The sequence below is a fragment of the Macaca nemestrina genome, chromosome X, assembly GCF_043159975.1.
Source record: "Macaca nemestrina isolate mMacNem1 chromosome X, mMacNem.hap1, whole genome shotgun sequence".
NCBI lineage: Eukaryota > Metazoa > Chordata > Mammalia > Primates > Cercopithecidae > Macaca > Macaca nemestrina.
In genome coordinates, this window is record NC_092145.1 from 123,321,287 (window position 1) to 123,393,375 (window position 72,089).

The window sequence follows — 72,089 nt, forward strand, 5'->3', positions numbered from 1 at the left end:
CTGGAAAACAGGAGACTGCCTGTTTAAGGTCTTCTCTCAACCTGTGGTTCTCTGAATCCATGTGAGCTCTCTGTGTGTGACATATTCAGCACTCTATTAACCACAGAAATAGAGGAGGGAGCCCTGAACACCCCCAATCCTCCTTAAAACAGGAGGCAGGAGCAATCACAACTAACATCTAGTAACATATTCAGCACTCTGCAGACATAAATCCAATGTTCAAGAGATACAAGTGTAAGATAGGGATAGGAATCCGCAATTTCATGTACACCAAAAGGCTACAACCATTTGTGACTGGCATTTGTTCCATAATTGAGTCTTGATCGTTTTCTCAAAGGTTTGTAATGTCTGTGCAGCCTCAACACAGGGCTGAAATGATTGCTCACCTGCTTTCCAAAGTCCTTCAGGTTTACTAGATCATAAGAGGGTCTCCACCATTTTTGGGAGGTGCCAGACCCCTTTGAGAATCTGTAACAGTTCCAGGGGCAGTCAGTCCTCAAGGTACTTTGCATATGCACATAGACATATCTCACACTTGCAATTGACTTAGAAGGTTTTATGGGTCTTGGGCGCCATGGGAAACCTTCCTGTTCTGCCCAACGGCTCCCCTCCATGGCTGACCTGCATCATGACATTATTCCTCGTGGCTTCAACGCCAGTTGGCACCCGCACCCGTCTAGCCACTCAACTTGAAAGTGAATTCCTTATTTTCAGGTAAATTTTGCATCTTCTTATGTTTACCTCCCTCAGATCTCTTTTTCTCTATACTCCTCAGGGCTTCTCTCCTAGGTAAATGCTTTGTAAATCCAAGGTCACATTAAAAGACTTTAGAATAGATTTGGGATATCTAAGTCTCACAGTCTTTAGAGCTGAATCCTAAACTTTGATCTAAAATATCCCTGTCCCTTCCTTCCTTCCTTCTTGCCTCCCAATCTTAAAAACACATACAGCAAAGAATCCTATATATCCCTAATTGTCACAAGGAACAGACTTTTTTCCTGACCACACAGGACTTCTAGTGCATGGCTATTCAAAACCAGTGTTCCATACTCCTGTCCACATGAGGAGCAGCAAAACAAGGGCTGTGGCTCTCACGAGCAAAGGAGAATCTATCAGATACTTTAAGCTGCAATAACGTAAAACCTGTCATATAACAGCGTAAACAAAGATGGGACATCTCTTTCTCTTATAACAGAAATTCTGAATATATGTGGCTGCTATCCTTAATCCAGAAACTTGATGATTTTCAAGCCAACATCTTGTACTCATTTGACTTTTTCTCCTGTTTGACTCATTATTGTAAGATGGCTCCACCAGCCCCATAATTTTAGCAGACCTAAGATGGTATTAAGAGTAAATTCAAAAGTAGGGTTTCCCAAAGCTGAGTGACCATGGAAAAGTTACCTAATTATCTGACCCTCATTCCTTAATTCAACAAATATTAAATGTGATATGCTGAGCAAATAGATTAGCAAAAACAGTGATAGTTGGTGTTCTCAAGAAAGATACATTGCAAATTTTTTTCTTTCAATGTATTTTATTCTGATGAAGTTACAAAGATAGATAAAAAATACTTTTTATGGCCGGGCGCGGTGGCTCAAGCCTGTAATCCTAGCACTTTGGGAGGCCGAGACGGGCGGATCACAAGGTCAGGAGATCGAGACCATCCTGGCTAACACGGCGAAATCCCGTCTCTACTAAAAACACAAAAAATTAGCCGGGCGAGGTGGCGGCGCCTGTGGTCCCAGCTACTCGGGAGGCTGAGGCAGGAGAATGGTGGGAACCCGGGAGGCGGAGCTTGCAGTGAGCTGAGATCTGGCCACTGCACTCCAGCCTGGGCGACAGAGCGAGACTCTGTCTCAAAAAAAAAAAAAAAAAAAAAAAAAAAAAAAACTTTTTATAAAATAGTTAACTGACTTAGGAAAAGAGACAAAGCCTCTACAGTTTTAAAAATAAAACAAATTGGCCGGGCGCGGTGGCTCAAGCCTATAATCCCAGCACTTTGGGAGGCCGAGACGGGCGGATCACGAGGTCAGGAGATCGAGACCATCCTGGCTAACACGGTGAAACCCCGTCTCTACTAAAAAATACAAAAAACTAACCGGGCGAGGTGGCGGGCGCCTGTAGTCCCAGCTACTCGGGAGGCTGAGGCAGGAGAATGGTGTAAACCCGGGAGGCGGAGCTTGCAGTGAGCTGAGATCCGGCCACTGCACTCCAGCCTGGGTGACAGAGCAAGACTCCGTCTCAAAAAAAAAAAAAAAAAATAAAATAAAATAAAACAAATTTTGGCTTCCATTTCAAGATGGCTGAATAGGAACAGCTCCAGTCTGCAGCTCCCAGCGTGATCGATACAGAAGATGGGTGATTTCTGCCTTTCCAACTGAGGTACTTGGTTCACCTCATTGGGACTGGTTGGACAGTGGGTGCAGCCCATGGGAGGGTGAGCCAAAGCAGGGCAGGGCGTCACCTCACCTGGGAAGCACAAGGGATCGGGGGATTTCCCTTTTCTAGCAGAAGCCATGACAGACGGTACCTGGAAAAACGGGACACTTCTGCCCAAATACTGCGCTTTTCCCAAGGTCTTAGCAACTGGCAAACAAGGAGATTCTCTCCTGTGCCTGGCTCAGTGGGTCACATGCCCACAGAACCTTGCTCACTGCTAGCACAGCAGTCTGAGATTGAACTGCGAGGCAGCAACCTGGCTGGGGGAGAGGTGTCTGCCATTGCTGTGGCATGAATAGGTAAACAAAGTAGCCAGGAAGCTTGAACTGGGTGGAGCCCACCACAGCTCAGCAAGGCCTACTGCCTCTATAGACTCCACTTCTGTGGGCAGGGCATAGCTGAACAAAAGGCAGCAGACAACTTCTGCAGACTTAAACATCCCTGTCTGACAGCTCTGAAGGGAACAGTGGTTCTCCCAGCATGGCTTTTGAGCTTTGAGAATGGACAGATTGCCTCCTCAAGTGGGTTCCTGACCCCCATGTAGCCTAAGTGGGAGACACCTTCCAGGAGGGTCCGACAGACTCCTCATATAGGCGGGTGCACCACTGGGATAAACCTTCCAGAGGAAGGATCTGGCAGCAATATTTGCTATTCTGTAATATTGGCTGTTCTGCAGCCTCTGCTGGTGATACCCAGGCAAACAGGGTCTAGAGTGGACCTCTAGCAAACTCCAGCAGACCTGCAGAAAAGGGACCTGAGTGTTAGAAGGAAAACAAATAAACAGAAGGGAATAGCATCAACATAAACAAAAAGGACATCTACACCAAAACCCCATCTGTAGGTCACCAACATCAAAGACCAAAGGTAGATAAAACCATGAAGATGGGGAGAAACAAGGGCAGAAAAGCTGAACATTCTAAAAACCAGAGCGTCGCTTCTGCTCCGAAGGATCACGGCTCCTCGCCAGCAATGGAACAAAGCTGGAAGGAGAATGACTTTGATGAGTTGACAGAAGTAGGCTTCAGAAGGCTGGTAATAACAAACTTCTGTTATTTTATTACAGTGTGCTGTATTCAGGAGACCCATCTCACATGTAGAAACACACATAGGCTCAAAATAAAGGGATGGAGGAAGATCTACTAAGCAAATGGGGGGGGGGGGGAAGCAGGGGTTGCAATCCTACTCTCTGATAAAACAGACTTTAAACCAACAAAGATCAAAAGAAACAAAGAAGGCCATGACATAATGGTAAAGGGATCAATTCAACAAGAAGAGCTAGCTATCCTAAATATATATGCACCCAATACAGGAGCACCCAGATTCATAGAGCAAGTCCTTAGAGACCTACAAAGAGACTTAGACTCCCACACAATAATAATGGGAGAATTTAACACCCCACTGTCAATATGAGACAGATAAATGGGACAGAATGTTAACAAGGATATCCAGGACTTGAACTCAGTTCTGCATCAAGTGAACCTAATAGACATCTACAGAACTCTCCACCCCAAATCAACAGAATATATATTAGTTGGTTGTGGAGGTGCATGCCTGTAGTCACAGCTACTCAGGAGGCTAAGGTGGCAGCATTGCTTGAGCCAGGAGTTGGAGGCGACAGTGAGTTTTGATCATGTCATGGCATTCCAGCGTGGACACCAGAGTGAGATTGCCTTTAAAAAAAGAAAAATAAAATTGAGAGACAGTAACATTCCAGGTAGCATCTAGAAACCAATTTTCTTGTTTATAAGTGATCAGCATAACCCTACAGAATGGCTAAGAGGCAGCTTTGGAATAGCTTAAACATTAATTGTGAAATGTTTTACATAAGGCTTTTCTCTTTCTTTCATAAGTCATTATCTCACTCTATCTTCAGAAATAATGAAGTATGTTTTCAGCCTAAATTAGAAGAAATGTCTTATTAATATTTCCCTTAGAATCCTGTATGTATTTATGAATTTATTAAAATTGTGTTATCGAAAAGCATTTCTAAACAGTCTAGTGAGATAAAAATAAATAACAAAATATTATCAAACATAACCTTTATCAAAGACAGAAAGAGGTAAGTAACTGTAAAAATCATAGCTATAAAATACAGAATGCAGGTGAATTTAAAGCTTTTTTTTTTGTCTGACAAGTCTTCCTGTATAATTTCTTTGTCTCAATACATTCTAAACAGCCAGCCAGAGTTGACTAAGTCCTCAGGTGCAAATGAAAAAAGAGGTGTTTTCTTACGAAAGGGGATAATCCTTTCTATCCCAATAGAAACAAATCTATTTGGGTTTGATACAAAAACAGTTAAAACCAAAGAAGGCCCCTGAGGGCTTAATCCATTATTTTATTAGCAGAATGACAGAAGATATTTAACTTATTCCTCTTTTATTAAAAGACACATTAAAGAATATGTATCACTCTATGCTTTTGCTGTGTTATACATTGTATATAGTAAATTATTACCATGTTTTTTATTAAATTATCTGATATGTTTTGGATCTGTGGTCTCTGCCCAAATCTCATGTCGAATTGTAATCCCCAATGTTGGAGGTGGGGCCTGGTGGAAGGTGATTAGATCATGGAGGTGGTTTCTTATTAATGGTTTAAAACCATCCCACATGGTACTGTCCTTGCGATACAGAGTGAGTTCTCATGAGATCTGGTTGTTTAACAGTGCATAACACCTCTGCCCTCTTGCTCTTGCTGCTCCTGCCATGTGAGATGGCTTGCTTCCTCTTTGCCTTCTGCCATGATTGAAAATTTCCTGAGGCCTTCCCAGAAGCTGAGCAGGAGCTGCCACATTTCCTGTATAGCCTGCAGAACTGTGAGCCAATTAAATGTCTTTTCTTTATGAACTACCCAGTCTCAGGTATTTCTTCATAGCAATATGAGAACAAACTAATGCAGAAAATTGATACCATGGAGTGTGGCATTGATACAAGGATACCTGAAAATGTGGAAGCAGCTTTGGAACTGGGTAATGAGCAGAAGTTGGAAGGGTTTGGAGGGATCAGAAGAAGACAGGAATATAACGTGAAAATTTGGAACTTAACTAGAGACTCATTGAATGGTTGTGACCCAAATGCTGATAGTGATAAGGACAAAGATGGCCAGGCTGATGAGGTCTCAGATGGAGATGAGAAACTTACTAGGAACTGGAGCAAAGGTCATTTTTTGTGCCTTAGCAAAGAACCTGGCTGCATTGTGCCCTTGCCCTAGGGAATCTGTGAAAATTTGAACTTGGGAGTGATGATTTAGGGTTTTTGGCAGAAGAAATTACTAAGCAGCAAAGCACTCAAGAGGTGCTCTGGCTGCTTCTAACAGTCTAAACTCATATGTGTGAGCAAAGAAATGATGGAAAATTGGAATTTATATTTAAAAGGGAAACAGAATGTAAAAGTTTGGAAAATTTGCAGTCTGGCCATGTGGTAGAAAAGAGAAGCCTATTTTCAAGGGAGGAATTCAAGCAGGCTGCAGAAATTTGCATAACTAAAAAGGAGCCAGGTGCTAATAGCCAAGACAATGGGGAAAAGGCCTCAAAAACATTTCAGAGACCTTCACAGCAGCTCCTCCTATTTCAGGCCTGGAGGCCTGGGAGGGAAGAATGGTTTCATGGGCCAGGTCAAGGGATCCACTGCCTTGTGCAGCCTCAGGACGCTACCCCTGGCATCCTGGTCACTCCAGCTCCAGCCATGGCTCAAAGGGACACGAGTACAGCTCAATATGCTGCTTCAAAGGGTACAAGGTATAAGCCTTGGTGGGTTCCATGTAGTGTTAAGCCTATGAAGGCATAGACTATAAGAGTTGAGGTTTGGGAGCCTCCCTGTAGATTTCAGGGGATGTGTGGAGAAGCCTGGATTTCCATGCTTCATGGAGAACCTCTACTAGAGCAATGCAGTGGAGAAATGTGGAGTTGGAGCTCCCACACAGAGTTCCCACTTGGGCACTGCCTAGTGGAGCTGTGATTAGAGGGTCACTGTCCTTCAGACCCCAGAATGGTAGATCCACCAGCAGCTTGCACCCTCAGCCTGGAAAAGCAGCATGTGTTAAATGTCAGACCTTGAAAGCAGCCACAGGTGCTGAACCCTGTAAAGCCACAGGGTTGGAGCTGCTCAAGGCCTTGAGAGTCCACGCTTGTATCGGTGGGCCCTGGATGTGGAACACTGAGCCAAAGGAGATTATTATATTTTGGAATTTTAAGATTTAATAACTTCCCTGCTGGGTTTCAACTTACCTGGGGCCTTTAGTCCCTTTCTTTTGGCCAATTTATCCCTTTTGGAATGGGGGTATTTACCCAATGTCTATACCTCCATTGCATCTTGGAAGTTACTAAGTTGTGTTTGATTTTACAGACTCATAGGTGGAAGGGACTGGCCTTGCCTCAGATGAGACTGTGGACTTTGGAATTTTGAGTTAATACTGGAATGAGCTAAGACTTTCAGGGACGAGCCAGGCAAGGTGGCTTGTGCCTGTAATCCCAGCACATTGGGAGGCTGAGGCAGGTGGATTGCTTTGAGCTCATGAATTTGAGACCAGCCTGGGTAACATGGCAAAACACTGTTTCTACAAAGAATACAAAATTAGCCAGGTGCGGCAGCTCACGCCTGCAGTCCCAGCTAAGGAGGCTGAGGCTAGAGAATTGCTTGAGCCTGGGAAACAGAGGTTGCAGTGAGCCAAGATTGCATCACTGCACTCCAGACTGAATGACAGAGTGAGAACCTGTCTCAAAAACAAAAGAAAAAATGACTTTGGGGTACTATTGGGAAGGCATGGTTGTATTTGGCAACGTGAGAAGGACATGAAATATAGGAGAAGCAAGGGGTGGAAAGATACGGTTTGGATCTGTGTCCCTGCCCAAATATCATGTCAAATTGTAATCTCCAGTTTTGGAGGTAGGGTCTAGTGGGAGGTGAACAGACCATGGCAGCAGTTTCTCATGAATGGTTTAGCACCATCCCCCTTGGTACTGTTCTCCTGAGAGTAAATGAGTTTTCATGAGATCTGGTTGTTTAAAAGTGTGTAGCACCTCCCTCTCTCTCTCTTTTTCCTACTCCCACCATGTGAGACACCTTGATGCCCCTTCACCTTCCCCCATGATGTTAAGTTTCCTGAGGCCTCCCTGGAAGCCCAACAGAAGCTGCTATGCTTCCTTACAGCCTGCAGAACCATGAGTCGATTAAACATCTTTTCTTTATAAACTACCCAGTCTCAGGTATTTCTTTATAGCAATGAATGCAAGAATCAGATAATACACTATTCTTATTGGGATAAAGTCTGTGCATCCCCACACTATACCATGAATAAAGATAGTGGCTTTGAGACCCATGTTTGGGATATAGTTAGGATATTTGTCCCCATTCAAATATTATGTTGAAATATAATGGCCAAGGTTGGAATTGGGGCCTGGCTGGAGGTGTTTGGATCATGAGGGCAAATCTCTCATGAATAGCTTGGGCAATCCCCTCGGTGATAAAGTGAACTCTCACTCTGAGTTTGTGTGAGATCTGGTTGTTTAAAAGTGTGTGGCACCTCCCGTACCCAACTCTCTCTCTTGCTCCTGCTTTCACCATGTGAAGAGCCTGCTCCTCCTGTTTCACCTTCCACCATGAGTAAAAGCTCCCTGAGGCCTCTCTAGAAGCTAAGCAGATGCTGATGTTATGCTCCCTATGCAGCCTGAAGAACGGTGAGCCAATTAAACCACTTTCCTTGATAAATTACCCAATCTCAGGTATTTATTTATAGCAATGCAAGAATGACCTAATACAGTTTGCGATGACTCTTGGAAGATTTTTTTTTCCTTAACTAAAATCTTCATGTGTTAAAATTAATTTGAATAAAGCATTGTAAAATAAAAATCTATAAGATAATCCTTAGAATCCTTAAAAAGAAATTATTTCTAATGTACACGTATAACCTCCTAACAACCTTTATGTGTGGATAAGATTCCAAATACAGACTAAAACATAAAAGGGAATTTTAGAAAAAAAAAACTTTGGTTGCTCCCATATCACATGTCTTATGATGATTAAAATAATAATCATGGATTTTGTCAAATCCATACAAAACAAAAGCGATCTATCCATCCATCTTATCCGTAAAATCACTGGCATACAAACTTGAAAATAAAATACAAAATGATGCAAATATTCTTAATATTAAGGAAATCTAAAATGCCTTTTTTATTTGTAAAATTGAAGTAGAATTAAACCTATCTGATTATGTGATCGTGTTGTTAGAAAGTTTGATTTGGAAACCTGCTAATCATTTGGTGGAAATTCTCATTATCAATTATGCTGTCACCTGAAATAGACTCAATCAATTTATTCAGCAAAGGAGCAATATCTAAACTAATAAACTACATGTAGTCATCATATATTACAACCAAGTATAACTTCATGACATTAACAGGCCACGGAATATGTCAAAATTAGCTATGTTTTTAAGTTCTTGCTCTGAAGCCAAACTACCAATGGAAACATTTTTATCAGTAGGCACAGATAATGGGTTTCTTTGTATCCTGTTTTCTCTAACTTTGTATAATTAATTGTATTTGTTTCCTAAGGGTTACTACAACAAAGTAACACAATCTGGATGGTTTAGAACAACATAAATTTATTATCTCACAGTTTTAGAGGCTAGAAGTCCAAAATCAAAGTTTTGCTACGTTTTGTTCCTTTAGAGTTCTATGAGGGAGGGATCTGTTTTAGGCCACTCCCTTTGACTTGAAGATGCATCATCTTGATCTCTGCCTTGATGTTTATGTGGACTTCTCCCCAGGTGTATGTCTTTCTGTCCAAATGTCTCCTTTTTGTAAGGATACCAGGCTGAATTAGGGTCTACCCTAGTGACCACATCTTAACTTGATTACATCTGCAATGACCCTATTTCCAAATAAGACCACATTCTGAGGTTCTGGGGATATAGGAGTTCAATATACAAATTTTAGCGAGACACAACTCAAATGACAACACTAGTTGATAACAGATTAGCATTGAGCTAACTCTAGCTGTAGATGAAGCAAGAGAGTAACTGTTCTAGAAGAAACATTTATCTGTCTTTCAATTAGAGTTTCTCAATGAATTCTTGAAGTGGTGCCAATGCTTGCCTATCAGTTAAATTGAACTCTTGAACAAATAAAATAAGGTACTTACCATGAAGTAGATTCACTGTGCACTGGTTACCAACTTGTCTGAGTTCAGTGAGACAGAATGTCCATGCACACAATGAGTTACAGAAGAGGGTTTATTCCTTACAGATAGGCAGCAAGGGACCATAAAAGCCTAGGATTCACCGTGAGCCAGCCCCCTAAGGCTCAGGAAAGCTGCCTGTGGTAGATGGAGTTTTGTCTGCATGTACTCCACTTTCACCACAGCAGAGGGACCCCAGAAAGCAGCTTGACCTGGGTTTTATACCTCAGAGATGGAATAATCACTGGGCTGAAGTATTGAAGGACATCCTGTTTCTAGGGCCACTGGAACAGAGCCCTATCTGAAGATGTTGCATTCCCAGCACCGTCTACAGTTATTTTTCAGAACTACAAATGAGAAAGGAGAAAGAACTCAACTGGTCCGAAGTCACCCTGAGAACCATCCTTCACTTGAAGAAGATGTTGCCATGGGACTTTTCTTGTGGTTACACCACAGAACCAAAGTGCTAGTAAGAAATATGGGCATAAACTTTGAACAGACACTTAGTAGTCTTGGCCACAGATATAAAATTCTTGGAAAATAGGACACCAATATTAGAAGAAAAAAAGTTTCATGGTCAATATAATCCTAAAGCTAGGTCATCAAATAGTCAATGTATTTTGGAATAAAAACTTTGACTGGATTATTATGTTAATAATCCAGGTGGTACTAATATGTACCACCTGCTCTATGATACTCAGATATTAGACCTGAAGACAAGACTGAACAGCTTGCTTCAGCATAGAATTCTGATCTGCTTGTAGAAATCCAAAGCATTAACTGTCATCCATTGATCAAGAACTTCTAGCAATATAGTAACTCCTTTCATGTTCCCACTTCCAACAATATTTCTGCATGTTTTAAGTGTTCATACTGATGAAACTTTTTAGGGATATTCTTTTTTGATTTCAGCGGGGGAAAGACCTTCATCTATGGGTGGGTGTGAGGCTGCTAGCCAGGTGAGGTGCAGTGGTTCTGCCCCCTGGTCTTGGTGCAGCAGCATAAAACCTAGGAAGGTCCATCAGCTGAGGACATTAGTGAAGAGTACAGGAATCTTGGTGGTCAAGGCTGTATGTGTCTGCAGTAACAGTGAGGGTTTCTGGTGTCCTATTTTCCACCATAGGGGGAGTCACCACTGAGGGTGTCCATCTTAGAGCTAGGGTCCAGGGTGTGAGTGTACACAGTGGTAATGCTGGTCTGGGAAGTAGGCACATAAAGAGTGGCTGTGGCAGTGGGGCCCAAGGTATGGGCATGCATAGAACAGTGGTGGTGCCAGGGTCTGGGATGCAGGCACAACTGTGGCAGCAAGTGGTGCTGGTTTCTGGGGCACAGGCCTCAGTGGAACATTGGTGATGCTGGAGTCTGGGGCATGGGCATGCGAGGGGCAGAGGTGAAAGTACCTGGGGATGTATGTTGGAATGCTAGTGCAGAGTTGATAGACAAAAATGGGTCCTTCTCTGAGCAGTATGAACTCTGTGCAGCTCCATCAGCTGGAGTCAGCATTGGTGATGACTAAAAGGGTCCTCAGTAGCGAGAGAGCCTCTCCTTTTCTCCCATGGGGAACTATCATGGCCAGTGGAATTCCTCTTGGCTTCAACCTGTGCCAGACTGGGGGAGGCGGTGATATTGGAAAATGCTTCCTATACATTTTTATGCTGTCATCTTAAGATTTTGTGCTCCATTTGGTTGCTGCAGCTTTTTCCTTGTATTCTAGAACTCTCCCAGAGCTGTTTTTGCCAGTAAGTAGTTGTTTAATCATTATTTTTCTGGGGAGGTCAACATTCGGACCTCCTCGTCTGCCATGTTGCTGACATCAACTCCTCAATGTTGGCCCACTTAACAAAGAAATTGTTATTTCCCTTTTTAAGGTTCTAAAACCAGACTGAGGCTGGGCACGGTGGCTCAGGCCTGTAATCCCAGCACTTTGGGAGGCCGAGGTGGGTGGATTACTTGAGGTCAGGAGTTCAAGACCAGTTTGGCCAACATAGTGAAACCCCATCTCTACTAAAAATACAAAACAATTAGTCGGGTGTGGTGGCTTGTGCCTATAATTCCAGCTACTCAGAAGGCTGAGTCACAAGAATTGCTTGAACCCAGGAAGTGGAGGTTGCAGTGAGCCAATATCGAGCCACTACACTCCAGCCTGGGTGACAGAACAAGACTGTCTCAAAAATAAAGCAAAATAATAGTAATAAATAAAAATAAATAAAACCAGACTGAAAATTACTTAACAAAATTATCAGTTAAACTTTAGTTTTAGTTTTATACTTCCAGATGGAGTATATATAAAGATTTTTACTATATTCATAAACATTTACCACAAATGACTATTTTCATATCATATAACACAGATACAGAATAGCAGGGAACTTCAAGTCCTTGACAAACCTAGTTTGCAAAATAGGCCTGTATAAACAAAGCTACAAAGCAACCTCAATATCTTCATATATCTGTTCAAGTGCAGTTGATCTTTGCATTTCATGAGTAGAAATGTAAAATTCACTCATAAATTGAAGATATCAAGCAATTTCTTTATATTTTCAAAATAACAGGTAAAACTCTCTGAGGAAAGTAAATTGTTTGCGTGAGAAGTTTGTAACACAGATTTGAAGTGTATTTCTGTCTCCCATAATGAAGGAATCCATCTGTAAATGGAAGTATATTTATATATTTCATCCTAGCAAGAGGGAACGTATATCTGTTTATGTGAAAATATTTTGTTTGTAGTGAAGCTTGCCCGAAAGCATCATATGCCTGAAGAACTAGGTCTTTTCAATGTAATTTTGTAAGCCAAGTCCCAGAATTTCCCTCAAAACCCACCACCATAACTTGAAGTTCGTGTCACCACTATATCTTATTGTATTTCTGTAATGGTTTCCAAAATAGTCTTCTCCTTGAGCATATTTTTGTAACATGAAGATCTGGTGAAATTCACACTCTTGTTAATCTTCCAGGCTCATCTAAACTTACCAAACTTACCTACACATACACACACACACACAAAAACACACACACACACACACTACCACACAGCCACATATACATACTCCTGCATTCCAGACTCTATTCAACACATTTTTTCTTACCTCTGTGATCTTCCCTATTGTTAGGACTTCACTCTGGCCATGTGATCCTGTTTCATTTCTCTCCCCACCAAGGCCAATTTTATGATTAATTTTAGTAAGATTTTGTATTTTCAGACAAGGAAACTAATTTTTTTTTCAGTTGCTTTCTATTGAAAAATTTAATCTAATATTCTAGAGAAATGATTTGATGTTTTCAAAATCTAGGAAATTCCCTTATTTATACACCAGAGGGGTCAATATTATACCTTCTGGATCAATGTTATCTGGTTTCTGTGGTTTTTTCATCAAAGTCTTGTGTTTCATACAGCAGTGTTCACCTTTATATATTCAATGTTCGATTTCTTTGAACAGGAGACATATCTGACAAAAAGTCAGCCTGAGCATGCCTATCTCTGTATTTCATAGTCCATTTGTCACTTCTAAATTTTATATGAGGCAGACATTACTTGTGTTTTAAGTAATACTCAACATGTTTGTCTTCCTCATCCCATTTACTCTGTTTAATCTCACACCTACATCTCTTAAACTGACAACTTCTTTTACAACTCCTTTGTGTAATTTGCTTCTATTCATACTTTAGATTTTATATCTTTTAATAAGCAGTCTACAAGATTCAAAATTGGGTTTGATGCCTTTTATATATGTTACTATAAGCTATTTTGTATTTACTATATGCAGTACCCACCAGAGATACTCCACAGGCTCAAATAGTCAGTTTGTCTTGCAGAAAGCAATTGACCATACTTGACCTTAGATCCACCTAGAAGGATATAGGGTAGGAAACACAATATGCCAGAAGGGCTGTGTTAGGTGTGTCTTTTATATGAGAGTGTTTGTAGTAGTATAGGGCTAGCTAGTTTTCTTTGTCCTCAAAGTACAAATTCTACTATGAAGTGGTAGGATCACGTAGGAGAATGTGGAGGTAATCCTGTCTTAGAAGTCCAATGCTCCATAGGGGTCAGTATCTCTTGTACCAATACTTGAGAGCAGCATTCCAGGATCCTGGAAATAGACATAACCAGTTACAAAATTCATCACACTCAAGTGTCATATTACAATCCTTCTGGTCCAGATGCAGTTTGCCAGTAAGAAGTCATGTTTAACAATATAAAGTTGTCTAGTAACAATGCTGGTATTCCACTTGTGTCAGGTTTCATGGGACACAGAACTAGAAAGTCAACCAAAGGTAGGTTTTCATGAAGATGAAAGGGTGAAACAGGCTTTGTTTGCTCTTTATCCACTATATATATATATAAAATGTGGATATATAAAAATGTGAAAAATACATAAATACATATTTATATATTTTATAAATAGAAATATATATCATATAAAGATGTATTTATAATATATTTATATATAAAATATATTATATTAATATAATATATAGAAATATATTAATATAAATTATATTTATAATATATTTTATATATAGATACATTATATTAATATAAATATATATATTTATAATATATATTTATAAAAATATATTATATAAAAATATAAATATATATTTATATATCCACATTATATATATCCATATTATATATGTATCCCCATTGTGTATATATATCCACATTACATGCATATCCATATTATTTATATATATACATATACATGTATATACACACACACACATAATTTTAAGGTAGACTTCATCCTCTATTACAATCCTCAGAAGGCCCTCCAGAACATTTAGAATAAAAACTTAAGTTCCCATCAAGAATGAGAAATATCTCATTTGAGAGCCTTTGAATTTTGCTCTTTCTTCTGCCTGCAGTATTCCATTCCTAAATGTTCATTTGGTTAACTTTATTCAGTAATCTTTCAGACGTCACTTTCAGAGAGTCCCTCTCTGACCACTTTACCCAGATTATCACCATCCACCACTCTCTACAGCCTTATCCTGTGTGATGGTTAATTTTATGTGTCAACTTGACTGGGCTAGGAAGTGCTCAAATAGTTGGTAAAACATTATTCCTGGATGTATCTGTGAAGGGGTTTCTGGAAGAGATTAGCATTTGAATTGGTAGACTGAGTAAAGATCACCCTTACCAATATGGATGGGCATCATCCAATCCATTGATGTCCCAAATAGAACAAAATGGGGGAGGAACAGTGAATTCTGTTTGAGCTGGGACATCCATCTTATCTTGCCGTAGGACTTCAGAGCTCCAGGTTCCTGGGCCTTTGGACTCAGACTGGGACTTAGACCACTGGCCTTTCTGGTGTTCAGGCTTGCAGTTGGCAGTTCTTGGCCTCCAGAATGACATGATGAGCCAATTCGTATAATAAATCTGTCTATGTATCTATCTCCCTCCCTCCCTCCCTATCTATCTTCTATTGGTTCTGTTTCTTTGGAGAACCCTACTACATCCTGTTTTATTTTTTATATTACATTTATCTCTATGAGATGTTTTATGTGTATTTATTTCCCCTCTTCTTTTCTTTTTTTTTTCTCTCAGCAGGGTCTCACTCTGTCACCTAGGCTGGAGTGCAGGGGTGCAATCTCAGGTCACTACAGCCTTGACCTCCCAGGTTCAAGCAATCCTCCCACCTCAGCCTCCCAAGTAGCTGGGACTACAGGCATGCACCACCATGCCTGGCTACTTTCCTTAGAGACAGGGTTTCACCATGTTGCCCAAGCTGGTCTTGAACTCCTGAGTGTAAGAAATCTGCCTGCCTCAGCCTCCCAAAGTGCTGAGATTACAGGCGTGAGCCACTACGCCTGGCCGCTCCCTCTTCTTTTCTAAGCTAAATGTTCTATGAAAACCAAGACTTAGTCTATTTAATTAGCCTCTGAAATCCCAGTACCTAGAAAGTGCAGAGCACAAAGTAGATGCTCAAAAAGTATTTACTGAATGAATTATTAATAACTGAGGAAGAGAAGCTTCTATAAATTATCAGATTTGTTAATGTTCTATAGCATTTCTCTCAAATTTTAAAAATCAAAACCCCTTCTATCCTTATCTCCTTTTATAACCAGTGCAAAGCTGTCCCTGATAGAAATGGTCTCTCCTTCACAAAAAGTTCTAGCTCACTTCTTCCTGATAAATAGAATGTATCACATCATTTCCAATACTATAATACATGTCTTTTAATCATTTCTATTATAATCACATACAAAGCAAAGGCTATGTGTCATTTACTTTTAACATTATATGTGCCAGTGAGTGTGTTAATTATCTCCTTTATCTCATTGTGTCTTAATATGCATCACAGCATTTAAAATATAATAGAAACTCAAATATTTGAGTAAATAGATTAATGAACTTATCCTGTAAATTAACAAAGCAGGTAAGCCAACCTGCAGTTTGAGATGCCTCAGTGGACACTGGTTCGTTGGAAGAGCTATGATGTCCTAGACAAACAAAAAAGGATATTGAAGTCTTCCATGTCACTGAAAGAAAAATCAATGAGCTAGGTTTTTCTCTATTATAAAAATTCGTTGATTAATATGCATGCTTTATAAAAATAGCAATATATTAGGATCAGAAATCATGTACATGAATACCTGCTTTTCCACATTTTGGTTATGTAACCTGGCACTTCCTGGTGCATATCTTCTCATCTGTAAAAAGGAAACCATACTATCAAACTCAAATAAACTTTTGTGAGTATTAAAGGATGACTTTATACAATTGCCCAATGCCATGGGCATCACACAATTGATACTCAACATAAAGGCATACCTTGGAGATATTGCATGTTTGGTTGCAGACCACCACAATAAAACAAATATCACAATAAAGCAAGTCACATAAACTTTTTGATTTCCTAGTGCATATAAAAGTTATGTTTACACTATACTGTAGTCTCTTAAGCGTGTAATAGCATTATATTTAAAATGTATATACTTTATTTAAAAATAATTTGTTGCCAAAAAATGCTAACAATCATTTGGTCTTTCAGCAACTTGTAATCTTGCTGGTGGCGAGAGGTCTTGCCTCGATGTTGATTGCTGTTGATCAATCAGGGTGGTGGTTGCTGAAGGTTGGGGGATTGGCTATGGTAGTTTCTTAAAATAGGGCAACAATGAAGCTTGTCATATCAATGGACTCTTCCTTTCACAAAAGATTTCTCTGTAGCATGTGATACTATTTGATAGCATTTTACCCACAATATAACTTCTTTCAAAATTTAAGTAAATCTTTTCGAATCCTGCCACTGTTTTGTTAACTACGTTTCTGTAATATTCTAAATCTTTTTTTTTTTTTTGGTCATTTCAACGATGTTCACAGCTTCACCAGGAGTAAATTCAATCTCAAGAAACCACTTTCTTTGCTCATCCATAAGAAGCAACTCTCCTTATCCATTCAAGTTTTATCATGAGATTGTAGTAATTCAGTCACATCTTCAGGCTCCACTTCTGGTTCTCTTGCCATTTCTACCACATCTGCAGTAACTTCTCCACTGAAGTCTTGAACCCCTCAAAGTCATCCATAAAGGCTGGGATCACCTTCTCTCATACTCCTATTAATAATATTTTGACCTTCTCCCAGGAATCATGAATGTTCTTAATGACAGCTATAATGGTAAATTATTTCCAGAAAGTTTTCAATCTTCTTTGCCCAGTTCTATCAGAGGAATCACTTTCTATTGCAGCTATGGCCTTACAAAACACATTTCTTAAATAATAAGACAAATAATAAGTCAAAATTGCTCCTTGATTCACAGGGTGCAGAATGGATGGTGTGTTAGTAGGCATAAAAACAACATTAACCTACTTGTACATCTCCATCAGAGAGCTCTGGGTGACCTGGTATACTGTCAACAAGCAGTAATATTCTGAAAGAAATCTGTTTTTCTGAGTACTAGAGCTCAACAGTGGGCTTAAAATAGTCAGTGAACAGATGTGCTACTACCCAGGCTTTGTTATTCTATTTATAGAGCACTGGGAGGTTATATTTCACATAATTCTTAAGGGGCCTAGGAGTTTTGGAATAGTAAATGAGCACTGGCTTCCACTTAAAGTCGTCAGCTACATTAGCTCCTCACAACAGAAGTAGTCTGTCCATTGAAGCTTTGAAGTCAAGCATTAACTTCTTCTCTCTAGATATGTCATAGATGACATCTTTTTCCAGTATAAGGCTGTTTTATCTGTATTGTAAATCTGTTGTTTACTATAACTGTCTTCATCAGTTATCTTAGTTAAATCTTCGGATAATTTGCTGCAGCTTCTGCATCAGCACTTGCTGCCTCATCTTGCACTTATAAAGACGGCTTCTTCCTTAAACCTCAGACATCAACCTCTGCTAGCTTCCAACTTTCCTTCTGAGGCTTTCTTACCTCTCTCTCTTCACAAAATTGATGAGATTTAGGACCTTGCTCTGGATTAGGCTTTGGCTTAAGAGCACATTGTGGCTGGTTTTGATATTCTATTGAGACCACTCAAACTTTCTGCATATCAGCAATAAGGCTGTTTCACTTTCTTATCATTGCTGTATTCACTAGAGTAGCACTTTTAATTTCCTTCAAGTACCTTTCCTTTGAATTCACAACTTGGCTAACTGTTTGGCACAAGAGACCTAGCTTTTGGACTATATCAGCTTTTGACTTGCCTTCCCCGCTAAGCTTAATAATATCTTAACTTTTTATTTAAAGTGAGAGACATGTGACTCTTCTTTTCACTTGAATACTTAGAGGCCATTGTGGGGTTATTAATTGGCCTAATTTCAATATGTATCTCAGAAAATAGGGAGGCCCTATGAGAGGGAGAGAGATGGGGGAATGGTTAATTAGTGGAGCAGTCAGAACAGACACAACATGTATTGATTAAGTTCGCATCTTATATGGACATGGTTCATGGTGTCGCAAAACAATTACAATAGTAATATAAAAGATCACTGATCACAGATCACCATAACAAATCTAATAATAATAAAAAGGTTTGAAATACTGTGAGAAATGTCAAAATATGACAGACAGGAAGTGAGCACATGCTATTGGAAAAATGGTGCCAAGAGACGTGCTCAATGCAGGTTTGCCACAGTCAATTTGTATAAAACACAATGTCTGCAAAGCACAATAAAGTGAAGCAAAATAAAACAGGGTGTGCCAGTAGATTTATGGAAGAGAAGGAGGAAGAGATGTAATAAAGAATGGTGTAACAGACACAGAAAGGAAAGAAGCCATGGTGAAAAAGAAACATTTTGATCACATTAATCCAGTGTGATAGCCTCCAACTTAATCACACTCAATCTTAGCTATTGCTTAACATGAAGAAATATGTTTGCAAAATCAGAGTCAATAGTAAGCCCTCTTTTGTTTATTAGGAATGGCAAATCCCAGTAAAATATGCTTTCTTGGAGAAATTATGTGAGTTTCTCAACATTGTAATTACCCACATTGGTATCAGTTGTCATACAGGCAAACAGGAGCAGCGTTTAATCTATTTGGATTTTTTTTTTTTTGAGATGGAGTCTCGCTCTGTCGCCCAGGCTGGAGTGCAGTGGCGCAATCTCGGCTCACTGCAAGCTCCACCTCCTGGGTTCACGCCATTCTCCTGCCTCAGCCTCCCGAGTAGCTGGGACTACAGGCGCCCGCCGCCACGCCCGACTAATTTTTTGTATTTTTAGTAGAGACAAGGGTTCACCGTGTTAGCCAGGATGGTCTCGATCTCCTGACCTCGTGATCCGCCCGCCTCAGCCTCCCAAAGTGCTGGGATTACAGGCTTGAGCCACCGCGCCCGGCCTATTTGGATTTTTAATACCAGTGAGACTTCAGAAAACAGTGTGACCTCCAATCTATAGTTTATAGAAAGCAAAGGAGGAGAGCCTGATATATAATTTTATTTGTGTAGCCTCTTAAAGTTTTCAAAGCCCATTCATCTTTGCATAATTATTTTTTCTTTTTGATGCTAACGGCATAAAGATTTAAAAAATATTATTTCCATTTTATAGCTGAGAAAACTTCAAATAACTGTGTTATCTAAGGTTAAGAGTGAGGTCTAGAGTTAAAGTCTTCTAATTGTGTGTCTTTTTTTCCCTCATGCTGAAGTGACACTTTGATAATCGTGTCTTATTTCCATACTGACATTCAGCAATTTTATGAACAAAGAAATATTCACTTTGAAACCTTGGGCTCCAACCACTGAAACGAGGGTAGGAACACTTGCACTGGGGCCTCTAATAAAGGAAACATAAATATATGCCTTCATGTTTCTTGAAGTAGTTATAGTCTGATTTTCTATCTTGGCCTGACATAGTATCCACAGCTTTGTCAGTTGTGTAGCAGATGTGGTGATAAATTCAGCTCTGGAAGGATGTAAAAGCCAGAAACCAAATGGAATTGGATTCCATGGGCAGTGATACCCCTGCCATGCACTCCTAATCTCTGATCATTTAAACAGAGATTGAGGATATTGACCTCTTTTCATTCTATCATTAGAGTAACTACGGAATCTTTAGTGTGTATAATAAAAACTATGCCTTTAAGTAAGAAAAATTTACAACATCATTCAACAAATATTTGCATCACGAAGAAGTTGACAACACAGGAAGTAATTGAAAGATAATGAAGTAGCCAATTCTGTAGTTTATAATTTAACAAAAAGTGAAATCTGTGAGATTCTTAATAATTTACTTTGCTGATTCCTTTTTTTTTTTTTTTTTGGTCCAGGAACACAGCACTTAACTTTTGGAATAACATTACATCCCACTAAAGAAATAAAGTATCATATCTCAGCCTTTCTAACAATTTGAGGGAAAAGCATTTTGTATTCATAACAATCCTAGTGAAAACAAACACTGTAATTATTAAACATTGCTAACTAGATTCACCATATTCATATTAAAATTGCTTTAAATAAGTATATGTTTGGGTGTTGAAAATAGGTTAGAGTAGGCTGTAGCAAATTTTCTCTGCTAAAATTTCCTTTAGTTGTGTATGTCCATATAATCCTCTACTTTAGGCCAGCCATCGCCCTAAAGCTGATAGTACACTCCATAATACTGTAATAATCTATTGAACCACAGTGTCACAAGTTGTTGAGTGGCATAAATATATAGGACTTAAAATCACTCCTTAAGGGCAATTGTGATCTAACTGTATACCAAGCACATGTCTATTGTACATCAGAGAGGCACAGTGAAACCTGATTTCTTTCCACCCTAAAATAGATAATTAGCCAGAGAAAATAAGGGGTTCAATCATTTAATACAATGAAAAGAGCTTTATTTCTATTACTTTTCAGGAGCCAGTCCCCATGTATATATGTGGAAGTTGAAGAGTTCCTTATGAGAACACAATACCCCCATCAAAGGTGGAAGTGATAGGTTTGATTATTCAATAAATGCTAGGAGATACCAGCCTAATTCTCATATAATAAACAAATTTGATAAATGAAGGTAAGAATGAATATTATTGTAGACATGTAGCAGGGTAGGGTAATGTGGGGAAAAGAGAGATCAGACTGTTACTGTGTCTATGTAGAAAGAAGTAGACATAAGAGATTCCATTTTGTTCTGTACTAAGAAAAATTCATCTGCCTTGAGATGCTGTTAATCTGTAACCCTACCCCCAACCCTGTGCTTGCAGAGACATGTGCTGTGTTTACTCAAGATTTAATGGATTTAGGGCTATGCAGGATGTGCTTTGTTAAACAAGTGCTTGAAGGCAGTATGCTTGTTAAAAGTCCTCACCATTCTCTAATCTCAAGTACCCAGGGACACAAACACTGTGGAAGGCGGCAGGGACCTTTGCCTAGGAAAGCCAGGTGTTGTCCAAGGTTTCTCCCCATGTGATAGTATGAAATATGGCCTCGTGGGAAGGGAAAGACCTGACTGTCCCCCAGGCCGACACCCGTAAAGGTTCTCTGCTGAGGAGGACTAGTAAAAGAGGAAGGCCTCTTTGCAGTTGAGATAGAGGAAGGCATCTGTTTCCTGCTCCTCTCTGGGCAATGGAATGTCTCGTTGTAAAACCCGATTGTATGTTCTATTTACTGAGATAGGAGAAAACCGCCTTAGGGCAGGAGGTGAGACGTGCTAGCGGCAGTGCTGCTCTTTAATGCACGGAAATGTTTGTGGAGATGTTTGTATACACGCACATCAAGGCACAGCACCTTTCGTTAAACTTATTTATGACACAGAGATCTTTGTTCACGTGTTTTCCTGCTGACCCTCTCCCCACTATTACCCTATTGTCCTGCCACATCCCCCTCTCTGAGATGTTAAAGATAATGATCAATAAATACTGAGGGAACTCAGAGACTGGTGCCGGCGCGGGTCCTCCATATGCTGAGCACTGGCTCCCTGGGCCCACTTTTCTTTCTCTATACTTTGTCTCTGTGTCTCTTTCTTTTCTCAAGTCTCTCGTTCCATCTGACGAGAAATGCCCACAGGTGTGGAGGGGCTGGCCCCCTTCAGGGTAAGGGTAGGAAGGTATCAGCCCAACTATGTAAACACCAGAGAAGAAAAATTTACAATTATTTATTGTCTTTCAAATTCATAACTTAGGTTTGGGCCCTTGTAAGCTCTAGCTTGCCAAATGAATTAAGTATTTGTTTAAAATAATCATTATGCATCCTTCTTCTCCAGTTCTTTGCCATGTGAGCAGTTGGTAGTTACGTGTGATTTTAATTTTACCTTCTCAATCAGACTTTATTTCTGGTGTCCACAGGGAAGTAACAAACTTCTAAAAGATCACTCAAATCCACTATACATTGCATATTTGATTCCTTCATTTCCTCAAATAAAAACAAATTCAGCTTTGTGAACTATCAAATTTTTCAAAATAAAGTACAGAATGCCAGTACCAGCATTTAGTGGATCTGAATTCAATAGACTAAAGTTAGAAATACTGTTCTTTAAATAATTTAAAACAGTATCTACTACTATACTACTATATTAAAATAAAATAAAACAATTTAAAATAAGATATACTTCTGACATCATCCTTATTAAGCCTATAGAAGAGAAAGATCTGCAATAGAAACAAACAGACATAATCTAAGGATCCTGACCTTAAGAAGTTTACAATTTTGGCAGAGAAACAAGATAGACACACTCAGAACTAAATAACAATTCAGGACAACAATATAAGAAATGTCTATATAAGTTTATCCTTTTTATAAGCTACTTTTTGAAGTTTGTCACTTTGTCAGACTAATCTTTGGGATTTATTGATTGCAAAAGCTATTCATATTTTAGGATTGCATTTTCTAACACTTCCACCAGAAATAACATAAAGGAGATTTTAGCGATTAGCTGAAAATAAAAAAAGGACAGAGTAAGAGGAAAGAAAATAAAGGTATTATATTTGCCTTTTTAGAATTATAACATAGAGTCTAAACTTAAAAAACTAAGGTGAGCATTTATATAATGATTAGACAACTTTCTCAGGGACAGCCTACTTTTAAAAATAATAGCTATCACACATGGATTGCAATCATTAAACTAAGTGCTGTATAAGCCTCATGTTTAATGCATCATCTAATTTATTACTTAAAACTCATTATTGGTACTATTCTTCCTAGGAGTAAAACACTAATGCAAGTTCACACAACTTAAAATAGGTGAAGTCAAGCTTCCAGCTGAGGTCTATTTGACACAGAATCCAATGTCTCTCTTCCTTCCTAAGAAGGGAATAAAAAACGCTTATTGCATTTGTTCTGTATCTACATACCTTTAATGAAGTAGCAGTATGCTGAAAATATAGACCAAGAATTGCCTCCATCCTAGCTAACACGGTGAAACCCCGTCTCTACTAAAAATACAAAAAACTAGCCGGGCGAGGTGGCGGCACCTGTAGTCCCAGCTACTTGGGAGGCTGAGGCAGGAGAATGGCGTAAACCCAGGAGGCGGAGCTTGCAGTGAGCTGAGATCCGGCCACTGCACTCCAGCCTGGGCGACAGAGCGAGACTCCGTCTCAAAAAAAAAAAAAAAAAAAAAAAAAAAAAAAAAAAAATGCCTAAATTCACAATGCTAATATGACTCATTTCACAGAACCTAAGAGAAGGATTAAATTTAAAAAGGCTTACTGAGTGGCAATGGAAGTAAAGGAAGTTGAAGGTGTTGTGCTTTCTCTAAGAATTCACCCAAGGCTTTTAAGTCTGTACTTACCCAAGAAGAGGAAATTTGCAATCTAGGTGAAAGGGGTGAGTAAATCTAGCGTGTCAGGGAAGAGATCTTGGAATTGTCCATTTGGGGGTCCAGGCAGGATGACTTGAAAAAAAAGTGTTTCTAGGATGCTGCTGAAAGATTAAGATACTAGAGAGAAAAAGGAATGAAGAACAAGTTCAAAGAGTGAGAAACATGGAAAGGTGGAAAAGCTCACTGTTTGATATTTTGGAGGGGGTGCTCTGCTGCCAGAGAAGTGGGAACTTGACCATGAGTAGAAAGAGAAAAATGAAGGTTGCTAAAGTTAATAAGGTCTAGGCAGTGAGTAAGGAGGTTATGGGAAGTGTTATTAATATGGATGCTGAATTCACTGAGGATATGTGCCATTCAAATAAAGCTTTGTGATATTAAGTATAACTAATGACATCACAAAAAGCAGTACATTTGACAAAACAATCACATTTTGACAATACTGTAATAAGTTTAAGAAATCAACCAGGTGATTCACTCAAAGTGGTTGCACTTATATTCATAAATAACTTTAAAAATACTTTATAGGTAAAAAGGTCAGGTTAAAGTCCAGTCGCCAAGATTTCAGGTGGAACTCATGGAACTCGATGCTGGAGCCCCACATCTCGCCCCGGGAGTCTGTTCCTCATTCAAACCAACCAGCCCCGAAGCATCCCCCTTCCCTCCTAACAGTCTGCACTGCCCACTTCCGGTTCGGTCACACACCCGCCATTCACCATCTACCATTCCTCGCCACCGCTGCCGCTGCCTGCACTACTGCCTTTGCCTATGTGTTCGCCGTCCGCGCTGCCTGCGGTGACCACTGCCCCGCTGTCGCAGGTGCGCTACAACTACCACACCAACTGCGAGGCCGCCGTCAACAGCCACATCGACCTGGAGCTCCATGCTTCCTATGTGTACCTGTCCATGGCTTTCTACTTTGAACGAGACGACATGGCCCTGGAGCACTTTGGCCGCTACCTCCTGCGCCAGTCAGACGAGAAGATGGAGCATGCGCAGGAACTGATGAGGCTGCAGAACCAGCTCAGTGGCCTCACCTGCCTTCATGACATCAGGAAGCCAAAGCGCTAAGGCTGGGAGAGCGGGCTTGAGGCCATGGATTATGCCTTCCACCTGGAGAAGAGCGTCAACTACAGCCTCCTGGAGCTGCACCAGCTGGCCCTGGAGAAGGGCGAGCCCAGCTGTGCGACTTCCTGGAGAGCCACTACCTACACCATCAGGTCAAGACCATCAAAGAGCTGGGTGGCTATGTGAGCAACCTGGAAAAGATGTGGGCCCCGGAAGCCGGCCTGGCTGAGAACCTGTTTAACAAGCTCTCCCTGAGTCACAGCAAGAAAGAGACCTGAGCCCAGACAGGCCCCACAGCCACGAGGTGCCTTTTCCGGGTCGGGCCACCAGGCGGGGCGTGCATGTTGCCCTTTCAGAATGTTCTCTTCAGTTTTTTTCTTTCAGTTTTACCATTGTTGGCAATAAAGTTATCTGGTTCTCAAAGCAATGAAGGTGTCCAGTTGAGGCGTGCCTGCAAAACTCTCACCTTTTACGAGCTAGGGCAAATCCCCATGCAAGTTTAAAAAGGGTGTCCAGCAGTCTCTACACCCAGGGCTACTCCATCAGCATGCAGCTCAGGGTCTCTAAGGATGGAGGTGGAAGGTATTCTGTGAGTCCCTGTAAAACACATTAATCTTTTCTTTCTAAACTATGTGGATATATGGGGTAGGGAGGGTGGGCTGGGTGGTCTTAGGCCCTTGTGTCTGTGGGTGCATGTGCATGGTAAAGTGTAAAATATGGTCTAGAATTCATCCTAGTGGTTGTCTCTGGGGAAAAAGTGAAGGGAATGGGATTGGGTAGGGATTAAATTAATGAGGTCTTTAATTTTACATGAAAAGTTTTCTTTTTTAAATATGCAAATGCTAACATTTCTTGATTCTGGGTAGCAAGATGGGGTATTTGCAAGATGACATGGCAGAGCATCTCTTTGGCAAGCTTACTCTGAGTAATAGTGATAATGGAAACTGAGACTTAAGCTGGCTTCACCATTGCCAGGAGATGCATTTCTGTGGTTGCCAGGACTGGGCATGCATATTGCCCTTACAAAACCTCTACTTACTTATTTTTATTTTTTTTCTCTTTGATTGAATCATTTTTTCCATTAAAGTGATGTGGAACCAAAGAAAAACAAATTACCTCAATAGAAGAGCTGAAAAATATAAGGTCAAAGTTGGGGGTCAAGTTTATAGTATTGAATATAAAGTAGAACTCTGGCTACTTTGAAGAATGTAGGGGTGTGGGGGAGGGTTGAAGGTGGAGACCAGGCAGAGACATTGTAGCTGGTGCAGATGAGAGGCTAGCATGGCTTGAAATGTGATGGTAGCTGAGGAAATGAAGGGAGGTAGACAAGTTCCAGATGGATTTTGGACAAGTCAATAAGAATTGCTCATGGATGGGAAATGAGGGATGTGAGATGGGGAAAATAACCTATGTTCTGGGGTTTGGCCTTGAGCACCTGGGTTAAAGGTGATATTTTAAAATCTGGGGAGCTTGCAGGGGGGACACCTGGGGTGGAGGGTTGGGGAAGGCATATAATGTATAATCAGAGATTTCTATTAGACACTTAAGTCAAAAAGGTCATGCAGGTAGCTGGAAAAATGAATGCCAGTTTTGGAAATGAACACATTGGGAGATCATTCTATAAATGGTATTGAAATCATGTGACTGGATAAGCTCATCAGAAAAAGGGTGTAACAGAATATGGCATAGCCAGCCCCAAGCCTATGTAAGCTAACATTTTGAGGTTGGTTGAGGTGTTTGCACACCCGGAGAATTGCAGGTTCCACTTTTACCAATACCTTGTTCAGGACTGTGCCTCCAGTGTCTGCCCCAAGTTTATCTCACAATTAGCCAATTCCTCGCCTCAATGTGGCCTTTAGTCCTTTCAAGATATAAAGAAGTGTTAGCCTTTTACCTTATCTTTATGGGTGTGTAGGAAAAAGAAAAAAAACATTTCGTGCTGAAAAGAGTTTCCAAAGAAGTGATAGACATGTATTTGTATGTATTTCTTTTTTCTTCTGTTCCCTTTTCAATACTGTGACTCTCTCTCAGTTCATTCTTTATGTAACCAAATGAATCTGTACCCATATAAACCCTCAGTGTCTGGGAAAAACATACATTTTGTTTCTTTTGGGTCTTGTGTGCATTACAAAGAAAAAAGTTAAAAATGTATAGATTTGTATCTTATATTCAAAGACACATGGGTAGTTATTTTTAAAGCTAACAGATGACTTTGGGGTATTTCATACAATATAAACAAGTTTAGCTAAGCAATAATTAATTTCCAAATTTCCTCATGACTGTACTTCAACACTTTCTTGAAAATAAGGATTGTGGTTCTTTCCATTCAGTTTCTAGGAAATGCTACTGATCCTTTACTCTTCTGAGTCACATACTCTTGTTTCTTTTTTATTAATATTATTTTAAATGGAAAAATCATAATTGTACTACCTTTACTAAGTACAATGTGATGTTTTGATATATGTATACAGTGTGGAATAACAAAAATAAACTAGATAACATATGCACCATCCAATTTGTTTGACTTTTTTTGTGATACATTTGAAATTTATTCTTAGTTGTTTTGAAATACACAGTATATTATTATTGAATATAGTCACTCTGCTGTGCAATATATCTCAAAATGTATTACTCCTGTCTAGCTGAAACAGTGTATACTTTAAGCAGCAACTCCCCACTTCCTCACACTCTCCCACTCCCTAGCCTCTGGTAAGCATCATTCTACTCTATACTTTTATAAATTCAACATTTTTAAGATTCCACAAAAAAGTGAGATCATGCAGTATCTGTCTTTCTGTGTCTGGCTTATTCCACTTAGCATAGTGTCCTCTAAATTCATCCATGTTGCCCCAAATGACAGAATTTTGTTCTTTTCCTAAGGCTGGATAGTATCGTATTTGGTATATATCGCATTTTCTTTATCCATTCATCTGTTGATAGATACTTAGGTTGATTGTGTATCTTAGCTATTATGAATAATGTTGCAATAAACATGAGAGTGCAAATATCCCTTTCACATATTGATTTCAATTACTTTGGATACATTTCCAGAAGTGGGATTATTGTTCTATGTTAAGTTTTTTTTTTTTTTAATGAATCTCTATACTGTTCTTCATAATGGCTGTACTAATTTACATTCTTAGCAACAGTGCACAATTGCTCCCTAAACATCCTTGCCAAAAGTTATCTTTCATCTTTTTGATAGAAACCATTCTAATAGGTGTGAATTGATATCTCACTTTGGTTTTAATTTGCATTTCCCTAATGATCAATGATGTTGAACATTTTTTAAATGAACCTGTTGGCCATTTATACGTCTTCTTTTGAGAAGTGCCTATTCAGGTTCTTTGTCCATTTTTTAAATGGGTTGCTGGTTTTCTATGATTCAGGTGTTTTAGTTCCTTATATATTTTGGATATTAACCCCTTATCAAATGTATGGCATGCAAATATTTTTTTCTCAATCTTTTGGCTATATCTTCACTTTGTTAATTATTTCTTCTGTTGTGTAGAAGTATTAATTTTTTGCAATCCTTTTAGTTTATTTTTGCTTTTGTTGCTTGAGCGTTCAGGGTCATGTCTAAAAGGTCCTTGCCCAGACCAGTGTCACAGAACTTTTCTCCTATGTTTTTTTTAAGTGATTTTATAGTTTCAGGTCTTCAGATTAAGTCTTTAATCCATTTTGAGTTGAATTTTGTGCATGGTATATGCATGATGTGAGAAAAGGGTCTAATTTCATTATTCTGCACATAGATAACTGGTTTTCTCAGTACCATTTATTGAATAGACTGTCCTTTCCCCATTGTATGTTTTGGATACCTTTGTAAAAAATTAATGAACTGTAAATGCATGGATTTCTGGGCTTTCTATCCTGTTCCATTGGCCAATGAGTCTGTTTGTATGCCACTACCATACTACTGTACTGTTTTGATTACAATTGCTTTATATTTTGAAATCAGGTATTGCAATATCTCCAGCTTCATTCTCTTTCTTTTTGTTCAATTGTTTTTGCTACTTGATGTCTTTTGTGTTTTCATACAAATTGTAGGATTTTTTTCTGAGAAATATATCCTTTTCCTTACGTTAGAGATTGCAGTGGGCATGTTTCATTTTGTTGTTGTTTTTTGAGACAGGGCCTCACTTTGTCACCCAGGCTGGAGTGCAGTGGCATGATCATGGCTCACTGCAACTTTGACTTCCTGGGCTCAGACGATTCTTCCACCACAACCTCCCAAGTAGCTGGGACTACACTTGCACACCACCATGCCCAGTTAATGTTTTGTATTTTTTGTAGAGATGGGGTTTTGCCATGCTGCCCAGGCTGGTCTCGAACTCCTGGGCTCAAGCAATCTGCCCTGGCCTCCCAAAGTGCTGGGATTACAGGCGTGAGCCACCACTCCTAGCCAACATGGACATCTTAACAATATTCTTCCAATCCATGAACATGCGATATCATTCTATTTCTTTGTATTTTCTTCAATTTATTTCAACAATGTTCTGTCGTTTTCAGTATAGAAGTCTTTCACCTCCTTAATAAAATTTACACCTGAATATGTGTTGTTGTTGTTGCTGTTGTAAATGGTATTGTTTTCTTAATTTCCCTTTTAGACAGTGCATTATTTGTATATAGAAACGCTATGGCTTTTGTATGTAGATTTTGTATTTTATAACTTTACTGAATTTGTTTATCAGTTCTAATAGATTTTTTGTGTGTGTTATCAGTTCTAACAGTTTTTTGTGTGTGTATGGATTGTTTAGGGTTTTCTATATTTAGATTACGTGTGAGCAGAAAAAATTTCACTTCTTCCTTTCCTCTTTGGATGCCTTTTATTCCTTTCTCTTGTCTAAATTCTCTGGCTAGTATTTCTAGAACTATGTTGAAAAAAAGTGGTGAGAGTGGGCATCCTTATCTTGTCTCTGATAATAGAGGGAAAGCTTTCAAATTTTCACCACCCCCCGCTCTGTACAAAGAATACAAAACATTAACTGGGCATGGTGGTGTACAAGTGTAGTCCCAGCTACTTGGGAGGTTGTGGTGGAAGAATCATCTGAGCCCAGGAAGTCAAAGTTGCAGTGAGCCATGATCATGCCACTGCACTCCAGCAGTGATGTTAGCTAAGAGTTTGTAATATATGACTTTTATTGTGCTGAGGTGCATTACTTCTATATCTATTCTGTTGAGAGTTTTATCATGAAAGAGTGTTGAATGTTGTCAAATGCTTTTTGTGCATTTACTGAGATGATCATATGGTTTGTATGCTTCATTTTGTTAACTTGGTGCATCACATTTATTGATTTGCATATATCAAAACATTCACAACATGAATGAATCTGGAAGATACTATGCTAAATGAAATAAGCCAGACAGAAGGAAAAATACTACATGATCTCTCTTATATGTGGAATCTAAAAACAAACAAGCAAACAAAAAACTGAATATACAGAGATAGGGAATAAAACAGTGGTTACCAGGGGGCAAGTATGGAGGTAAAAAGTGAGGAGATGTATGTCAAGGGGTACAAAGAAGCAGATATGTAGGATGAACAAGTCTAGAGATCCAATGGATACCTTGAGGCCTATACTAAATACTATTGTATTGTACTTGGGATTTTTACTAAAAGAGTAGATTTTAGGTGCTCTTGCCAGAAAAATAAAATTGGTAATTATGTCAGATAATAGATGTGCTAATTTGCTTGACAATAGTTACCATTTAATTATCTATATGAATATTAAAATGTCATGTGGTATATCTTAACTATATATAACATTTTTAAAAATTAAAAATTAAAAAATAAAAAGCATGAAGGATAAGTTTAAATTATAGTATCCAGGGATGCTCTTTGAGTGATAAAGCTGTAAAAGAATGCAGATGTGATTGTTATGAAATCAGGTTGGAGGTCACTTTAGTGAGTAAGGTAGATGTGATTGAAGTGGACACATGGAGGGGCTGCTGGGTGATGGATGAGGTTCTGTTGTTGCTGTTGTTTTCTCCTGTGTAGTGCTTAAAAGGATGGCACCTCATAAAAATTATATTAAGTCATACATTAGTTTTGCTTTACAATAGAATAAATTTCAAAAAAAAAGAGAAGCTACTGTTTTTCAGAGCAGCCTTTGGCTTGAATGCTCTCATGCTCTGCTTAAAAAAAAAAAAATAACTCAGTTCTGAAGTCAGGGCAGAGCAAGGTGGTGGAATAGAAGCCTAAACTATTCATCCGTCCTGAAGGAACAGCGAATTTAAGCAACAATTTGCACACAGAAAAGTACAGTCATGAGAACAAAAAATCAGGTGCATAATCACAGTATGTGGTTTTAACTTCATATTGCTAAAAGAGGCATTGAAGTGGGTAGGAGAGACAGTCTTAAATCACCAACACCACTCCCTCCCCATCCTTCGATAGCAGTCATGTGATACAGATAATCTGTGCATTTAGGAGAGGGAGAGTACAGCAACTGGGGAACTTTACATTGAACTCAGTGCTTCCTTGTCACAATGGAGAGCAAAGTTGGGGCTTGGCCCAGCCAGTGCCCACACATGGTGGGAGCACTTTGACCAGTCCTAGCCAGAGGGGAATCACCCATCCCAGCAGTCGGAATGTGAATTTCTCAGCAAGCCTTGCCACTGCAAGCCACAGTGCTCTGCGGTCCTCGGTAAACTTGAAAGGCAGTCTAGGATAAAAGGACTGCATTTCCTAGGCAACTCCTAGTGCTGGGATGGCCTCAAGGCCAGTGGAATAGAGTGACATATGACGTAGCAAGACACAAGCTGGGGTGACTAAGGGAGTGCTTACACCACTTCTCCACAAACCCCAGGCAGTACAGCTTGCAGCAATGAAAGTGAACCCTTCCTGCTGCTTATAGAGAGGGGAAAGAAGCTTGAAGAGGACTTTGTCTTGCATCTTGGATACCAGCTCAACCACAGTAGGATAGGCCAATGAGCAGAGTTGTGAGGCCCCTATTCCAGGCCCTAGATCACAGACAACATTTCTAGACGCACTCTGGGCTGAAAGGGAACCTGCTTTCTTGAAGGGAAGAACCCAGTCTTGGCAAGATTTATTACCCATTAACTGACAAGCCCCTGGGCACTGACTAACCTGCAGCAATACCCTGCTAGTATTCCATGGGCCTTGGGAAGTGCTGACTTCAGGTGAGACCCAGCATATTGCCAGTGTGGTGGCTATGCTGAAATACTCCTTCTGTTGAGAAAAGCAGAGGGGAAAGTAAAGGGGACCTTGTCTTGTGCCTTAGGTACCAGCTTAGCCACGGTGGGAAGAACAACGAGCAGGCTACTGGGGTCCCTGAGTCCAGGTCTAGGCTCTTGGACAGCATTTCTGGACCTGCCCTGGTCAAGAGGGGAGACCACTGCCCTCAAGTGTGAGTCCTAGGCCTGGCAATATTCACCATAAGCTCACTGAAGAGCCTTTGAGATTTAAGTGAACATCAGCAATGGCCTAGCAGAATCCCACATGGGCTGGTGGTAGTGGCAGCCGCAGGAAAAGGCTCTTGTGCCTGTGGAAAGGGGAGGAAAGTTCGGGAAGGACATTGTGTTGGGGTTTGAGTGTCATCTTAGCTGCAGTAAAATAGAACATCAGGCAAATTTCTGTTTTTTTTTTTTTTTTTGACATGGAGTCTCGTTCTGTCACCCAGGCTGGAGTGCAGTGGCACGATCTCAGCTCACTGCAAGCTCTGCCTCCTAGTTTCATGCCATTCTCCTGCCCCAGCCTCCTGAGTAGCTGGGACTACAGGCACCTGCCACCACACCCACCTAATTTTTTTGTATTTTTAGTAGAGACGGGGTTTCACCATGTTAGCCGGGATGGTCTCGATCTCCTAACCTGGTAATCCACCCACCTCAGCCTCCCAATCAGGTAAATTTCTAAGGTTTTTGATTCTAATCCCTGGCTCCCAGACAGTAACTCTGGACCTGTCTGGGTCCTTGAAGAATTCATTGTCCTGAGGAAAAGGACACAAATCTGTCTGGCTTCACCATCTGCTGATTGTAGAGCCCTAGGGCCTTGAGTGAATGTGGTGATAGCCAGGTAGTGATTACAGTAGGCCTTGTGTGAGACTCAGTGCTGTGCTGGCTACAGGTATGACCCAGTGCAGTTCCAGTGGTGGTGGCCACAGTGGGGCTTGCATCACCAGACCCCAAGTTCCAGGCAGAACAGCATAGAGAAAGAGAGAGACTTTGGGAGAAAATAAGGGAACGAAGAAGAGTCTCTGCCTGGCAATCCAGAGAATTCTTTCTGATCTTATCCAAGACCACCAAGACAATTCCTCTACAAGTTGGAAGAAATGACAGCATTATTGGGCTTGGGGTCCAAGTCCCTTTGAATACCTGGAAAGCCTTCACAAGTAGTATGGGCACAAACAAGCCCAGACAGTGGAGATGACAATAAATACCTAAGTCTTCACTGCCCAGACACCAGCAAACATCTACAAGCATCAAGATCATCCAGGAAATCATGACTTCACAAAATGAACTAAATAAGGCAGCAAGGACCAATTCTGGAAAGACAGAAATATGTGACTTTTCAGGCAGATAATTCAAAATAGCTATTTTGAGAGAAGTCAAAGAAAACAAAGATAACCAGAGAAAAAATTCAAAATCCTATCAGATAAATTTAACAAATAGATTGCAATTTTTTTTTAAAAAATCAAGCAGAAATTCTAGAGTTGAAAAATGTAATTGGCATACAAAAGGATGCATCAGTCTCTTAAAAGCAGAACTAAGAACTAATCAAGCAAAAGAATGAATCATTAAGTTTAAAGACAGGCTATTTGGCCGGGCGCAGTGGCTCAAGCCTGTAATCCCAGCACTTTGGGAGGCCGAGACGGGCAGATCACGAGGTCAGGAGATCGAGACCATCCTGGCTAACACGGTGAAACCCCGTCTCTACTAAAAAATACAAAAAACTAGCCGGGCGCGGTGGCGGGCGCCTGTAGTCCCAGCTACTCGGGAGGCTGAGGCAGGAGAATGGCATGAACCCGGGAGGCGGAGCTTGCAGTGAGCTGAGATCCGGCCATTGCACTCCAGCCTGGGTGGCAGAGTGAGACTCCGTCTCAAAAAAAAAAAAAAAAAAAAAAAAAAGACAGGCTATTTGAAAATATACAGTCAAAGGAAACAAAAGAAATAAGAATAAAAAACAATGTAACATGCCTACAAGATCTAGAAAATAGTTTCAAAAGAGCAAATTTAAAAGTTATTGGCCTTAAAGAGGGGGTGGGGGGGGTAGAAAGTTGATTCAAAAGGATAATATCAGAGAACATCTCAAACCTAGAGAATATCAACATTCAAGTATAAGAAGGCTATATAACACCAAGCAGAATTAATCCAGAAGAGACTCAAGTCATTTAATAATCAAACTCCCAAAGGTTACAGATTTAAAAGTAGCATAAAAGCAGCAAGAGAAAGTAAACAAATAATACACAATGGTGCTCCAATACATCTGGCAGCAGACTTTTTGGTGGAAGCCGTACAAGCCTTGAGATAGTAGCATGACATATTTTAAGGGCTGAAGGATAAACACTTTTACTCTAGAATGGCATATCCAGTGAAAATATCTTTTCTGCATAAGCAGAAATAAAGACCTTCCAAGGCAAAAGCTAAGTGATTTCATCAACACCAGATCTGTCCTAAAATAAATGTTAAAGGGAGTTCTTCAATCAGAAAAGGATGTTAATGAACCATATAAAATATCTGAATGTACAAAATCACTGGTAATAGTAAGTACACAAAAAACACAGAATATTATAACACTGTAATTGTAATGTGTAAACTACCATTATCTTAAGTAGAAAGACTAAATGATGAATGAATCAAAAATAATAACAACAACTTTCCAAAACATAGAAAGTATAATAAGACATAAAGAGAAAGAGCAAAAAGTGAAGAAGCAGGGGAACGAATGAAAAGTATAGAACTTTTATTAGATTTCCTTTGGTGTGTTTGTTTGCTTATGCAATCAGTGTTAAGTTGTCATCAGTTTAAAATAATGGGTTATGAGATAGTAACCTGAAATCAAAAAACATACAGTGGATACAAAAAATAAAAATTAAGAAATTAAATCATAGAGTCACAGAAATCACCTTCCCTAAAAGGAAGACAGAAAGGAAAGAAGGAAGGAATGAAGGAAGAGAAGACCACAAAACAACTAGAAAATAAATAACAAAATAGCAAGAATAAGTCTCTACTTAATAATAGCAGTGAATGAAAATGGACTAAACTCGCCAATAAATAGTCATAGAGTAGCTGAATGGATGAAAAAAACAATACCTAATGATCTGTTGCCTGCAAGAAACACACTTCTAGTATACTTCTTAGTCTACACATAAACTGAAAATAAAGTAATGGAAAAATATATTCCATGTCAATGGAAACCAATGAAGAGCAGGAGTTATTATACTTGTATTAGACAAAATAGATTTCAAGGCAAAAACTATAAGAAGAGGTAAACAAGGTCACCTATAACAATAAAGGGGTCAGTTCAGCAAGAGGCTATATCAATTTTAAATATTTATGCACCTAACATCCGAGCACCCAGATATATAAAACAAGTATTATTAGCGCTAAAGGGAGAAAAGTCCCAGTGCAATAATAGCTGGAGACTTCAATACCCTACTTTCAGCATTGGACAGATCTTCCAGATACAAAGTCAACAAAGAAATATCAGACTTAATCTGCACCATTGACAAAATGAATCTAACAGATATTTATAGAACATTTCATCCAAGAGCTACAGAATACACATTCTTCTCCTCAGCACAGGGATCATTCTCAAGAATAGACCATGTGTTAGGTCACGAAATAAGTCTTAAAACTTCAAAAAATTGAGATAATATCATTTAGTCTTTCTACTTAAGATAATGGTAGTTTACACATCACAATTACAGTGTTATAATATTCTGTGTTTTTCTATGTACTTACTATTACCAGTGATTTTGTACATTCAGATTATTTTATATGGTTCATTAACATCCTTTTCTGATTGAAGAACTCCCTTTAACATTTCTTTTAGGACAGGTCTGGTGTTGATGAAATGACTTAGCTTTTGCCCTGGAAGGTCTTTACTTCTCCTTATGCAGAAAAGATATTTTCACCTGATATGCTATTCTAAAGTAAAAGATAATAAAGTGGGATAATACTAGAAATTAATAACAAGAGGAATCTTGGAAATCACATCAGTACATGGAAATTAAGCAATATGCTTCTGAATGACCAGTGGATCAATGAAGAAATTAAGAAGAAAATTGAAAAAATTCTTGAAACGAATGATAATGGAAACACCATATGTCAGGCCTCTGAGCCCAAGCCAAGTCATCGCATCCGCATCCCCTGTGACTTGCACGTATATGCCCAGATGGCCTGAAGTAACTGAAGAATCACAAAAGAAGGGCAAATGCCCTGCCTTGCCTTAACTGATGACATTCCACCACAAAAGAAGTGAAAATGGCCGGTCCTTGCCTTAAGCGATGATATTATCTTGTGAAATTCCTTTTCCTGGCTCATCCTGGCTGAAAAACCTCCCCCACTGAGCACCTTGTGACCCCCACTCCTGCCCGCCAGAGAACAACCCCCCTTTGACTGTAATTTTCCTTTACCTACCCAAATCCTATAAAACGGCCCCACCCTTATCTCCCTTCGCTGACTCTCTTTTCGGACACAGCCCACCTGCACCCAGGTGAAATAAACAGCCATGTTGCTTACACAAAGCCTGTTTGGTGGTCTCTTCACACAGACGTGCATGACACCATATATCAAAACTTATGGGATATAGCAAAAGCAGTACTCAGAGGGAAGTCTGGAGCTATAAATGCCTACATCAAAAAGAGGAAAAACTTCAAATAAATAACCTAATGATGCATCTTATTTATTTATTTATTATTATTATTATTATTATGCATCTTAAAGAGCTAGAAAAGCAATAGCAGGCTGAATGTGATGGCTCACACCTGTAATCCCAGCACTTTGAGAGGCTGAGACGGGCAGATCATGAGGGCAGGATTTCAAGACCAGCCTGGCCAACATAGTGAAACCCTGTCTCTACTAAAAATACAAAAAATTAGCCGGCCGTGGTGGCAGGCGGCTGTAATCCCAGCTACTCGGGAGGCTGAGGCAGGAGAATCGCTTGAACCTGGGAGGCAGAGGTTGCAGTGAGTAGAGATTGTACCACTGCACTCCAGCCTGGGTGACAGAGTGAGACTCCATTTCAAAAAAACAGACAAAAAATAGCAAATTGAGCTTAAAATTAGTAGAAGAAAAATAAAAATCAGAGCAGAAATAAATGGTTTTGAAACAAAGAAAATAATACAAAAGATAAATGAAACAAAAAATTGAATTTCTGAAAAGATAAACAAAGCTAACCTTTAGCTAGACTAATGAAGAAAGGGAGAAGAGCCAAATAAATCAAATCAGAGATGAGAAAGGAGACATTACAACTAATGCTACAGAAATTCAAAGGATTATTAGTGGGTACTATGAGCAAGTATATGCCAAATAATGGGAAAATCTAGAGGAACTGGATAAACTGCTAGACACATACAACCTATCAAGTTTGAACCATGAAGAAATCCAAAATGTGAAAAAAAAAATAATAACAAGTAATGAAATCAAAGCCGTCATAAATAGTCTTCCAGTAAAGGAAAACCCGAGACCCAGTGGCTTCGCTGCTGCATTCTATCAACCATTTAAAGAAGAATACCGATCCTACTGAAACTATTCTGAGAAATAGAGAAGGAGGGAATACTTCCAAACTCATTCAATGAGGCCAGAATTACCCTGATTCCAAAACCAGACTAATGCACATCAAACAAGAAAACTACATGAGAATATCTCTAATGAATATTCACTCAAAAATCCTTAAGAAAATATCAGCAAACTGAATTCAAGAACACATTAAAAAGAACATTCATCAAGGTGGGTTATAAACCAGAGTGATATTTCGTGGATGAGGCAAAGTGGTGATAAAATAAGACTGCAAAGATGCAGAAGGAGAGATGAGTGGGGCATATCAGAAGGCAGAAAGAAACTACAGTCTTCTTATGTTTGTTTTATCCAGCAGTCTCCACCCACTCCTGCCCTATCTGCATGCACTTCAGGATCTGCTGGGGTGGAGGGGAATGGTATTCTGTAGGTCCCTGGAAAACACATTAATCTTCCCTTTATAAACTATGTGGATATATGGGGTGGGGTGGGGTGGAGTGAGGTGGGGCGGGTATTCTTGGGCCATGGTGTCTGTGGGTGCATGTGCACAGTAAAGGGTAAAACATGGTCTGGAATTCATCCTAGTGGTTGCCTCTGGGGAAGAAGTGAAGGGAATGGGATTGGGCAGGGATTAAAATAAAGCTGTATTTCAACCCTACAGAAAAACTTGTAGTTTATGGAAATATGCAAGTGTTAACAGTTATTGATTTTAGGCAGCAAGATGGAGGCTCTGGGTGACAGCATGGCAGAGTACTTTGGCAAGCTTACACTGAGTTACAGTGACAATGGGACCAAGCCTTAGGCTGGATTCCCCATGGATAGGAGGTGATTTCCTGTATATTACCCTTACAAATCCTCCACTCCTGATTTTTTCTTTCAATTCTGCCATTTCTTCCAATAAAATAACACCGCAAAAAATACTTCAGTAGAAGGATTGAAAAATAAAAGATCAGGTTAAAGGTCAAATTTGTGATATTGAATATAAAGAAGTATATATACTCCTAACTGTTAAGCCAGTGACTCTGGCTGTTGTGAAGAATATAGAGGGCTGTGGGAGAGTTGAAAGTAGAGACCAGGTGGAGACATTGCCCAAGTAAGAGACTAGCGTGGCTTGAACTGTGATGGTGGCTGATTAAATGAAGAGAAGTAGACAAGTTTTCGATGGATTTTGGACAAAGTGACAAGTGATGCTCACGGACAGGAGGTTAGGAATGGAAATATACATACAGGAGACATTTTATAGATGGTATTGAAGTCATGTGATTGGATGAACTCACCAGAAAGAGAGTGTAAGGAAGAGTATGACAAATCCAGCCCCAAGTGCAGGGCAGCTAACATTTAGGGGATGGTTGAGGTGTTTGAACACCCAGACAGTTGCTGGTCCCACCTTGACCATCACCTTATTCTAGGCTATGACCCCTAATGTCTGCCCCAATTTTATCTCAAAATCAGCCTGTTCTGACAAGCTCAATGTGGCCTCTGGTTTCTCCTTTTGAGACATAGAGAATAGTTAGCCTTTTATATTTTCTTCATGGCTATAGGTAGAATGAAATCATTTCCTAGCGAAAAGAAGTTTCCACACAGAAATAATACACTTGTTTCTCTGTTTTTTTTTTTTTTTTTTTCCTGTTTCCCTTTAAAAATTATTCTCCTCTCTCAGTCCACTCACTATTTGACCAAAGGAAATCTCCATCCGTGTAAACCCTAAGGTTGTCCATGTCTGTAGAAAAATACTCAAAATATTTTGCTTCTTCTGTGCTACAAAAGAGAATATTGTTTCTTTTGTGGGTTACAAAGATAAAAGTTAAAAATTTACAGACTATATGCTTTAGTCAAAGACACATGGGTAACTTGTATCTTATTAAAGCTAGCAGACTGCACTGAAAATTTATTAAAATATAAGCAAGTTTAGCCATGCAGTAATTATCTTCCACATTTCCCCATGACTGCACTTTAACACTTTTCTTAAAAATTAGGATTCTGGCACTTTGAGTTCAGTTTCCAGAAAATGCTATTGCCTCTTTATGTGTCTTAGTCAGACTTGGTTTTCTCACTGTATCTTTTTCTCTGCCTGCTGTAAGGACTGCTGCACTGTCTGACTTTGTCTCAGGTATTACCTATTGAAATATATAAGTCCATTGACCGTTCTCCTATAAATATGAGAAAGAACAGAGCAAGTATTTTTTTTTCTTTTTTTCTTTTTTTAAATTTATTTATTATTATTGTACTTTAAGTTGTAGGGTACATGTGCATAACGTGCAGGTTTGTTACATATGTATACTTGTGCCATGTTGGTGTGCTGCACCCATCAACTCATCATTTACATCAGGTATAACTCAGAGCAAGTATTTATTTTTGAATGTTTCAAACTTTAAATTGACTGAAGGGTCTTTTTAATTTTTGGAGAGAAAATTTGGTGCAATGTTTTCTTAACCTCAGATTGCCCTGGTTTAAATCCCAGCTTATCCACTCATCTTGGGTAAACTCGGGCAAGTTATTTAACTGTGTTGTGCCTCAGTTTCTCCCTACGTAATACGGGGATAATAAAAGCATTAACATCATTGGCTTGTTGAGATTAAATAAGCTAATATATGTAAATCGCTTAGAGTACTGCCTGGCACAGTGTATGTTCATTATGTGGTAGCCATGAGTTATCACTATCACCATTATTATGCTCTACTCTTAAGTTCCCTTGCTTCGTTTATGCTTTGGGGAAAATAATTCATTTCTATACTTTGCCACTGGGGGTCACTCTTGCATTACTACTAACCATGTCACCTTGCATACTGAGAAGGAAAAACCCTTAGAAGCTGGTTTGGTTGTCAGGTGCCACCAGGACTCAGGGGGATACATGGCTGTTTTTACTGTCCCACACTCAGGGCCAAGACTGGAGACAGGCTTTGCTGTGATAACTTTTTCATTGCATTCCCCCTCCTCATTCTATCTCAACCAGCTTTCCCTTGAATTTGCCCCTAGAATATTGTGCTTGTTCTTCCCAATCAATCTCAGGTTGCCTGAGCCTCCTGTTTCCATCCAGAACTGCGTCCCACTCCTCAGAGATGGATAAGACCAACAGGATGAAGTGCTCACCTTGATCGCCATATTCATCTGGATGTTCGGATCTGAAAAGCAGAGGAATGGCTGGGTGGGGCTTGGGGGAAGAGCAAGCAAAAGGGGACACATTAGGGCTACTGATAACATAACTAGAATCAGTACATCATCATGAGTTTTGGCATAGAGCTTCTCGAGCCCTGCTGCATATTAGAATCACCTGCAGAGCTTTTGAAAATCTCGGCCGGGCGCGGTGGCTCAAGCCTGTAATCCCAGCACTTTGGGAGGCCGAGACGGGCGGATCACGAGGTCAGGAGATGGAGACCATCCTGGTTAACACGGTGAAACCCCGTCTCTACTAAAAAATACAAAAAACTAGCCGGCCGAGGTGGCGGACGCCTGTAGTCCCAGCTACTCGGGAGGCGGAGGCAGGAGAATGGCGTGAACCCGGGAGGCGGAGCTTGCAGTGAGCTGAGATCCGGCCACTGCACTCCAGCCTGGGTGACAGCGCGAGACTCCGTCTCAAAAAAAAAAAAAAAAAAAAAAGAAAATCTCAATGCCCAGGCCACATCCCAGATGAAGTAAATAAGTCTTTAGGGCAGGACCTGGGCATCCCAGGCGTTGATAATCAGAACATCTTGCTGCTCAAAATGTGATCTGTGTACCAACAGCATCAATCTCAACTAAGAGCCTATTAGCAATTCAAAATCTCAAGCCACAACTCAGACCTACAGTATGAGAATCTGCATTTTAACAGGACTCGAGGTGATCAATATGCACTCTTAATTTTAAGAAGCATTCTTTTTTTTTTTTTTTTTTTTTTGAGACGGAGTCTCGCTCTGTCACCCAGGCTGGAGTGCAGTGGCCGGATCTCAGCTCACTGCAAGCTCCGCCTCCCGGGTTCACGCCATTCTCCGGCCTCAGCCTCCCGAGTAGCTGGGACTACAGGCGCCCGCCACCTCGCCCGGCTAGTTTTTTGTATTTCTTAATAGAGACGGGGTTTCACCGTGTTATCCAGGATGGTCTCGATCTCCTGACCTCGTGATCCGCCCGTCTTGGCCTCCCAAAGTGCTGGGATTACAGGCTTGAGCCACCGCGCCCGGCCAAGAAGCACTCTTTAGCACCTTGGTTTTTAAACATGGCTGTAATTTATATCACCTGACGTTATGTTCTGAATGCCTGTGTCCTCCAAAAATTTATGTGAAAGCTCCAACTCCCAATGTGATGGGTATTTCTTGGCCTATCAATACTGCAAAAAATAAGAATGCATGTTTGAAGAGAACACCGAGGGAGTGGCTGTACTACTGTAATCGCCCAACTGGTTCTTCCTGCCCACTGCACAGATAGAGTCGATTTACTGAAACAGCAGTATTGCAGGAAAGGAATAGTTTTATTAGTGCAGGGTCAGCCACACAGAAGTCAGGGATTTATTTTTTTTTATTTTTTTTTATTTATTATTTTTTTTGAAACGGAGTCTCGCTCTGCCGCCCAGGCTGGAGTGCAGTGGCCAGATCTCGGCTCACTGCAAGCTCCACATCCCAGGTTCTCGCCATTCTCCTGCCTCAGCCTCCCGAGTATCTGGGACTACAGGCACCCGCCACCTCGCCCGGCTAGTTTTTTGTATTTTTTAGTAGAGACGGGGTTTCACCGTGTCAGCCAGGATGGTCTCGATCTCCTGACCTCATGATCCGCCCGTCTCGGCCTCCCAAAGTGCTGGGATTACAGACTTGAGCCACCGCGCCCGGCCGAAGTCAGGGATTTATTACTCAAGTAAATCTCCCCCCAGATTTGGAGACTAGGGCTTTTTAATGATAATTTGGTGGGTGGGGGCTAGAGAAGGGGGAATCCTCATTAATTGGGTCAAGGATTAAATCATAGGGAGTTGAGGCTGTGTCCTCTTAGCCTGAGTCAGTTCCTGGGTCAGATCACAAGACCCGTTGAGCCAGCTTACCAGTCTAGGTGGAACCAGCTGGTCCAACAGAATGAAGGGCTTTGAACACCAATGTTAGGTTTTACAATAGTGATGCTATCTATAGAAGCAGTTGGGGAGGTTATGAGCCTTGTGACCTCTGGCTACCTGACTCCTGAGCCATAATTTCTACTCTTGTGGCTAATTTGTTAGTTCTACAAAGGCAGTTTCGGTCCTCAAACAAATAAGGGTTGTTTTGGGAGGTTGGAAAGCATGGATTTTGCATGCATGAAGGGTATGAATTTGGGGGCCCCAGGGGCACAATGCTATCAACTGAATGTTCATGTACCCTCCAAATCACATGTTGAAGCACTATCTTCCAAGGTGATAGTATTTGAAGTTGGGGCTGTAAGGAGAAAAACCTGGAATCATATAGAAATACCTTCCCCCAAACTGGGAGTGAGCCAAGTGATCAAGAAATGACGTGGAGAAGTCCAGCTTGGCGAGTAGATGAGTTTATTAGGATTTACATGGGAGGCACTCCGGGACGACAGCAGGACAGCTTTAGAGATCTGCGCCGCTTATTATTTTTAAACTACTTTTAAGCTAATTTCCTGGCTCTTTGCTTACTTTGTTTAAGTGATGAGACTTTTTCTTGGTAGGTTCTCAGATACTGTCTGGGATGTTTGGATTCTCAGGGACACCCGCTCTCTGGCTGGGCAACATGGCCTTGGCTCATGGCCTGGCCTTCAGGGTTTGGGCAGCAGAAATAAACCCTTTAGTAATCTGATTGGGACCCTTCACACTACAGGGGCCTTTGAGATGTAATTAGGGTTAGATGAGGCTGGCCCTGAGGAAGGAGCCTTTGTCTGATCATCCTTACAAGAAAAGACACCAGAGAGCATGCTCTTTCTTCCTCTCTCTCCCTCTCTGCCATGCCATTTGAACACACAGTAAGAAGGTGGTCATTTGCAAATCAGACAGCTGTCACCAGAAACCACGCGATTACGCTGGTCTTGTACTTCCAGCCTCCAGAGCTGTGAGAAATAAGTTTCTGTTAAGCCATACACTCTATGGTATTTTGTTGTGGCAGCCTGAGCAGACACTTGGGGAGCTGGGAAATAATACTGATGTTACTGTTTAAACTCACTAAGTCATACCTTCATGCAAGTATTGGATCAAACATAACAAAAATTTAGTGTAACTTCAACATGATTGAATTTGAAAATATTTAAAGTGAATTGGAATCCTCTCAGTTCCACTGATTTTGCATACAGACACACACACACACAGACACAGACACACACACACGCACGCAGACACAATTTTGTCCATTTTATTTTATCACAAACTGGTCTGTCTTATACCGTGGATTGTCAAACTATAGCCTATAAGCCAAATCCAGCCAACCATGTCTTTATAATAAAGTTTTATGGAAACAGAGCCATGCCCATTTATTTATCTATTGCCCATTGCTAGCTTTAACTGCAAAGTCCGAGTTAGTAGATGAGACAGAGACTATATGACATGCAAAGACTAAAATATTTAGTATCTGTAGGAACAGACCCTAAATTTACCTAAAAATATTCAGTGGATATTTTTAACACTTCAACTGGCTTTCTCTGTCCAAAATGCTTATTGCAGCTTTCTCATACATTTTCTACAACCACCACTCTTTGGCAGAAAGCAATTGCCTGAATCATCTAATCTAATATGCTCATGATTTAATCAATTATCTCAGAAAAGAGATTATGACAGACACTATCGATTACTGACACAAAAGCCATTCTATACTTTCCTCCTTAGTAAGAGAACATTGAATTTTTAAGAGTCATGGTGTGGCCGGGCACGGTGGCTCACACTTGTAATCCCAGCACTTTGGGAGGCCGAGGCAGGCGGATCACAAGGTCAGGAGATCAAGACCATCCTGGCTAACAGAGTGAAACCTCATCTCTACTAAAAATACAAAAAAATTAGCTGAGCGTGGTGGCGGGCACCTGTAGTCCCAGCTACTTGGGAGGCTGAGGCAGGAGAATGGCGTGAACCCAGGAGGTGGAGCTTGCAGTGAGCCAAGATTATGCCACTGCACTCTAGCCTGGACGACAGAGCAAGACTCTGTGTCAAAAAAAAAAAAAAAAAAAAAAAAGAGTCATGGTTGCCAGTGTCTTGGGATAAATAATAACTAGTCAAAATTAATCATGAAAATTTTTTTCTTTTTCAAGATACGTGTTTTCCTAGTATTTCCTGCTGCTAGAGTTTGCCAGGTGAATTAGTTCTCACCAAATACACAAATGGAAATAACATGGATTTCTAATAAAATTTTACTTGCCTGATAAAATGACAGCACTTTGTGAAAATAATAATTTTACCCCATCCTTGTCATCCTGATTGAATGCTGGTATGGAGATGTGATCTAGGTGCAGAAGCAGCCACTTTGTATCCATGAGGACAAGGTCAAGAGAGTTGCAGAACCCAGTGTAGAGCCCTGTTATAATTGAGTCAGAAGTATAAACTTCGACATTTAATATGCCTCAGGGTTCCTGATAAATAAAAGCAGTTAACCCTACTGCTTAAGCTACTTCATAGATATTCTATTTGTTATGATTCATCTGATATAAGAAGACTGTAAGGTGAAGGTATTTTTCTGTTCAAAGGGTACACACATGTTGTAAGTCGAAAAAGTTCTGGAGGACCGACGTACAGCATAATGACTATAGCTAATAATAATGTATTCGATCCTAGAAAGTTAAGAGAGTATATATTAAGTGTTCTCACCACTAAAAAGCAACTACGTGAGGTTACCCACACAGTAACTTAATTCACAGGATTCTGCACCTTGTACCACTGGGCACATCCAACTTTTCGGTTTGGTGAGTTAAATAACACCCAGTTGTGAAGGGCACTTCAGGTTGCATGGTCACTTGGTGGCCCATGGTTAAGTATCCACTAAAGCCCAGTAGCAGGCCAAGAGTTGTTTTTCAAAAGAAGAGGAGGCACCTACAGAGGATGGCAGGGGATATTTCAAAAATCTAAGGGTGATTCCTTTGTGATTCATCTATAGAGGTCTGCCAAAGACTCCAAACAGAATTTTTATCTGATACTGATACCAAGTGCAATTGGATCTGCTGGATCATATGGCCCAAGAGCAGAGTGGCTTGTAGAGCAGTGTGGACCTATCACAGAACCTTCTCTTTTCTAGGCCCCACTCAAAATTAGCAGCTTTTTAGGCCAATCAGTAAATGAGCTGAAATTATGCACTTGAATGAAGAGTATGTTGCTTCCCAAATCCGCGGAGGACTACTAGGCATTGTGCCTCTTTTTTGGTTGTAGGAGGGGCCAGATAAAACAACTTACCATTCACCTTAGAAGGGATATCTCCATGTTCCACACCACTGTAACTTTAGAAATTTCACTGAGGTAAAAAGACACTAAATTTTTATCAGATTTATTTCCCACTCACTGGCACACAAATGTCTTACCAATAAATCTGCAGTAGTTGCTACTTAGTGCTCACTAGGTCCAATGACCATAATTTCATCAACGTAAAGGACCTGCATGATATACTGTGGAAGGGAAAGGCGATCAAGAGCCCAAAGAATGAAATTATAACATAGGGCTGGAGAGTTGATATACCCTTGATTTGGGACAGTGAAGATATATTGCTGGTCTTGCCAGCTGAAATCAAGCTGCTTCTGGTGGGACATATGGACAGTGAGGAAAGATAATAAATTTTATCTGAGGAATGTAAAAGAGGCAATAAAATGAGATAGTAATCACATCCTACATTTTCTCTTGAGGTAGGTATTAATCTCTTGAAACTGCTTTATTACCACAAGTAGCCATAAATTAACCTTACGATGCTGTTCAGATACTATCAGCCGTGCCCTATAGATTAACAATGTATAGCCAATCACGAATCAATGTTATTTCTGTGAACCAATAAGAATCCCTGACAAACAACTTTGTATCAGCCTGCTCCCTATCCTCCTTTCTTGCCTTTAAAAACCTGCTTGTAACAAAAGCCATACAGAACTCGTATCCAAGGTTACTTGGGTCTCAGTCTTCCAGGAAGCTGTACTCACTTTGGCTCAAGTAAAGTCTTTAAATTATATTTTGTGCCTCAGGCTCTTCCTTTTAGGTCAACAGCAGGGATGGAGAAGGGAACATTTGTTAGAACAATAGCTGCATATCAGTGACCAGGGGATATGCTAATTTGCTGATATAATGAAACAACATCTGGTAGAGCAGCTGCAATTAGATTTCAAACCATTGCTTTTTAATCTTATGATAATATTGTTTTTCTCCACAATCTTTCTGTGTTCTGCACACGCAAAGGAGGGAAGTTTAAGGGGCATGTGGTGGAAATCACCACCTCTGCTTCTTTGAAGTCCTTGATGATGGCACTAATCTCGGCAATCCCTCAGGAATGCAGTGTTGCTTGGGGTTTACTGTTTTCCTAAGCAGAGGCATTTCTAGGGGCTTCTACTGCACCTTTCCCATCATAGTAGCCCTCACTTCACAGGTCAGGGAACCAAAGTGGGGATTCTGCAACCTGCCGAGTATGTCTATCAATTATGTATTCTGGAAATGAGGAAAGGACCATAGGATGGATTCAGAGACCCATTGGTCCCTCTGTGAGATGGACCTGAGCTAGAAGTCCATTGATCATCTGGGCTCCATAAGCCCCTACTCTGGCTGCTGGGCCACAGTGACATTTCGGGTCTCCTGGAACTAGTGCTAATTCGGAGCCAGTGTTCAATAGTCCGAGGAAAGTCTTATTATTTCCTTTTCCTCAAAGCATAATCATCCTGGTAAGAGGTCATAGATCTCTTTGGGGAAGGCAGGGAGAAACATTGAAAGCACAAATGTTTTGTAATGTACAGAGGTCATTCCTCAAGGAAACTTGGCCCTTCATTCAAGGGGTCCTGGATCTGTAAACCGGCTCAGGTCTAGAAATTGATTGAGTGATCTGACCCTGTCTTTATGATTTATGTTAAGCTTTTGTTCACCTGACCTGTAACTTTTCTGCTTAGATTAAGTAATAATTTAATAGTCTTCTTATTTCACTTCTAAAAATGCCATGATCAATTAGTCAACACCACAGGCCTGTGCAAATCAGACTATTGTGATTGTGCCTTTGACTCTGCTGTCCATTATGGTAACAATACATACCCTTCCTTTGGAAGTGGAGTACTGCCACTTAGCCCCTGACATCCTGTGATCCAATTATTCCCATTGCATTTTGGTTTCCAATTCAGTGACTGCAGTTCCCACTGTAAGGTATGGCCTAAAGAGAAGAGTAATCATGGAGTTCTTTAAGTATGCCGTGGCTCTCCTCACAAAAAAATTCTCACAGTATTTCTGTAAAGAAAACCAAAAATATTTCACCCCAAAATGTACTTCTTTAACATATTTTGAGGTGGCTATTCAGAGGGCCTGCAGGCAGAAACAGGCCCTTGCACTCCTTGAAAAGTTGCCTTTCATGGAGGAGATTTGTATCCATAGAGAAAAATCTACCGTAATTAAATAGCCAGTCTTTCTCTGAAGCCTTCCTTCTTTACAGATCCAGGGAATAGTAAATCAACCATAAGTTGTCATCTATTATTTATGAAGACTGCTACCTGAGAGGAATCATCTGTATAACAGGATTGCCTTCACCCTGTGCCTTTCTTCCTCTCCCATAACCTATCTTGCAGAGCCCCAGCCCCTATTCTTTCTGTAACCTCAGGATGATGTAAAAACAAACCATCTGAACTCCCCTTTGAGCCTCATCATTTGTGTATGACTCCTGTGCCCATATGCACATTAATACATTTGTATGCCTTTTTCCTGTTAATGTCTATTATTAGTTTGTATTGTAGCTTCAAATTATCACACTGACAAGAAAAAAAATTAAAACTTCCCTACAGTTAAAAGGTATGTCTTCTGGACATTCCCAGTGTGGGTGAGTTGGTTTTAAGTGACAAATCCACTATAACATTCCAATCTCCATAAGTCTTTAAATCCTTTCCTCTACATTAAAACGAGGCAAGACAGGCATTTCCAATTTGCTCACTCTGGGCCACATTTTGGTTCATTTTTCAGCTAACTAACCAACCAAACTATTAAAGTCTCTTATAACTCTATGAGCTGCTACATTAAATGTAGAATCACTGCTTTTTGAGCTCATAGCGATAAGTTGAACCCGATCAAACTTTATGTTCCTTCCATTATTATCCTACATTCTTAGTATCTATTCCCACAGCTGCTTCCCAGATTATGTCTGTGTAAATTAGAAAATTCAAATAGTTATTTTGATTGTATCACACCTCCTCAGGGGTCACACTTTGTACCTCACCTTTATGGGCTTCTGAGACTTGAGCCTAGTTATAGTTCTAGAAGCAAAGACAAGTGATGGAGGTAGAACCTGAAGAGAACCAGCATTGTCTAACATGGCAATTGCCTCAAGAGAGGCCATTATAGTTTATTCAGGCAATTCAGGGTTAATCCCCTCAGATTGAGAAAGAAGAGGGTGGATGAGCCGATGTTACTGTGGTTGGAGATGTCATTGACACTGGGTGTGAGTATGTCACTTTTGCTGAGGTTGGAGAGAATACTTCCACTGGGTGTGGGGAGACCTCTTCACTGACAAAGATGATTCATCAGAATCTAGGGGCTCAGAGTCCCCAGCTTCATCAGGCTCTACCCACATGTCCTCCATCCCAACTTATAGGATCGCATTTTTCTCCATTAATGCCCTCACTGCAGCAGTGCACACTCTGTGAGACTAGGAGTTCAATTTGCATTCAGTAAGTCAATGGGTGAGATTACTGTGTTTCATTTTCAGTAATCTCAGTACTGCAGTTACAAGAGATTAAGTTTCTCCTTCAGGGCACACATAGGAGCCTTCATGTCCTTTACACAGTATATGAGCTGGGAATTCAAATCTTTGAGCTCATCCTTTTCTTTTCTTTTTTTTTTTTTTTTTTTTTGAGACGGAGTCTCACTCTGTCGCCCAGGCTGGAGTGCAGTGGCACAATCTCGGCTCACTGCAAGCTCTGCCTCCCGGGTTCACGCCATTCTCCTGCCTCAGCCTCCCGAGTAGCTGGGACTACAGGTGCCCGCCTCTGCACCCGGCTAATTTTTTTGTATTTTTAGTAGAGACGGGGTTTCACCGTGTTAGTCAGGATGGTCTCCATCTCCTGACCTCGTGATCCGCCCGTCTCGGCCTCCCAAAGTGCTGGGATTACAGGCGTGAGCCACTGCACCCGGCGAGCTCATCCTTTTCTTTCACTACTTTGTCCGGTGACATTAGGAGGAACCAACCAACATTATTCATTAGCTTTCAAAAACATTTGCAAGTATCATATATACACAGATACCTAGTTCCTTGATTAAGTGTTTTATTAGGTGTATACGATGCAGAAATTTTTTCATGTCTCTATTACCAGGTTATGCCATGGAGTATCTGTGCTTTCTTTACTAGGAAATAGATTTAGAAGTGTCTTTATATCTAATTAGATTATAGAGTCAATTCTAGAAACCCCAGAACCAATTTAGAAGTCATTCTCAAAATTTTGTTTCTCTAGAATCACTCTGAGTAATAAAATCTCTGTTAGTCCAGATTCTTTGGAGAAGCAGAACCAATAGACGTTGGCTCACACAGTCATTGAGGCTGATAAGTTCCATGATCTGTCATCTGCAAGCTGGAGACCCAGGAAATCTGTTATAGGTTGAAGACATGAGAACCAGAGAACCAATGGTGTAGGTGCCAGTCCAAGTCTGACGTCTTAGGAACCAGGAGCACTGAGGCAGAAGACCATAATCAGCTCAAGCAATCAGGCAGAGGGCAAATGCAACTTTCCTCTAACTTTTTGTTCTGTCCACTCCTGTAAGTATTTAGATGACGCACACCCACACTGGAGAAGACCATCTCCTTATTTATCCCACCAATTCAAATGCAAATCTTTTTCAGAAACACCCTCACAGACACATTCAGAAATCATGCTTAATCACATATCTGGGTGCCTTATAACCAACTCAAGTTGACACATCAAATTAACCATTACAACCTCTGAGTAGCATCTTGGGAGGCAGCAGGCCAGAGGCCCAGATTGTCCCCTTTCTACTAAGGTGGTCCTCCATTTGACTGGGCGTGGGTTGCATGGTAGCTCTTTTCCAGGTTTCTATAGCCTGGAATAATAAGTCGTGCCAAGCTCTCTCTGCTATATCCCAAAGTCTGCCACCTTGTGGGTCGGCCCCCGGGGGCCATCCAGCTTCTGTCTCCCAACACTAAGTTCACTTCCTGTCTCCCATGACAGGGAGGAAACTCAGCATTCCTTGGACACCTGAAGGGATGCAATGAGCTTAAGAATTTTCAAGAGCTTATCAATCAGTCAGCCCTTGTTCATCTGTGAACGGATGTGTGGTGGTATTGTGGTGAACCTTTACTGGACACTCTGCCAAATAACTGGAGTGGCACTTGTGCTTTAGTCCAATTGGCTATCCCTTTCACCCTGGCATTTCATCAACCAGAGGAAGGAAAAATAAGACAATGTAAAGCGAGAGAAGCCCCTTATGGGTCTTTAGACTCTCACATCTATTTAGACACAATTGGAGTCCCACAGGGAATACCAGATCAATTTAAAACACAAAATCAAATAGCTGCAGGATTTAAGTCAATATTTTGGTAGGTAACAATTAATAAAAATGTAGATTGGATAAACTACATCTACTACCACCAACAGTGATTATTAACTACACTAGAGATGCTGTTAAAGGAATAGCTGAACAATTAGGGGCTACTAGCGAGATGGCTTGGGAAAATAGGATAGTCTTAGACATGATATTAGCAGAAAGAGGAGGAGTTTGCATCATGATTAAAACTCAATGTGAAACTAGGCCTCATAAAACTTAGAAACTAGGCCTCATATAGAAAAAAATTAACACCAGGTGGCTCTGGATAGGGTCCCACCCTGCCTCGATAAGGACCCACCCTGATAGGGTCCCACCCTGCCAATTCCGGGAAACAACCTCATGGGGTCCCACCCTGCCAATTCCGGGGGTCCCACCCTGCCTCGAAGTTCCCGGAATCAACAACTCCAGGAAAAAACCTCATAAGGTCCTGCTCTAACCAATTAGCATAAGACACCTTGCTCAGGCCATAGCTAGACCCAATCATTTTGCGCCTTAAGCTTTGTTTGAATTTCGCGCCATAAGCTGTGTTTGAACTTGTGTTTGCCTATATAAACAGCCTGTAACAAGCAGTCGGGGTCCCAGGGCCAACTTAGAGCTTGGGACCCTAGCGCGCTAGTAATAAATAACTCTCTGCTGTGAATCTCGTGTCGGTGATCCTTCGCGGCGACCCCTGCCCAGGAGGGAATCGACAGTTTGGTTCCAACATTTGGTGCATTGGCCGGGAAGTGGGGTCGTCCGAGGACCCCCGACCCATCCGGCGGAGACCCATCTGGCCCGGGCCACGGACTGCTGACTGAACGGACCTACCAGTTACTTTCGTTTTGTTCTGTCTTGCCGGCTAACTCTGAACTCTGGGGAGTACTCCTTCTGAATCCTTCTGAATTAAGTGGGGAAGGGGGACAGACGTGTCCGGCACCTTCCCACTTACGCCCCGGGGGACGCCCTGGCGGTAGTCTGGGAGAAGGCTGATGACTCAGTCAGCCACCTCAAATCTGTAGGCAGGCCACCCCTGCCGTCTGAATATTTTGTGATCTTGTGGCGCCACTCTCTGGCCGCGCGGCTTCTCCTTACTTGTCTGGTCTTTATTTTTGTTACTTTCGTTTTGTCCTTGTTATACGTGGATGAAATGGGACAGACGTTGACGACTCCTTTGTCTCTAACCCTGACTCACTTCCCTGACGTCCGGGCTCGAGCCCACCACCTCTCTGTAGAAGTCCGTAAGGGACGATGGAAAACATTCTGCTCGTCTGAATGGCCAACCCTCCATGGGGAGTGGCCCCGGGACGGAACATTTAACCTCTCAATTATCTTGCAGGTTAAAGCAAAAGTGATGGATCCTGGGCCACTCGGACACCAGGACCAGGTGGCCTACATAATTATTTGGGAGGATCTGGTCCGAAATCCTCCCTCTTGGGTGAAACCCTTCCTCCATTCCCCTTCCCCATCCCAATCTACCCTCCTTAACTTAGAAGCCCCAAAGAATCGGAATCCGGACCCGCCTAAGCCAGTCCTCCCAGATGAACCCCAGAGGGATCTCCTCCTTCTTGACCCCCTGCCTCCTCCACCTCAGAACCCCCTTCTGGGACCTCCACCTTACGCTTCACCCTTGCCCCCTGTCTTGTCCCCAGCTCTTTCCTCTACCGCCTCGGCCCCTACCCTTTCTCCAACTTCTCCCTCGGCCCCTCCCTCCACCCCGTCTCCTTCTCCAGCCCCGCCCAAGCTCACCCCTCGGACGCCGCCGCCAACACCTCCACGTCTCTGCTTGCGGCGGACTGAGGACCCAGATGGCCCTTCCACTTGGCAATCCTCCCTTTTTCCCCTCCGTACTGTCAATCGCACGGTCCAGTACTGGCCCTTCTCTGCCTCTGACCTCTACAACTGGAAAACCCATAACCCTTCCTTTTCCCAAGACCCCCAGGCCCTAACCTCGTTGACAGAATCCATTCTCCTCACTCACCAGCCCACTTGGGATGATTGCCAGCAACTCTTGCAGGTCCTCCTAACCACTGAAGAAAGGCAGTGAGTCCTCCTGGAGGCCCGGAAAAATGTGCCAGGACCAGGAGGCCTCCCAACCCAACTTCCCAATGAAATAGACGAGGGATTTCCCCTCACCCGCCCAGACTGGGACTATGAAACGGCACCAGGTAGGGAGAGTCTCCGAATCTATCGCCAGGCTCTGTTGGCGGGTCTCAAAGGGGCAGGAAAGCGCCCCACAAATTTGGCCAAGGTAAGGACCATAACTCAGGAAAGGGACGAAAGCCCAGCAGCCTTCATGAAAAGGCTTCTGGAAGGGTTCCGAATGTATACCCCATTCGATCCAGAGGCCCTAGAACATAAGGCTACCGTAGCTATGGCATTCATAGACCAAGCTGCATTAGATATCAAAGGAAAACTCCAAAGGCTAGATGGAATCCAAACCTATGGATTACAGGAATTGGTTAGGGAGGCAGAAAAAGTGTATAATAAGAGAGAAACCCCTGAGGAAAAGGAAGCCAGGTTACCGAAGGAACAGATGGAGTGAGAGGATCGTAGGGACCGAGTGAGGGATAAGCATTTAACAAAAATCCTGGCAGCAGTTGTGAGAGAGAAAGAACCAGGGAGAGAGGGAGAGAAGCGGAGGCGGCCAAAAGTGGAAAAAGACCAGTGTGCCTACTGCAAAGAACGGGGACATTGGATTAAAGATTGCCCCAAGCGTCCTAAAGACCAAAAGAAACCTGCCGCTGTCCTCACCCTAGGTGAAGATAGCGAATAGGGGTGTCAAGGCTCTGGAGTCCCCCCCGAGCCCCGGCTAACTCTCTCTGTAGGGGGGCATCCCACCACCTTCTTGGTGGACACAGGGGCCCAACATTCAGTTTTGACAAAGGCAGACGGGCCCCTGTCTTCCCGCACATCCTGGGTCCAGGGGGCAACAGGGGGAAAATTGCACAAGTGGACTAACCACCGGACAGTTAATCTTGGACAAGGAATGGTGACACATTCCTTCTTCGTGGTACCTGAATGCCCCTACCCCCTCCTAGGGCGAGATCTTCTGACCAAGCTCGGAGCCCAAATCCACTTCTCCGAGACTGGGGCCCAAGCATTAGATCGGGATGGTCAGCCCATCCAAATTTTAACTGTGTCTCTGCAAGATGAGCATCGGCTTTTCGACGCTCCGGTCATCACTAGCCTCCCCGATGTTTGGTTGCAAGACTTTCCCCAAGCTTGGGCGGAAACGGGAGGACTCGGGCTAGCTAAGTATCAAGCCCCAATCATAATTGATTTAAAGCCCACGGCAGTGCCCGTGTCTATCAAGCAATATCCCATGAGCCGAGAGGCTCATATAGGAATTCAGCAGCACATTAACAAATTTCTAGAACTCGGAGTGTTGCGACCTTGTCGCTCGCCCTGGAACACTCCTCTTCTGCCAGTAAAAAAGCCTGGTACTCAGGATTACAGGCCTGTCCAAGACTTGAGAGAAATTAACAAAAGAACCATGGACATCCATCCCACGGTCCCCAATCCTTACAACTTACTCAGCACCTTAAAACCAGGCTATAACTGGTATACAGTATTAGATTTAAAAGATGCTTTCTTCTGTTTACCTCTGGCCCCCCAAAGCCAAGAACTCTTTGCCTTTGAGTGGAAGGATCCTGAGAAAGGAATTTCGGGCCAATTGACCTGGACCCGGCTTCCCCAAGGATTCAAGAACTCTCCCACTCTCTTCGATGAGGCTCTTCATCGAGACCTGACCGACTTCCGGACCCAAAATCCAGAAGTGACTCTACTCCAGTATGTGGATGACCTCCTCTTGGCTGCTCCTACAAAGGAAATCTGTATACAAGGTACCAGGCATCTACTCCAGGCACTGGGTAAAAAAGGATACCGGGCATCCGCCAAGAAGGCACAGCTCTGTCAGACCAAGGTAACATATCTGGGGTATATCCTGAGTGAAGGGAAAAGGTGGCTCACCCCTGGGCGCATAGAGACAGTGGCTCGCCTTCCACCACCACGAAATCCCAGGGAGGTACATGAATTCTTGGGAACTGCTGGGTTCTGTCGCTTGTGGATACCCGGTTTTGCTGAACTGGCCGCCCCCCTTTATGCACTCACCAAGGAGAGCACCCCTTTCACCTGGCAGACAGAGCATCAATTGGCTTTTGAGGCACTAAAACAAGCACTCTTGTCTGCCCCGGCCCTTGGGTTACCGGACACCTCAAAGCCCTTTACCCTCTTCCTGGACGAGAGGCAAGGGATTGCCAAAGGGGTCTTGACCCAAAAATTAGGGCCTTGGAAAACACCGGTAGCATACCTGTCTAAAAAGCTGGACCCTGTGGCGGCCGGCTGGCCCCCGTGTCTTCGTATCATGGCAGCCACCGCTATGCTGGTCAAGGACTCTGCTAAGTTAACCCTTGGGCAGCCACTGACTGTTATTACCCCACATGCTCTAGAGGCCATAGTGCGGCAGCCCCCGGACCAGTGGATAACCAACGCACGCCTAACCCACTACCAGGCCCTCCTACTGGACACGGACCGCGTCCAGTTTGGCCCTCCGGTCACCCTAAACCCTGCTACGCTGCTGCCGGTACCAGAAGACCAACCAAGCCCACACGATTGTCGGCAAGTACTGGCTGAGACCCATGGAACACGGGAAGACCTTAAAGACCAAGAACTCCCAGACGCGGATCACACCTGGTACACAGACGGCAGCAGTTACCTTGACTCAGGTACCCGGAGGGCGGGAGCGGCGGTAGTAGATGGCCACAACACCATTTGGGCACAATCACTACCTCCTGGCACGTCTGCACAGAAGGCTGAGTTAATAGCACTAACCAAGGCCCTAGAGCTGTCCAAGGGAAAGAAAGCTAACATTTATACTGATAGCCGGTATGCCTTTGCAACGGCTCATACTCATGGAAGTATCTATGAAAGAAGAGGTCTCCTAACCTCAGAAGGAAAGGAAATCAAGAACAAAGTTGAAATAATTGCCTTATTAAAAGCCCTTTTTCTTCCTCAAGAAGTGGCTATAATTCACTGCCCCGGGCATCAGAAAGGACAGGATCCAGTCGCAGTAGGAAACAGACAGGTTGACCAAGTGGCCAGGCAAGCCGCCATGGCGGAAGTACTGACCCTAGCCACAGAACCTGACGAAACCAGCCACATAACTATTGAACATACTTATACCCCAGAAGACCAGGAAGAAGCAAAGGCCATAGGGGCTATAGAAAACAAAGACACTAAAAACTGGGAAAAAGGAGGAAAAATAGTCCTTCCCCAAAAGGAGGCCCTGGCAATGATCCAGCAGATGCATGCCTGGACACACTTGAGTAATCGAAAGCTAAAATTACTGATTGAAAAAACTGACTTTCTAATCCCAAAGGCAAGTACCCTCGTAGAACAAGTGACATCTGCCTGTAAGGTCTGTCAGCAGGTAAACGCTGGGGCTACCCGAGTGCCAGAAGGGAAACGAACTCATGGTAACCGCCCAGAAGTCTATTGGGAAATAGACTTCACTGAAGTAAAACCTCACTATGCTGGATATAAGTACTTACTGGTGTTTGTAGATACCTTTTCAGGATGGGTAGAAGCCTACCCCACCCGGCAAGAAACGGCACACATAGTAGCCAAGAAAATTTTGGAAGAAATCTTTCCTAGATTCGGACTTCCCAAGGTAATTGGGTCAGATAACGGGCTGGCCTTCGTTTCTCAGGTAAGTCAGGGGCTCACCAGGATATTGGGGATTAATTGGAAATTACATTGTGCCTATAGACCCCAGAGCTCAGGACAGGTAGAAAGAATGAATAGAACAATAAAAGAGACCCTTACTAAATTGACCTTAGAGACTGGTTTAAAAGATTGGAGACGCCTCCTATCCTTAGCTCTGTTAAGGGCCCGAAATACGCCTAACCGTTTTGGGCTCACTCCATATGAAATCCTCTACGGAGGACCTCCCCCTTTGTCAACCTTGCTTAATTCCTTCTCCCCCTCCGATCCTAAGACTGACCTACAGGCCCGGCTAAAAGGACTCCAAGCAGTACAGGCCCAAATCTGGGCCCTCTTGGCAGAACTGTACCAACCAGGACATCCACAGACCAGTCACCCCTTCCAGGTGGGAGACTCTGTCTACGTTAGACGGCATCGCACTCAAGGACTAGAGCCTCGGTGGAAAGGACCCTACATTGTTCTCCTGACCACGCCCACAGCCATAAAGGTTGACGGAATCTCCACTTGGATCCACGCATCCCACGCCAAGGCTGCTCCAGAGACGCCCGGACCAACTCCACCTAAGACATGGAGACTCCAACGCTCCGAGGACCAGCTCAAGATAAGACTCTCTCGTATCTAGCCCCTTGCTTATTACTAGCCCTCCTTCCCTGCGTCGCTGACAGTAATAACCCCCACCGGCCATATAACCTGACCTGGCAGGTAATTGATTTTAGTACTCATGAGGTCTTAGATAAAACCTCAAAAATTGCTCCTATGGGGACTTGGTTCCCTGACCTCTATTTCAACCTAGACAAAATAGCAAAGATAGATGACATGGAAGGGGGAGAATGGAGAAAACAGGCTAGAAGGGTGTCCGTAAGCCGGAACGGGTTCTATGCCTGTCCCGGATTCAGGACAGGAGAAATGAGAAAAACTTGTGGAGAAATAGATGCCCTGTTTTGCGCTAGTTGGTCCTGTATAACTACTAATGATGGAGAATGGAAATGGGCCACGAAACCCTGGTACATAACCATGTCCTTTGTCCAGCGCTGCACCAGAACCCGATATTCAAAAACTTGCAATCTGGTCCGCATCAAGTTTGAAGATGCAGCAAAATCTGATAACCGTTGGATATCCGGGTTAATATGGGGCCTATATTTATACCAAAAGCCACTGTATGGAATCCCTATCCAAATCAAATTAATAGTCAACCCTATCACAGCCCCTGTCGCAGTAGGACCAAACCAAGTTTTATCAGAAACAAGGAAGCCCCTGGTTCCTGCACCAAGAGAGCCCCAACCAAGAGCTCCTAAAAGCACTTCCCCGCCTCTAATCTCCACCTCCTCTAAATACACACCCTCAGCCCAAAACGTCACCCGCGGGCCCCTTGACCTGGGAATAGGTGACAGGCTCCTAAATCTCATAAAGGGCTCCTATTTCGCTTTAAACCAGACAAAGCCAGAATTTACCTCCTCTTGCTGGCTATGTCTGGCAACAGGCCCCCCTTACTATGAAGGCATTGCCTCCACTAATAATTTCACTAACTCCGCCAATCCTACTGGATGCGCATGGGAACAACAAAGAAAACTAATCCTGGCTGAAGTTTCTGGGTCGGGAACCTGCATAGGCCAAGTGCCCCCTAGTCATCAGCATCTTTGTAATATAACCTTGACAGTACCCAGCTCCAATCACTATTTGGTCCCCTCCGAGACGGACTGGTGGGCTTGCAACACTGGGCTCACCCCCTGTGTATCCACAGCCGTTTTTAGCAGTGGCACCCACTATTGCGTGTTGGTACAAGTTGTTCCCCGAGTATACTATCACTCTGGAGACTCCTTTGATCTCCGGTATGAGCAAAAAACTCATACTAGACCAAAGAGAGAACCTATCTCCCTCACCCTCGCCGTAATGTTAGGAATTAGGGTAGCGGCTGGGGTTGGGACTGGGACAGCAGCCCTAGTGCATGGTAACCATCATCTGCAACAACTTAGAGTAGCCATAGATGAAGATCTTAGAGCCATAGAACAATCCATCACAAAACTTGAAGAGTCCTTGACTTCTCTGTCTGAAGTTGTATTACAAAACTGACGAGGACTAGAAATTGTCTTTCTGAAAGAGGGCGGGCTCTGTGCAGCCCTGAAAGAGCAATGTTGTTTTTATGCAGATCATTCAGGAGTAGTTAAAGATTCTATGGCAAAACTAAGAGAAAGATTAGACAAGAGAAAAAAAGAGAGAGAATCTCAGCAAAATTGGTTTGAAAATTGGTACAACCAATCCCCTTGGCTTAGCACCCTAATCTCCACCATCTTAGGACCCCTCATCCTGCTCACGCTCATCCTGACTTTCGGGCCATGCATACTCAACTGCTTACTCACCCTTATTAAAAATAGATTAAACATAGTACATGCTATGGTTCTGACCCAACAATACCAGACCCTCAGGACTGAAGAAGAGGCTCAAGATTGAGCCTCTGACACAAAAAGAGGAGGGAATGAAACTAGGCCTCATAAAACTTAGAAACTAGGCCTCATATAGAAAAATATTAACACCAGGTGGCTCTGGATAGGGTCCCACCCTGCCTCGATAAGGACCCACCCTGATAGGGTCCCACCCTGCCAATTCCGGGAAACAACCTCATGGGGTCCCACCCTGCCAATTCCGGGGGTCCCACCCTGCCTCGAAGTTCCCGGAATCAACAACTCCAGGAAAAAACCTCATAAGGTCCTGCTCTAACCAATTAGCATAAGACACCTTGCTCAGGCCATAGCTAGACCCAATCATTTTGCGCCTTAAGCTTTGTTTGAATTTCGCGCCATAAGCTGTGTTTGAACTTGTGTTTGCCTATATAAACAGCCTGTAACAAGCAGTCGGGGTCCCAGGGCCAACTTAGAGCTTGGGACCCTAGCGCGCTAGTAATAAATAACTCTCTGCTGTGAATCTCGTGTCGGTGATCCTTCGCGGCGACCCCTGCCCAGGAGGGAATCGACAGTTCAGTTCCAACAAATGTTGTACCTTCATCCAAACAACACCGCCCCTGATGGAAGGATAACAAAGGCATTGCAAGGTCTGACTGCTCTGTCCAATGAGTTAGCCAACAACTCAGGGGTAAATGACCCCTTTACAGGATGGCTAGAAAAGTAGTTCAGTAAATGGAAAGGAATAATAGCCTCAATTGTTACTTCCCTTGCAGCCATAATGGGTATACTTATTCTTGTCAGGTGCTGTGTCATACCATGCATCCATAGGTTGATGCAGAGGCTCATAAAAACGGCACATGCTAAAACCTCCCTTAACTATCCTCCACCTTATCCAGAGAAGTTTCTTCTTTTGGAAAATCAAGCAAAACAACTAAACCAAGACATGTTAAAAAAAGGTTTGAAAAGAAAGCTGTAAGGAAACACCAGGGGAGGGGTTGTTAGATATGAGTTCTAAATTTATTTTCAAATAATCAATATGTCAGTATGTTCAATTCTTTACCTTCTACTTTTAAACTTCCTCATAAAGCAACCTTTTTCTATAACCTGCTCCACCCTGACTCATTTCAATCATCTGCTCCACCCTGATTCATTCCGATTACTTGCTCTGTCATAACCATTTTCCCTGCCAAACCACTCACCCTGTCACTCTCTTTAAATTAGCCAATCAGAATTAGTTTAGCCTGTGCAGTCTAACCCTAGCCAATAGGGGAATGACACAGCAGCAGGGGCCATGTGCGTCAGCGATAAGAACCCCTTCCTTTCCCTTGTCCAAGTGTGTGCTCACCATTGCTCCATCTGTAAGCATGCACCCTTCTATAGAAGTAACTTGCCTTGCTAAGAATTAAAAGGAAATTTTATATTCGAGTGCTATTTCTTTTGCGGCACCAAAACTTTATATATAACATTTAGTAGCTCTATGTTGGCTTGTATGTAACTCTGCAGTTGTATTTTTCCCATCAAAATAGGGGAAAACATAATTCCTGATCCTTTGCTGACTGCAGTGCTTTGCTTTTTAGAGTGGTGTCTCACATAACTGCTAATTGACATAAAACATTATCTCAGCAACAATCACACAGAATAAAATACACACATTTTTTTCTAACAACAAAATTTTCATCTTTGAAAGTGATTGTATTGACTTTATAATCACAAATCCATAATCTGAAAACAAAATTAATGGGAGTGTGGTATTTTTTAATATAAAAAGGAGTTCTCATTTGGAGAAATATATCAAGAAATATTTATGAATGAAATGATATAATGTCCTTGATTTTCTTCAAAATAATATATCAGGTAGAAGGTGAGAAAGTTTGCCATGAGGTAATAATTTTTAAAGCTGTGAGATGACAACATGAGAATTTATATGTTTTGAAATTGTCCATAATTAAGAAATAATTCATGCCCCCAAAATGTAATCAAGGCAGAATACAGAAGATCATTTTACACATAGTTTAAACACATAAGTATTGAAAAAAAATAGCTTTAGTTGTTTTACATTTATTGTTGAATTTAGTATGAAGTTTTAAATTCAATAAGTCTTTTTTGTGCTAGTAATCAAAAGAAATTGAGAATCAATTTTAGTTTATTCTTCCTCACACTAATAGCTTACATAAGAAGTCAGTTTTTCGCCACTCTGAAGGGAAGGACCTTGAGCAAGGCACAGTGCTGTGCTGGCTAGAGGTCTGACCCGGCACACTGCCAGCAGTGGTGGCTACATGGGTGCTTACATCACCACACCCCCAGTTCAAGGTGGCTCAGCACAGAGAGGGAGACTCCATATATTTAGGAGAAAGTAAGGGAAAAGACCAAGTGTCTCTGTCGGTAATCCAGAGAATTCTTCTGGATCTTATCCAAAACCACCAAGGCAGCACCTCTACTACTCTATAAAAACCACAGCGTTATTGGGCTTGGGACGCAAGTCCCAATCCTATTGCTGGGTATATACCTAAAGAAAGGAAATAAGTATGTCAAACAGATATTGTACTCCCATGTTTGCTGCAGCACTGTTCACAATAGCTAAGATTTGGAAGCAACCTACATATCCATCAACAGATAAATGAATAAAGAAAATGTGGTACATTTACACAATGTGGTACTATTCAGCCATAAAAAAAAAGAATAAGATTCTGTCATTTGCAACAACATAGATGGAACTGGAGCTCATTATGTTAAGCAAAATAAGCCGAGCACATAAAGACAAACTTTGCATGTTCTCACTTATTTGTGGCATCTAGAAATCAAAACAGTTGAACTCATGGGCATAGAGAATAGAAGGATGGTTACCTTCTATTCTGGAAGGTAATGGTAGTGGAGGCCAGGGATGGGAGGTAGGAATGGTAAATGAGTACATAAAAATAGAAAGAATGATTAAAGCCTAGTATTTGATAGCACAACAGGGTGACTATAGTCAATAATAATTTAAGTGTATATTTAAAAATAACTGAGAGTAGAATTGGATTGTTTCTAACACAAATAATAAATGCTTGAGGAAATAGATACCCAATTTTCCATGATGTTTTTTTGCATTGCATGTCTGTACCAAAATATCCTATGTACCTCATATACACCTACTATATACCCATGAAAATTAAAAATAAAAAGTAAAATGAGCTTCTCTCACTTATACTATATTTTAAGTAGATTACAAAAGCTTGCCTGGTAACTTTTTCCACTATTTAAATAACACTATTGTTGGATGACGTGAGCTTAAGAAAATATTCATCACTCTTGATGAGAGAATACATAAATACAAAAATACATAAATATTTTATTGCACAGAAAAAGGGCAAATAGAGATTTGAAAAAAAATCTAGGAGAATGTGTACACTTGATTTATGTGAAGGAAACATGGTTATTCTATTCTTAGAAATGTTAACTGGCAATGCAAAAATGATTTAAATTTAATTTCCAAAGTTAACTTTATTCATAACACTGCTTTTGGCAATGAAGATCTCATGAGAACTTCCTCATGGTCATGAGAACAGCACTGGGGAAACTGCCCCCATGAGCCAATCACTCCCACCAGGTTCCTCCCTCAACACCTGAGGATTACAATTTGAGATGAGAAATTCAGGTGGGGACACAGAGCCAAACCATATCACCGGGCCCCTGACCCCTCCAAATCTCATGTGCTTTTCACATTGCAAAACCAATCATGCCTTCCCAATGGTCCACCAAAGTCTTAACTCTTTCCAGCATTTATTCAAACGTCCAAGCCTGAAGTCTCATCCGAGACAAAGCAAGTCCCTTTTGCCTATAAGCCTGTAAAATCAAAAGGAAGCTAGTTACTTTCAAGATACAATGAGGGTACAGGCATTGGGTAAATTTTCCCATCTGAGTGGAAAAAAAATTGGCCAAAACAAAGAAGCCAGAGGCCCCATGCCAGTCCAAAACGTGCCCAGGCAGTCATCAAATCTTAAAGTTCCAAAATCTCCTTTGACACCACGTCTCACATCCAGAGCATGCTGATGCAAGGAGTGGGCTTCCATGCCCTTGGGCAGCTCCACCACTGTGGCTCTGCAGGGCACAGTTCCGCAGTCACTTTCACGGGCTGATGTTGAGTTCCTACAGCTTTTCCAGGTGCACTATACAAGCTGATGATGGATCTACCCTTCCGAGGTCTGGACGATGGTGGCCCTCTTCTCACAGCTCTGCTAGGCAGTGCCCCAGTGGGGACTCTGTGTGCGGGCTCCAAACCCACAGTTCCCCTCTGTATTGCCTCACTAGAGTTCCTCATGAGGGATTCACCCCTGCAGCAGACTTCTGCCTAGACATCCAGTCATTTCCATACATCCTCTGAAGTTTAGGCAGAGGCTCCCAAAGCTCAACTCTTGTCTTCTGTGCTCCCGCAGGCCCAACACCATGTGGAAGCCGCCAAGGCTTGGGGCTTGCACCATCTGAAGCAACTGCCTGAGCTGTACCTTGGCCCCTTTTAGCTGAAGCTGGAGCTGGATCAGCTGGAATGAAGGGCACCATGCCCTGAGGCTACACAGAGTAGCATGGCCCTAGGCCCAGCTCATGAAACCGGTGTTCCTTCTTAGGCCTCTGGGTCTATGATGGGTGGGGCTGTTGTGAAGATCTCTGACATGCACTGGAGACATTTTCCCCATTGTCTTGGCTATTAACATGTGGCTCCTTGTGTTTGCAAATTTGTGCAGCCAGATTGAATTTCTCCTCAGAAAATGGGTTTTTCTATTCTATCTCAGCCTGGACTTCATTATCCATATCACTATCAGCATTTTGATCAAGACCATTCAACAAGTCTCTAGGCAGTTCCAAACTTTCCAACATTTTCTTGTCTTCTTCTGAGCCCACCAAACTGTTCCAACCTCTGCCTGTTACCCAGTTCCAAAGTTGCTTCCATGTTTTCAGGATATCTTTATAGCAGTACCCCATTCTGCCAGTACATGTGATCTATATTAGTCCATTCTCACACTGCTATAAAGATACTACCTGAGAATGAGTAATTTATAAACAAAAGAGTTCTTCATGGCTGGGGAAGCCTCAGGAAACTTACAATCATGGCAGAAGGCAAAGGGGAAGCAAGGCATGTCTTACATGCAGCAGGAGAGAGAGAAAGTGCAAGTGAAACTGTCACTTTTAAAACCATCAGATCTTGTGGGAACTCTCTATCAGGAGAACAACATGGGGGAAACTGCTCCCATGATCCAATCACTCCCACCATGTCCCTCCCTCAACAGGTGGGGATTATGTTCAAGATTAGATTTCAGTGGGGACACAGAACCAAACCATATCACTCCTCTTTCACGCTCTTCATTGGATAAAATGGATGATTTGACAAGCAGTAAAGAGGTACTGCGGCCACTGCTAGACTAGAACTCTCCATGAGAGAGTCACAGTCTCCTACCACGAGTGACAGAGTCATCAATTTGAAATCCTTCTAGAATAAAACATGGAAGGAAGGTATTTCAGCTTTGAAGCACATGCACTCAATCATAAAATAACTATCAGGAGAGCATTTAGGATCAGTGATGATTCCCATTGCTCTGTGTGCTAGTTTCTGGAAGAAATGAAGCTGATTCTCTTGTTGAACATTAAATGCAGAATAAGGACCCTGAAAATTGTCATTCATATCACCCCCACCCTGCACCAACAGACTCAGAAATTCAGTGGGGAGACTTATGGATCGCGTTTGAGAATTGCTGGTCTACATAAGCCAAAGAGGTGTCTGTAACCAGTAAACAATTATTTGGGATTTCTGTGCAGCAAACTGTTAAGAGATGGAGGAAGGAAGAACATCTTCATGAGAAGTCACATAATTACAGTCAAGTTAGAAATAATCAGACACAGATAGCACCAGTTATTCAGAAAATTGACCAAGGAACAAGAGTTTTGGAGAAGGAGTAGGGTGCTAAATAAAATGTATTTTAATCCTACCAGGAAAGGCAATCCAAGCATCAGCTGTACTCTTATAGTTAAATACTGATTATCCCCATTGTACAAGGATGGGGGACCAACACTTTATAAAGAAATGCCACCTAAAATGCAGACACACAGTATGTAAATCAAGCATAATCCTAAAGTGTTGGTTAGCACATCAGAGGAGTGATAAAAAGCCTAAACTCCTCATCCCATCCACGAAGAGAGGCTTGGCAGCCTCCTGAGGAAAAGCTTTGTTCTATCTCAAACTATAGCCTCACATTTTTAAAAACGATTTACTTAAACTCATTTCCCAGCAGAAATTGAAAAAGGAGCATTTGTTCTGTGAAGTTGCGTAGGAGAAACTTGACCTTGCCAGAGGAAAGGGCTGTCCCAGGAACACTTGGCAAGAGAGGGCGGTAGTTTGTGCTGCTACGGAATCACAGTAGCTTCTTTCTGCTTCTCTCTACATATCTTTGTGCTCACTAAAGCAGAGAGACGCCATGAGATATTATATGACCCAGCAACCTCATTACACTGCATTTCATTGGAAACCTGACTGTGGTCCCACAGTTCTAGTTGAGCATCAGCCCTGACATTGAATTCTGTTTCTGTATCATCTTAGGCAAGGGTTTTATATTTAGGATCACAGATTTCTCACGGGTACAATAACCATTCTTACCTCACAAAATTATGAGGATTCCCAAGGATGTAGGAAATCATCTAGTCTGGTACGGACTCATTAAATCACCTACTTCTCTGGTGACAGAGCTGAGACTGGCTTCCTCACCACCTTCTTTTTTTTTTCTTTTTTTTTGGGAGACGGAGTTTCACTCTTGTTGCCCAGGCTGGAGTGCAATGGCCCAGTCTCGGCTCACTGTAACCCCCGCCTCCCAGGTTTAAGAGATTCTCCTGCCTCAGCCTCCTGAATAGCTGGAATTACAGGCGCATGCCACCGTACCTGGCTACTTTTTTGTATTTTTAGTAGAGACGGAGTTTCACCATGGTGGCCAGGCTGGTCTCAAACTCCTGACCTCAGGTGACCCACCCTCCTTCGCCTCCCAAAGTGCTAGGATTACAGGTGTGAGCCACCCTGCCCAGCCCCTGGTCAACTTTATTAACCAGTGCTCACTGTGGCCATGCTCCTGAACCCTCGGCCTCACAGAGAGCATTGAGGCAGCATGCTGCCTAAAGGCATTTCACATTTGTAATTGGGAGTTGACCGCACTTCCATTCTCACAGTTACCTCCAACAATTTGTTCCTTTGCTTTCCTAGCCCATTTTTGTTGCTTCTTCCTCACTATACTCCTTTCCAAAGGAGAAGAAATGTGCTAAGCGCCGGCATGGTGTGCAGTGTGGGAGACACAGACAGACGTGGGAACCTCCTAACTCTGCAGACCTCAAGGCTCAGTAGGGAAGACTGAATGGTACTATCTGTGGTACCACCTGCTTAGTCTCCCACTACCAGTCCTGGAACTAGCATTCCCCTTTTCTGGGGAACTGCTCCACCCAAACACAGATTCCAGGTATGTGGTTCCAGGAGTGCTTTATATCATTACATGTCCCACCTTCCTCACCACAGCTGACTGGTTCTGGGGTCAGATAGTCGTGATCTCTGCCCCTGTGCTTTGTGTTCCTGGCTTAAGGTTAGGTACCCAAGGACGAGCCTGATTTTATTCCGGACATCGAGACAGAAGGAAAACCTTTTCCCTTGATCCTCAAGAGTCCATGAGGGATTCTTCATTTTTCTTTTCCTTTTGGAGACCGAGTCTCTCATTCCTGTTGCCTACGCTGGAATGCAGTGGTGGGATCACGGCTCACTGCAGCCTCGACTTCCTGGGCTCAGGCCATTCTCCCACCTCAGTTTCCTGAGTAGCTGGGACTACAGGTGTGTGCCACCATGCCTATTTTTCAAATTTTTTTTGTAGAGGTGGGTTTCATCATGTTGCCCAGGATGGACTTGAACTCCTGGGTTCCAGCAATCTGCCTGCCTTGGCCTCCCAAAGTGCTGAGATTACAGAGGTAAGCTGCCATGCCTGGCCAATGAGGGATTTTAAATTTCACTCTCCAGAAGGAAAAAAGCAGAGGGATTTATATATATATATATGTGTGTGTGTGTGTGTGTGTGTGTGTGTGTGCGTATGTGTGTATCCTGGAATGCACTCCAGTGCCATAAGCCTACAGGACCCTGTGGGTACAGCCTGTGGTTATCCAGTACCTTCTTTGACTAACTAATTTGATTAATTAGAAGAGGCTAGCTCCTGTAACAAATGTTCCTAATCTCTTTAGCTTTTAAAGTAAATTTTTATTTTTTGTTTTTATCAAGGTCCAGTGCAAGTTGGTGGTGACAATGATGAGGGGACATTCTCCACACGTTATCCAAAGTTCCAGGCTCCTTCTCCAAATTGGATATGTCATATTGTAGGGTCTGTTCCTCCTCTTCACACAAGACATGGATTGCACAGGGTGTGTACTATAAACTAGGCCTTATTTAGCCATACATCAGTTATTTTCTTATTCCAATAGCCAGAAATCAGTACATGACCCCATGAAATCACAAGAGTAGCTTGAAAAATATGGTTACTTGTGGACCAAGATGAAAACAAATAAGCTTTGATGAAGTCATTCTGCCACAGTGAGTTTCTCTAATTGGAAGATTTGAAAAGTACTAGCAAGTTCATTTTGCTACAGACCTAAGCTTGTTCTTCAGTGAGCTGAGTCCTGTGTCTACTAATTGGTTTTAAATTCAGCAGGGAAGACATGAGGATTAGTTATTGAGTTCCTAAAAACCATGAACATAGAGAACTTTTCAAAGTAAATTTTAAAAACGGAGTCTTTGGTGTTTAAGCTTTGATCCTCAAAACATATCTGAAATCACATTCTCTATAATGTGGAGCCATCTCTCCTGCAGAGAGAATTGAGCTTCAGGGTGCAGCAGACATGGATGAGCATTTAAAGGGAAGCTGACATCTACCCAGAAGACAGATCCACTAAAGTCTTCCAATGCCAGAGAAATAGCATGCTTTGGGCATTTGGAATAGTTCCTACTCTGCCTGGGAGCTCTATACCTTTATCTCCAAAGGAGATGACCACTCCCTAATTGACACACTCCACCCTCCTGTCCGTGGGAGAATCCTATTGGTCATCCAGACTCACCACTGTGCATTAGATCCATGCTCGTCACCAAGGCTAACCCAGTCCTTGATTCCAATCATGAACGGACAAACGTTTTCTAGATATTTAGGAAAAGTGAGGAAGATGCACAAATAGAACTAATTCTGGAGGAGGGAAAAAAGGATATAATACAGGAAACAGAAGAAAACGTTACCAGAACATACTCTCAGAGTTTAAGAAAGACAAGAGGTTTATAAAATGAGAACAAGCTGTCATAGAGGGGAACAATCAGGGGACAGGCGAAAGTCCTTGGTAACTAGAAAAGTTACTGTAGAATTGAGGTAGCGCAGAGGTCTAATAGTGCCCAGTTCCCCGGGCCACCCATGGAACTCAGCGCACTCCCCCACCCCCACCACCTGTCGGAAGGCCCGCGCGGCTCCGCACCACCCCACGCCAACCCGACGGTGCGCGCGCCTCCCCCGATAACGGTCTCCACCGCCCACTTCGGGCCCCTCCGCAGAGCCCCCGACCACACCACCGCCTGGCTTGGAGGACCCCGCCCTCCGCCAGCCGCCGCCGTCGTCCACCATGGTGGTGCTCCGAGGCCCCCGCCGCCGCCGCCACTGCCCATGCCGATACCGCTACCCGCTCCGGGCCCCTGGCGACCCCACCGCTTTTCCCCTCTTGCTCCCCGCGCCCGCGCTGCCCGCCCTGGACCCGCTGTCGCAGGTGCAACGGTACCACCACCCCAGCTGTGAGGCCGCCGTCAACACCCACATCACCTTGGAGCTCCACGCCTCCTACGTGTACCTGTCCATGGCCTCCTACTTTGAGGAGGACGACTCGGCCCTGGAGCACTTTGACCGCTACTTCCTGCGCCAGTCGCAGGAGAAAAGGGAGCACGCCCAGGAGCTGATGAGGCTGCACAACCTGCGCGGTGGCCGCATCTGCCTTCACGACATCAGGAAGCCAGAGCGCCAAGGCTGGGAGAGCGGGCTGGAAGCCATGGAGTGTGCCTTCCACCTGGAGAAGAACATCAACAAGAGTCTCCTGGAGCTGCACCAGCTGGCCAAGCAGAACGGCGACCCCCACCTGTGCGACTTCCTGGAGAACCACTTCCTGAACCAGCAGGCCAAGACCATCAAAGAGCTGGGTGGCTACCTGAGCAACCTGCGCAAGATGGGGGCCCCTCCGGCAGCAGGCCTGGCAGAGTACCTCTTTGACAAGCTCACCCTGGGCCGCAGCGAGAAAGACACTTGAGCCCAGAGGGGCCCCGCAGCCACGGGGTGCCTTCCCCGGGTACGGCCACCAGGCGGGGCGTCCATGTTGCCCTTTCAGAACGTTCTCTTCAGTTTTCTCCTCTCAGTTTTCCCGCTGTTGGCAATAAACTTACCTGTTCTCAAAGCAATAAAGGTGTCCAGCTGCCGCGTGTCTGCAACACTCGCACCTTTTAGGAATCAGGGCACATCTCCATGCAGGTTTAAAGTAGGTATCCAGCAGTCTCTCCACTCAGCTCTGCCCCATCTGCATGCAGCTCAGGATCTGCGGGGGTGGAGGGAAAAGGTATTCTATGGGTCCCTGGAAAACACATTAGTCTTCCCCTTATAAACTCTGAGGGCATGTGGGATGGGGTGGGGTGAGGTGGGGTAGGGTGGGGTGAGATGGGTGGGGTGGATGGGGTCGGGTGGGGTGTGCAGTCTTGGGCCATGGTATCTGTTGGTGCGTGTGCACGGTAAGGTGTAAAGCATGGTGTGGAATTCATCCTAGTGGTTGCCTCTGGAGAAAAAGGGAAGGGAATGAGATTGGGTGGGGATAAAAATAATATAGTCTTTAACTTGACATGAAAAGTCATATTTTTAAAACATGCAAGTACTAGGAATTCTTGCTTCTGGGAAGCAAGATGGGGGCTCTGGTGGACAGTATGGCAGAGTACCTCTTTGGCAAGCTCACCCTGAGTGACACGGATAATGGGACTGAGCCTTAGGCTGCCTTCCCCACAGATAGGGGGTGATTTCCTGCATATTGCCCTTCAATTGTACCATTTCTCCCATTAAAGCTGGTTAAAAAAAAAAAAAAAAAAAAAACAGCTCAAAAGAAGGACTGAAAAACATAAGGTCAAAGCTGAAGGTCAAATTTGTAATATTGAATATAGAGTAGAATAAATGTAAAGTAGAATAAATGCCCCCAAATGTCAAGACAGTGACTGTCTGCTTTAAAGAATGTAGAGGGGTGGCAGAGAGTTGAAGGTGCAGAGCAGGTAGAGCCAGCGTAGCTGATTCAGGTAGGAGACTAGTGCAGCTTGAGCTGTGATGGTGGCTGAAGAAATGAAAAGAGGTCGACAAGTTCTAGATGGATTTTCCACAACAGGAGACAAACTTTACTCATGGACAGGAGGTGAGGAATGGGAGAGGGGGAACATAATGTAGGTTCTGAAGTTTGGACCTGAACACCTGGACTGATGATGGTGTTATTATCTCCCTGGGGATGGTTGCAGGGGTCCCCGGGGTGGAGGAGCGGAGAATGCATGCCATGTAAAATCAGATTTTTATTAGACACCCAAGTGGAAATATGAATCAAGGAGCTGCAAAAATGTCACGTTTGGAAGTAGACATATGGGGGACATTTTATACATGGTATTGAAGTCATGTGATTGGATGAGCTCACCAGAAAGAGAGTATAAGGGAGAGTATGACAAATCTAGTCCAAAGTGCAGGGCAGCTAACATTTAGAGGATCGTTGAGGTGTTTGCACACCCAGAGAGTTGCTGGTCCCACCTTGACCTTTATCTGCCCCAAGTTTATTATCTTATTCCCAATGTCTGCCCCAAGCTTATCTCAAAATCATCCTGTTCCTGTGAAGCTCAATGTGGCCTCTGGTTTCTCCTTTCAAGATATAGAGAAAAGTTTGCCTTTTACCTTTTCTTTATAGCTACGTATAGAAAGGTATTTTTCCTAGTAAGAAGAAGATTCCATATGGAAATGATACATCTGCTTCTCTATGATTTTTTTCTCGTTCCCCTTTAAAAACTCTTCTCCTCTGTCAGTCCACTCTCTATTTGACCAAAGGCAAAACCTCCACCTATGTAAACCATAACGTTGTCCATGTCTGTTGAAAAATACTTAAAACATCTATTTTCTGTGCCACAAAAGAAAGCTACAAAGAAACAAGAAACAAAAAAATCTTGTTTCTTTTGTGGGCTACAAAGGTAAAAATAAAAAAATTACAGACTGTATAATTTAGTCAGAGACACATATGTAGCTCGCATCATTTTAAAGCTAGCGGATTGTTTTGGGCATTGTATTAGTCCGTTTTTCACGCTGCTGATAAAGATGTACCTAAGACTGGGCAATTTACAAAAGAAAGAGGTTTATTGGACTTACAGTTCCACGTGGCTGGGGAAGCCTCACAATCATGGTGGAAGGTGAAAGGTATGTCTCACATGGTAGCAGACAAGAGAAGAGAATGAGAGCCAAGTGAAACGGGTTTCCCCTTATCAAACCATCAGATCTTGTGAGACTTATTCACTACCAGTAGGACAATATGGGGGAAACCGTCCCAATGATTCAATTATCTCCCACTGTGTCCCTACCACAAAATGTGGGAATTATGACAGTACAATTCAAGATGAGATTTGGGTGGGGACACAGTCAAACCATATAAGCATTTATTAAGATATGAACAAGTTTAGCTGTGCAATAATTATCTTCCACATTTCCATATTAGTGCACTTTAACACTTTT

General features: G+C 42.2%; 1 protein-coding gene, 1 long non-coding RNA gene and 2 pseudogenes across 2 annotated transcripts; 3 read left to right on the forward strand and 1 right to left on the reverse strand.

The window, feature by feature from the left end:
- Positions 1-13,387: 13,387 nt before the first annotated feature.
- On the reverse strand, positions 13,388-23,812 carry LOC105499030 (uncharacterized). Its single transcript, XR_011618174.1, has 3 exons — positions 23,767-23,812; positions 16,221-16,277; positions 13,388-13,708 (listed from the first exon to the last, which is right to left on the reverse strand). It is a non-coding gene; the product is annotated as an uncharacterized lncRNA (long non-coding RNA).
- Positions 23,813-24,594: 782 nt separating this feature from the next.
- On the forward strand, positions 24,595-25,305 carry LOC105499029 (putative ferritin heavy polypeptide-like 19; annotated as a pseudogene).
- A 43,402-nt stretch (positions 25,306-68,707) lies between these two features.
- On the forward strand, positions 68,708-69,759 carry LOC105463250 (ferritin heavy polypeptide-like 17). The gene has a single exon (XM_011710266.3). The coding sequence runs from the start codon at positions 68,938-68,940 to the stop codon at positions 69,607-69,609; it is 672 nt and encodes a 223-aa protein (XP_011708568.2). The 5' UTR covers positions 68,708-68,937; the 3' UTR covers positions 69,610-69,759.
- The window catches only part of LOC105499032 (ferritin heavy polypeptide-like 17), a 15,682-nt pseudogene continuing 13,265 nt past the window's right edge, over positions 69,673-72,089 (forward strand).

What these genes read in the sequence shown, in the direction of transcription:
- LOC105463250 (XM_011710266.3), top strand. Translation starts at nt 68,938, where the DNA reads ATGGTGGTGCTCCGAGGCCCCCGCCGCCGCCGCCACTGCCCATGCCGA.